We start from the raw sequence: 72089 nt of genomic DNA on the forward strand, positions 1-72089 counted from the left end.
ATGTAGCGAAACACTTTCAACATTCAAAAAGAACATCGTCCATCATTTCCAGACTCTCGAGTCGCGACAGGAAAGCGCGCTATACAGCTGAACCTCGACTATCGCTATTTCCCACCAAAAAAAAGGAACTATAGGAAGAAGGCGGGAAAAAGCTGGCGCTCTCATTTTCGCGTTCTTTCACGTGGAAGGACACCTATATTCTTTTTCCTACAATCCGTTCATTCTCTAGAGTGGTAATGCCTAAAAAAGCTAGACCCGGATGGATAACTTATCCACCACCCTATGGAATTTCTCTCTTTTCCCTAGTATATCCTTATTAAATCAATTTAGTTGAACAGAGAGCATTAAATGAAGAACACCGTCTTTCTAATCGTCCTGAACCAGGTTTTCTTTTCTCACTTTCCCGAGCAATGCACTACACTGGATTAGAAGCTTCGCTTTATAACTGTACTACAACATTGGGCGAAAATACTTTATTTTAGTACAAGGTCCATAATGTGTTTGATTGCGATATTTACTTTACGGTATGAACTTCGGTTAAGTTTTAGCGCCATAATATAGAATTATATTATTGGGGAAATCGCTATCATATCATAGTGGGTCCTTTTGGTTTTTACGGTTCAATGATTTTCTTTTATAATGAAGCTATTTAAATTCATATTTTTTCCTGTATCTTTAAAAAAAAAAGTATTTTCAACTTATAACTGAGAGGGTGGCAATATTTTATCTTTGAAAAAGCGTTTAAAAACGTACCATTTATTAGAAAGGTCTATTTTTAAAGCTAAGAGTGTTTTAAAGCATCTTCATTATCCGTATCCGGAAATGAATTAAAATTAAAATTAAAATCTTGTAATTATCCGAAATACCAAATTTTGAAAGTGCGAACTTAACTTTTAAAGAAGCTAAATCGGTACAGCGCACGTTTTTTCCCGCCAAATGGTCACGAAATCTCGCGCCAGGAGGGTCAAAGTATATTTCTACGCATTTTAAGCGTCGGAACTGGGTTTTATTTATCAGGCAATCTATAATATGATGGCTCTAACAATTTAAGAACTTGGCCAAAAGTTATTTCCCCCGCAACTCACGAAGTCTTTGAGAAAAATCCATTAATATATATTTTTTTCTGAACCATTAAAAAATGGGTATCGCTGTTGGGGCCCATTAAAAATTGCGGGAAAAGCGTTTAAAGCGCTCCCGGATAGAGTAGGCGTTAATACCTTCACGATTAAACTAAGATTCAAGCTCTAATGTATTTAATTAAAAGGAGTTTCAATTGATCTAAATTATATCAACGGTAGCCCCTGAATTGTAGTTTAAAGTTACCATTATGCGTGTTATTTTCAAATTTATAATTGCTAAAAATACTTGAAAATATTTTTCATAGTGCGAACGGGGACCGGTATAGCGTTTAATTGGGATAAAGGGAAGATTAAATTTTTATCTAATGCGAACAGTCCTCCACTTGTACTAGAATCCTTAGAAATTAAGCCTTATTTCATTTAAATATATTTAAAATAGGTTAAGGTTCCCCAAAAAAATATAGATTACTAATGCGAACATCACCTTAGCCAAGGTTAACGTCCCTGCCTTTGACTGTACTAAGATCCGATATAATATGAAATGATAAACAAACCCCTCTAGTAATATGAGGGTTGGGTCCCGAAGCAAAGTAGGGCTAATATAAGTTCAACGTTATCATTATGAGTAATTTTTACATTTATAATTGCTAAAAACACTTAAAAATATTTTTCATAGTGCGAACGGGGACCGGTATAGCGTTTAATTGGGATAAAGGGAAGATTAAATTTTTCTCTAATGCGAACAGTCCTCCCCTTGTACTAGAATCCTAAGAAATTAAGCCTTATTTCATTTAAATATATTTAAAATAGGTTAAGGTTCCCCAAAAAAATATAGATTACTAATGCGAACATCACCTTAGCCAAGGTTAACATCCCTGCCTTTGACTGTACTAAGATCTTCCGATATAATATGAAATGATAACCAACTCCTTTACTTAAAGCACCAGCGCGAACACAACCTAAACTAACTTATTTTAATAATGTTACCGATAATTATAATAATTACGAATAAATATTAAGCTATAACGCAATTTCTACCATATTCTATTAATTAGAAATTATTATCATTTGATTTTCACCTTTCGTTAACATTAAGTTCAAATACTTATGAAAATACCCTTAACTGTGGTAATATACATATTACCAAAGTAAAAATTAACCGGTTTCTAATACGATACTAGAATTTATAGGCCTAGTAATAATTCAGAAATTTAATTTACAATATAATTTAATAAAATTATGACGGCTCATTATGTTAAATAAACAAAAATTTACATCATCCCCCCAAAATCTATTACAAAAGCATCCCGCGAAGTTGAGACATCCATCATCCAGTTATTAGCAATAGCACACACAAATCGCACTTAACAAGCGTTAATTAAAGTTTTTCACGATTTTAATTAATCTAATTGAGGAAACGCGACTTTCCAGTTCATCGTCAAAGGATTATTCTCCAACGGCCAAACAAAACGTCACAGTGACGTCACCAACGCGACTCTAGCTAAGATGAGCAGTGCTGGAAATAAGCAGAATGTTTGACTCGAATAAAAATAGTGAAAAGCGAGTTAAAGGGTTAAATTTTCATCTTATAACGCTACTAACGATTGCATTGGATGTTGTTTAAGCCTATTTGTCAAGCAATTATTGTTTAGACTCATATTAAAAGAACTACAAGTAAAATACGCGACTTTATTTTGAATGCAGAAGGTCAGGACTGGAAATAAGACCACTTCGGATTCCCTAGTAGATCTGGAAATATTTCTCTCTAATTATAGGTTTATGACGAGTTAAACTAACTAAAACGGCTTCAAATAGATTAATTGCAATTATTTTTAGTATTCAATTGGAGTATTTATGAAATTTGTTCGAATTAGCTTCCATAAGCTAAGATGAACGGTGCTGGAAATAAGCAAAATGTTTGATTCAGACAAAAGTTGGTAAAAACCGTGTTAAAGGGTCAACTTTTGATCTTATAACGCTACTAACGAGTGTATTGGATGTTGTTTAAGCCTGTTTGTCAAGGAATTATTATTTAGACTCATATTAATTGAACTACAAGTTAAATACGCAACTTTATTTTGAATGCTGAAGATCAGTACTGGAAATAAGACCACTTTGGCTTCTGTAGTGGAACTCTGTATAGATGGCGCTAGTGTATTGTCAATTTAGCCTTGCAAAACTCTGTATAGATGGCGCTAGTGTATTGTCCCTTTAGCGGCAGCCTTGCGACATGGACGAAACAATACTGAAGGACGAATGGCAGCGGGAGAAACTTGAAAAATACTTGTTAATTCGCCTTCTAGCGGCAGATAGTAGCAAACCGGAGAGTGGGGGGCATATGGGGGAATCAGTGTTCTGAAAAACCGGGGTAAGGACATTAGGCACGTGACAAAAAAGTCAGTAATCATTGTTCAACGGATTCAGGCTGGTTCCAAATTTCAAAAACTGAAATGGGAAAAATTTAACTCCTTTCATATAAACCTTATCAGCGTATCGCGAATCGCTGTTGCAAAGCTTGCAAACACAAATTTTTTTCCTGCCCATTTTCTTTAAGCCTTGGACAAAATTTAGAATAAAATCAATGCCGATTTTAAAGAGAAGAAGTTGTATTAATTAAAAATACATTGAATAGCCTTTTAATTGTTATGATTAAACATATAGAGTATAATAAGAACATACCTTTAATTTCATGCAATTTAAAAATTTGTGATTGCAAAGTTACGGCAAAATTTCAAAAATATTTTTTTTTTTTTTTTTTTGAAGTAGTTAACGTCTTATTTTGTCTAGATGGCGCTAGCTTTCTCCGGGATTTGACTCACTATTTTTCATAACCCCCCTCCGTTTTGGGGCTGAAAAAGGGGAAGTAAGCTTAACATTGGTTGTTTTGTGGCTTAGTATGGGGCTCTATGGGCTGCCATCCGTCCTTCAGTATTGTTTCGTCCATGCCTAAACTGAGAATCTAAGTTGACCATGGCTAGAGAGACGTTGGTGACGTCACTGTGACGTTTTGTTTAAATTGTTTGGGCCCTTGGAGATAAACGTCGAAACTGGAAAGTCGCGTTTCCTCAATTAGATTAATTAGAATCGTTAAAAACTTTAATTAACGCCTGTTAAGTGCGATTTGTGTGTGCTAATAACTGTGTTTTAGTTAGTTTATCTCGTCGTAAACCTATAATTACAGAGAAATATTTCCAAAACTAGGCCTACTAGGGAAGCTGTTATATCCTTCATTAAGTACACATGATGTATAACATACTAGACTTTATTGTTCAACATTAATTATAAGAGTAAGAACAAAGAGACTGACCATTACGGACAGTCTTATTAATACGTAGTTACGAACTTAATCCCCATCTCCACCGCCAATTTATGTTATATCTTTCATTGAGTACACATGATGTAAAACATACTAGACTTTATTGTTCAACATTAATTATAAGAGTAAGAACAAAGAGACTGAACATTACGGACAGTCTTATTATTACGTAGTAGTTACGAACTAAATATAAGGAGTAACATGATCTCCCAGCTGATTTAGTATCCCTTAAAGTCTTGTTTTCGAAAGGCCCTAATATTACATTACACCCAAAATACCAACACAAAATACTATTAATTCTGACTAACAATTAAAAGTTACTTTTATTTAGCCAATAATTGTTTCAAGACTGTGTTTTATTTTCTTTCTTCTCTGTGTATTTTTACTTTATGTACAATTAACTGTGATAACTATAACCAAATGTATGCATTTCTTACTTTTATATACAATAACTGTGATAATCATCTCCATTTGTAATACAAGGCGGTCTTCAAAAGCCAAACTATGACTTTATGTACCAAACAACAAATAAATAAATAAATAAATAAATAAATAAATTAATAAATAAAATAAATAACTAAGCCTTGCGAACCCGTATCATTAACGCATGGACGAAACAATACTGAAGGACGGATGGCAGCCCATAGAGCCCCATACTAAGCCACAAAACAACCAATGTTAAGCTTACTTCCCCTTTTTCAGCCCCAAAACGGAGGGGGGTTATGAAAAATAGTGAGTCAAATCCCGGAGAAAGCTAGCGCCATCTAGACAAAATAAGACGTTAACTACTTCAAAAAAAATAAAAAAAAAAATATTTTTGAAATTTTGCCGTAACTTTGCAATCACAAATTTTTAAATTGCATGAAATTAAAGGTATGTTCTTATTATACTCTATATGTTTAATCATAACAATTAAAAGGCTATTCAATGTATTTTTAATTAATACAACTTCTTCTCTTTAAAATCGGCATTGATTTTATTCTAAATTTTGTCCAAGGCTTAAAGAAAATGGGCAGGAAAAAAATTTGTGTTTGCAAGCTTTGCAACAGCGATTCGCGATACGCTGATAAGGTTTATATGAAAGGAGTTAAATTTTTCCCATTTCAGTTTTTGAAATTTGGAACCAGCCTGAATCCGTTGAACAATGATTACTGACTTTTTTGTCACGTGCCTAATGTCCTTACCCCGGTTTTTCAGAACACTGATTCCCCCATATGCCCCCCACTCTCCGGTTTGCTACTATCTGCCGCTAGAAGGCGAATTAACAAGTATTTTTCAAGTTTCTCCCGCTGCCATTCGTCCTTCAGTATTGTTTCGTCCATGATTAACGTAACGTCACGTATCCAAATACGAACAGAACGCCATCTGATAACGTTTTTAAACGATGCTTTCGGACTTAGGTAATGAGCGCCCTCTTCTTTGGTCCTATAGTGCACGGCTTTATATTCTAATGATATTCTTATATTGGTCGGATCGGTAGGTAGCCATTTTTTTTAGCTTGTTCGTAATAGATTTTGGGGGGATGATGTAAATTTTTGTTTATTTAACATAATGAGCCGTCATAATTTTATTAAATTATATTGTAAATTAAATTTCTGAATTATTACTAGGCCTATAAATTCTAGTATCGTATTAGAAACCGGTTAATTTTTACTTTGGTAATATGTATATTACCACAGTTAAGGGTATTTTGAACTTAATGTTAACGAAAGGTGAAAATCAAATGATAATAATTTCTAATTATTAGAATATGGTAGAAATTGCGTTATAGCTTAATATTTATTCGTAATTATTATAATTATCGGTAACATTATTAAAATAAGTTAGTTTAGGTTGTGTTCGCGCTGGTGCTTTAAGTAAAGGAGTTGGTTATCATTTCATATTATATCGGAAGATCTTAGTACAGTCAAAGGCAGGGATGTTAACCTTGGCTAAGGTGATGTTCGCATTAGTAATCTCTATTTTTTTGGGGAACCTTAACCTATTTTAAATATATTTAAATGAAATAAGGCTTAATTTCTAAGGATTCTAGTACAAGGGGAGGACTGTTCGCATTGGATAAAAATTTAATCTTCCCTTTATCCCAATTAAACGCTATATCGGTCCCCGTTCGCACTATGAAAAATATTTTCAAGTGTTTTTAGCAATTATAAATTTGAAAATAACACGCATAATGGTAACTTTAAACTTAATAATGTATATTAGTGGGTAATTATGTTTGTTAAGTTGGAGCTGTAATTAAGGCTTCGCAGCCCTAGCTGGTCAATTAAATAAGGCAAAAAAAGGTGGGGGTGAAGTTGAACTCTGTTTCATTTTATGGAAATGAACACTGCATCAATTTCCTCTTATTTTATCAAGTTAGCTTTTGGTATAGGGTCAATAACTTAACTTGTTTTCCACTTCCCCAAATATTACACAGCGTTAAAAACGATTATCGTGAGAATATATGCCCTATTCCTAAATTACGGAGCTATGACAGCTACCCGCCTTCCGTTTCGTTAGACTCTATGGGATGGTGGTACGGGGTGTCACTAGTCCAGCCAGGGGCCTCTTAATATTATACGGCCCTAAAAGAGTTATTAAAAATTCGGAAAAAATTATATTTTATATTCCACGCCACTATCGACTCAATCAAAACACGAGTTCACTTAATTTTTTAAACGATTCCAGAAAATTTAAAGTTGTGTTCGCATTTGTCAGCTGTTTTTTTTTTCATGTTATTTATTTATTTATTTTTTCTGCACGTCTGCCAGCCTAGTACTTTGTTTTTATTTTATTTATTTGTTCCTAGCATGTTACAATAGTTGGAGGAGCTGTCAATCAAAATGTTTTAAACCCGTTTTTCGCGCTTCTTTTTATGTCACCGTGTAACATTTTACCACTTGAGTTATGTTAGGTCGTTAAACATATGGTCCGGTTTATAAACCCCTTGACACCCCATTATTAATAGCCAATGACATTAATAAATTCAAAGGCAATTCACTGTCAATACCGTATAGGAACTATGGAGACTACATATCGTATTCGCTGAATATTAAACCGGTTACAAAAATATATAGTATACACACCGACAAAAGGTGCAATTTTTTTTAACATGAATATATCTTTGATTAGTGGGGTGATTTTGAATTTTTTTCCACTCAAGGGGGCCCTATCGGAGGAGTCGGATACTTGTAACTAATACCTGTATTTTAACAAAAATAATTTTATAAAATAAAAAGGGTCAGAGAAACGAGGGAAAACCTGTAAAATTCAGGGAATTTCAATCAGAAAATAATAAAATTTGAGGTAACTCTTTTGAAAAACAGATACAAATATCCGACCCCTTGGTTTATCCTTGTCGCCAAAGGGCACGTTTAAAACCCCTTTCTTATAAAGCGTTGAAAAGATTAAAATCAAAAAAATTCGGCCAGGTGGGTTCAAGAACGCGGACATTCACTTCCATAACCCCTAATAGGGATTCCCCCCGTTTAAACTTTACCGTCAACTTAAAGAGACTAATAACAGGCTAAACTTACGGAGGTGTCAACGTATCTTGGCACTATTATTAAACCCCATTACATTATCCAATAGTTATACAAAGTTGATTTGAGATATAGAGTTATTACATCACTCATGTCTAAGGATAACAGGAGGCGCTCCGGGCTGATTCTTATGAAATATATCGCGACAAAGGTTATAACTTTATCTATAGTAATGGCACTAATGTTATCTTAACCTACTAGGGTTTTATATTATCAAAGGTGTTAACTGCCATTACACGTATTAAATATATAATTTTATTGCAAATTTCTAAGCACCTCCTGTATATTTTTAGAGAAAATTAACGCGGCCTTGCACTTGTTAGCTTTAAATCATTAAACAATGGTTGGATATTTTTATAGACGATTACAGTCTTAGTAAGCGTTAAATTCGCGCACTTTCTATAGAGGTTATTATAGTTTTTAAGCTTGTAATTTATTCGGTTGATGAACTTTAATGGGAATCTTTAATTTGAGACGCGTCAATTTGACAATTATGCCTTTAACACGGGCCCCAATGAAAAACAGACATTTTTAGGCATTCAAGGTGCAATTATGAAACAGTTCTCACGTGGTAAGAAAAAATACCTACCCTAAAGATATAATAATTTAATATGAATTCCTTTAATATGAACCCTGAATATGTATTCGCTATTATTCGCTGTAATTATTATTCCGATGTTTAGCTAAAGTCAAGAAATTTATTTTAATTTCAGGTCGCCTTTTTTCTGACTGAATGACGTCACGATGGCGATTTCTTCGAAGGGTCACGTTTGGCCATCGGCGAGGGATCAAGGTTTACGCGGTCTAGTGCACGACCGAGCTGCACGGAAGGTCGCGGGAACCAAACCGTACTGACGTCACTGTGGTTCCCGAACGCGTTTGTTCTTCGCGGTATTTTTATATCGGGTTGCGTGAACTTTTCGTGAACTTGGACTTTTGTGGTGCTGTTACATTTGAACTTTTTTGGGAGTTACTACGAGTTCATCGGGATGCCGAAAATAGTGGGTGAGTACATAGTTGCGAATAAGCAAACTTCAAGGTCAGCTAGAGCGCCTGCGTCCTATAGTCCTTCTCCCAGCTGTCAGGCCAAAGCCAAAATGTTGCGCGCGCAGGTCAAAGGGCAGCGTCCTATAGTCCCTTTCCCTATAACGCCCACGCATCTGGAAGTCGAGTCATCATGATGTCACCTTGTGGAAGACCTTTGAGCATTGTTTTCTCCAAGACACCGGTGGAGCGGCTAGAGGCCGACCAACGAGGGGTCAAGTTTATTACTGTCATACCTGGAAGGTGGTGGGAAACCTTCAAACTGTCGATCGTGAACTTTCTATTGAAGGTCAAAACGCGTCAATCGGTTTCCCGAACTGTTCAGTAAATAAGTCGCGTCGCGGGTTAGTTTTTAACAACAATTTTAGCTTTGTGAACTTTCCTCGTCATAGTCTAGCATCGTGTTTGTGACATTTTTCACCATCTTTGGATTCGATCGTCGATAAAATGTAAGTGCCCGTTTTATAATTATCTGTTTTTTTTGTGGCTCGCTTTGTTATTAGTGACGTCAGACATCGAAGCCCCGCCTACGATAAATGTAGTATATATTGTACAGCGTGGATAAGTCGGTAACTTGTAAAATGGATGATAGGTCAGTGATAAGTTAGGAAATCTCAGGGAAATATATGGGAAAAAAACCTGGAAAAGTCAGGGAAATCGGTTTTCCAAAAGTTGTATGAACCCTGATTATTAATATACATTTCAGGAATTCTATATTAGTGGTTCATAAAAGCCCCTTTACTCGATAAAAAAAGGAAGTAAGGTGGTTTGGGGGGGGGGGCGTGGGCGTGGGGGTGGAACCCTTTTCATTCAATTAGGGATTATTTTTAAGGTAATAAAAAGCTTAATACGCAACAAAGAGTAGAGATACCTTTTAGCGAGAAAAAGCCGTTTTTTTTTCTTCTTAAAATAAAGCCCCCTCCCCAAAATATAGAGCTGCAGTCTAGATTTAAATAACATTCATGAATTTACCTCAAAATGTTCCATGAATATTAAATTGAGATACTACTTTTATTAAATTATTTTAATATGTATATAAAATACTTCAATATTCACGGGGGAAAAATTGGTGGCGCAGTTCAGACTTAACTTAAAGTAGCATACTGGGGAAAAATGTTACATACTGTTTCAGGGTGGGGGGTTTTTATTTCCGAGGGGTAAGTAACTCATGATAAAAATGTACACAGTTTTTCTTTCCACGTGAAGGCTCGTATTTCTCGAGATTTCCCAATATAGATCTCGCGATAATTCCCTTCTACCCCCTTAGAAATTACTTGAGATTGAAATGTAAATAAATTTCTCGTGATTTCAAGGTCAGATTTCCAAGAAAATAAATAAAACTGAGTACTTTAGTAACGCCTGAATTTTAAAATTTAACTAGTGACATTCTCCTCGGGGTTTATTCTATTCGACTTAAAATGAGACAGAAAAAAATGTTCTAAGCTCCTCCGTAAGATGGAGAGCGCGGAGAAGAAGGGATTTATAGCGGACAATCCTCTTATCCTAGGGATGTTAGAGGCTGCGAGTTTTTACGTATGCGGAAAGGTATTGAAAGGGGGGGGGGTCTAAATGGATTTTTTTCTTCAAAACTCCCGCTTTGGCTATTCTAAAGTTCTTCAGTATATTTTATATTAATAAGAATAAGAATCCATGTATTGTTTCAAAATTTTCTAATCTTTTTTGAATTTTTTACTTTCCTAATATAATCCCCTTGGCGTATTTTTTGTTGCTTGGGTAATTAGTTAATAATATTGTTAGGCTTTTGATAATTAACAACGACCCCTCGGGAGTTCTCTAAGTTTATTTCAAATTTATTTAATCTTATTATTATTGGCACACTTATCCTCATCGCGTTACTTATAACCCAGACGTTTATACTAGCTGAGGCGGACGGACAGGCAACATTAACTTTCTTAAAAAGGAAAGTAGTACCACCTGAATGAATATAACCTATATTCGTGGTCCCTTAAGACGTCTTACTTTGACCCCACCCACAAGTTTAACCCCGTCAGAAATCCTAAAAGCCAATAACATTCCATTCCTTCACTGGTACAACATTAGCAGACGTCAATGTAGACATACCAACAACAAAAGGTACAAGACTAAAAACAAAATATACCGCCTACAAGAAAGTTGAAAAATTCGAAAGGAATCTTGGGTAAAAAGCAATCAAAGTTGTACGTATATAGTCTGGGTGTCAAAAATGCCACGGGGCAGATTCCCCTCGTACGCCAGGAAGGGGTCACGAAAGGTCAAATATTGACCTTCAGGAAGCCTTCTACCTCTGAATTTACATTAAAATGGGTGAAGAAAAAACACACATTTTAAGCCGTCAGGTGTGAAATCAGGCGTCACGAAGATGCCTGTTATTTAAATATTCGATAAAAGAATATATTTATTCAGCTAATCTATCAACTTTGAACTCTCTCCCGAAAAAAAAATTCTCCTTTCACTATAAGGGTGCTGAAAAATGTTGCTTTTTTCTTCTTCTCTCAAAAGAATGGGGTTGTAAATTCAACGGGAATATTTTAACATCCGGATCTAAGTTATTTTAAAGAATTAAGACGTAAATAACGAATTTATTGAAAAAAGAATATTTTACATAAACTTCCTTCAAATTTAAGATATTTTTGAATTATGCAATTTGAACAAAACTTTCGTTGTTTTGGGAAAGTTTAATTTTATAATTAATTAATTAAATTTATTTATTGTCTAAAAATTTACCAATACCAATTATTCAAAAACAATTGTTAAAAATATCTTAAAAATAAAACCTAGTTAATTTTCCTGCCTGAAAAAAAAATGCTAATTCTCTTTCTCTCCAATTAAAAATGACACCCCAAATTAATTGGCAACATATATTAGAAATTAATGTAGTTCCTTAGCACCTTGTTATACTCCGAAATAATATACGTTCGTTGTAATCGGAAAAATAATTAAATATATTAACAAAAATAAAAAAAGAATACCAAGGTGCTAAGAGAGTATTAGTAAAATATAATTGGATGGTTGAAGCGAGTTCTCCGATATTATATTTTTAGAGGGGGAAATTTAGCGCGCAGTCAGCTAGGGTGATTATTAACAACAAACACGGATGGGGCCCCCGGCTTAAAATAATTGCGAACAATGGATCATAATGGGCCTCGGTTGGGCTCCTTCAACTTGGTCTCTGTTCGTTATCGAGCCCAGGCCCTTGGAATTATAGTATACAGACAATCATTGGGATATGTGTTATGGTTGGCACTCTGTCTATTAAATATTCACAATTATTATACTGAGAACTACGCTCGAATACTGTTAAGCCTTAATATTAGACCAATAGAATTCCAGAACCTTCGTCTATTTAAATAAGAACTATCGGAAATATATGTTTATTATATCTCAAGCTCAACTTCCCAAAGTCCCGTTCGCACTCACTATACGTTCCTAGACGACGCTCATTATAAACCCTATATACGATCGAGTGGTCATCCTGAATTTAATTTCACCACCAAATTAATTTAATTTTTTTTAATTCGCGGGTTAATTAAGAAATATTTCAATTAAACTACAGCTAGAACGTGTTTATGGGTGTCCCGTACGTAAGGCTTAATTTTAATTAAGATTAAACTTCAAAAAGAGCGGATATACACAACAGGTAGATTGAAGACTTAGATCCGAACGCGACCGTTCTCATTTGCATTACAAGAGGGAGTGTACCTATGATACGCAGCCTGTTGGATGAGCAAATAACTGCAGGCCTAAAATTACGAGGTCCCTGGTCCCAGGGATCATTCATTTTCACCCAGTTAATAGATAGAAGGTAGGGATGTTGCCGCCCAAATTCCCTTCGCCGTAGTTAAATCTTAATTCGTCGGGTTGAATTGAACGAAGCTACAGGCGCGATAATATCACCTCTTGGGTGGTGGGGGTGGTGGTAGAATGTTAATTAAAGCCTCCCCTTTCTTACCAGCTGAACTAATTACCCGGGAACTGAACCGGGCGCGCTTCCCAAATCAAACATCGCGTCGAATAATGAATGATTATTAAAATCTAAAATCTCCCTATCATCTATAATAGGCTATTTCAATCCAAAGACCGCGAATTCAAACGCCCAGCTTCGAGTCGTAATTTAATCTCTATATATACCAAAGGTGGCAATGTTATTTTATCTGATAGGCTGTTTTAATCAAAGGCGCGAGCTTTGAATTATAATTTAATTTTAAATGGGACTAAGGTGTTACGGAAATTGCGCTTGGGTTTTATCGATATGGCGGATACTCTTTTTAACTTAGAGGCCAATATCTCGAGGCGATCAGGTGGTCTATATGTTTTTACGCGCCAAAAATGGGCGGTAATTTAACTTAATTTTTAATTTTTTAAAAGAAAGTATAATGATAAATTATATAGCTGTGGTTATACTTGATCAAATTCTTAAAAGTATTGGTTCGAAATGATTTTAATCCTATTATTTGGATCTATAGAAAACCAGGCCCATTTGTGTAATGCCATCAGGGGGGGGCCGAGAGTCTGGTAAGTTTCAAAGCTGGAAACTTTTACATTATTTTAAAAGCCAAAAGAACAGAAGCGATTCAATAAAACTTCCCTTATTGCGAGGTAAAACACATATCAAGGCGCGCTCTAAGGCCAGTAAAAAAAAAACAACCCTACTTTACGCTTGACCGTTAGCCGCGTAGGGACTAAGGTTGGGTGGGCAGTCGGGAAAACTCCGTACTCTGCCCTGAACCTGAACCTAATCCCATTAAACCGACATAGAACCGGGCTCCTCGAGCATTTCCGATACACCTTTTCGATTTCCAACACGAGCCATTTCAGGGCCACCTTTAATAACGGTATATTTTTAATTAGGAATACGTTGAGCACGAGATAGCTTGCGCTTTCGATCGATGGAGTCTGTTACTTCACCTGTAAGCGCGTGAGATCAGAGGGAAAGCACTCCCCTCGAGATTCGAAACGTCAATTTAACTTGGAAGCGCGTGAATATATTAATTCTTACCTCGCTTTTAAGTCACGGGTTAAAGGGTATTTATTACTGCAAGGTTAAGATGGAATATGACGGATCGATTCCTCGGCCTTCCTGAATTTTGGTGGATAGCCCAGTTTTATACCTTTTCCGGTAAAGTTAAGGTGTACTAGGAGGGGATAAGTTTGATCTCTCTCCTCTCTCTCTCGCTCTCTTTACCTGAAATAGGGGCTAAATCCCCTCCCCCCGTTGTGGTTTTTGGGGTTTTCGGATCTACTTTGCTCTAATTTGATTTTAAATGTCAAAGTCTATTTAATATTCACGATACTCGGTTCCTAGTTTCGATTCGAAGTAATAGAATTTAAATTACGATTCAAATATTTGGGGTCATTAAGTGAATAAATTTGACCGGGGTTTTTTTTTGTTCATTATCATTTTTAATTTTTAAAGTTCTGATTAAGAATTTACAAAATTATAATTTAATATTTCACGGAAATTTTTTTAAAACTTGAAATGAAAACATTCGTAATTATCAACACCAACAAAGACAATTAATATTAGAAGAATTCACGAAACTTACCGAGTAATAAAGTCCACCAAATTTGATTGATATTAACGTAACGCGCAAGTTGCTAAGTTGATATGATAAATTTTGATATTTTATTTTCTTTGAAAGAAAAATCTCAGTTTCCTAAATGGAAAACCGTCATGAACATTATTGTTAATTCTCAAAGTTAATCAATATCATTAATTAGTCAAGGATTGATCGCGAGTTCACAGAGTTCACGACCCGATCTCTCTTAAAGAGGGGGGAAAAGGGATGAACTGAACCGACCCCGGTAAAAATTGTCGGTAAAATTTCTGATCCAATCAGTAAATATTATGATATCTCGGGTTGTCGCGTGCGGCGTTACTCATTGTATTTTGGCGCGAAAGCGTCCGGGAGCGAATCGACCAACCATCTCCTGGTGAGCCAGAGAGGGCATCTGCGGAGAAAGATCCCGAGCTAAACTGAGAACGGGGCTTTGCAGGGAAGTGCTATGGGAAACCAGGCGCAAAGAGAGAGAGCGAGAGAGAGAGAGAGAGAGAGAGAGAGAGAGAGAGAGAGAGAGAGAGAGAGAGAGAGAGAGAGAGAGAGAGAGAGAGAGAGAGAGAGAGAGAGAGAGAGAGAGAGAGAGAGAGAGAGAGAGAGAGAGAGCGAGAGAGAGGGAGAGAGAGAGGGGGAGGGAGAGAGAGAGCGAGAGAGAGAGAGGGAACGGCAATTGATTGACGCTCTCCACCCCCCTTTTCCCTGATTCAGTTCGGAACGGAGATTCAAACGTTTCGGACAGCGACACTAACGGTATTACCCACCCTAGCGGTGCATAGAGGAAACATTTTTATTCCTACGCAGTGACACTTTTCAGGGTTATATGTTGTTGCAAGTCAGGGAGAGTTAGGGAGGGGAATTTATAAGTGGACCCAAAAAGGGTCAGGGAATTTTAAAATTGGTTATAGAGATCAGTCAGGGAATTTGATTTCATTAATGTTACGATAAATGCGCCTTAAAATTAAATTCCCGAAGAGTTAGCTTGTTTATAAACAATAATAATCTTAAAACTATACATCTCTTTAATTAAAGTCTTAACAATTTTTTCAATGGAAAAGTCGTGGAATTCGAAAGTGAAAATTTAGTGGCAGGGCTGCCATCAAGATATAGTTCTAGAAAATCGAAGAGAGAGGTGGGTTAAATTCTATAGAGGTCAAAACCGCGGAGTAAGCCCAAATTTGACCTTTTCCTTACAAAAAGGTTGACCCCTCCAGTTTTCGGCGGTATTAAAAAATTCATGAAGTCTATTTTACATCAAAAGCTTTTTAGTGGACCATGCAGAGTGTGCTCTTTGTTTTTTTCTTCCAGTTTTTTTTTAAAAAAAATTCTGGGGTTCTCGGCTGTTGGAACGTGCTCATTAAGCTGTCAGAAAGGCAAGCCCCTCGCGGGCCCATTGTCACGCACCGCCCTCGCGACCCCTCCTATCCTTAGCATCCTCCTTGGGTTCTACCAAGAGGATAACGTACTATCCCTGCACCTTAAGATAAAATAATAAAGGTAGTTGGGAGGAGGGGGTGCTGGAGGGGGGAAGTGAACTGAAAAGTAGTTCTTAAGACGAATTTTATATGAGAAGTCTGGGATAGAAAAGTTAGACGTTACGGTGCGGTGCAGCGTGTTGAAAAGTAATTCATGTTAAAAACGGTTTTTAACTTTGCTGGTTTTGTTTCAAATATCCCGGATCTAAAATTTTTTGTATTAATATCGAAACCCGCTTGTTAAATCGTAATGTTATTTACATTTAATTTAACTTCAACTTTGGTTTGAATGGATGAATTTCTCTTAAGTTTAACTTGGTTCTTGTAATAGCTTTTGCAGTTTTAATGATACGGAAAGAATCTATTTAATATTAAAATTATTTAGGGTATCCAGAATTGCAAAAGTTCGTAACTTAAATCAAAATGAGAAATAATTAAAACACATATTTTAATTATTTATTTATTGGTTAGAATATCTTGGATACACCGTGCAGGTGCTGTAGATAAAACGATTGAATGTAATTGAAAGGTAGTAGCGTCAGTAGCCACCCTATTGGTTACCTCCCTCGACAAATATATTTCCCGTCATGCAATTCGTAAGATTATAAAGAGCCATCGCGTGACCATTATTTCCACGTAACATATTTCAACGTCTACAAGAAGAACTCAGAAATGAAGCAGAAAAAAAAAGAAAAAGAAATTGATCTTTTCTTATATTTTAACGCCCATTGAATTAATCCTAAGAAGTTCTTCTTATTTTCACACACACCAAAATAATGTAACATTTTTTTTCTCTCTCTCTCTCTCTCCATTCCGAACATCATCACAATATTTCTTCTCCCAGTAAATAATGCCCGAGTGAAGTCTTAGAAAAAAACTCTAGCGTTGGCAGACTGTCTTATCTTCTCGTAGACTTTAATACGGATTAAGGGTGGAAGATGCCATTAGTAATGTTACGTCTATCTTTTCGCGTGACGCCAAAATAGGCCCAAAAAACACGGGCGTATATTTTCACACCAAAACAAAATAATAAGAAAGAAAGAAATAGGTCTAGGAACTTATAAGAAATCTTAGAGCTAGCCTCTTTCTGTCATCTGAGTTTATTATTATATTTTTGCTGTTGTTTTCGATAAATTATCTCTTTTTAAAAGAAAAAATTTGAATTAAAACAAGACGTCGCGTATGGTTTTAATAAACAATTCTTTACCTTAAAATTTAAAGGGAGAATGAAACGGAAAAACAACATTTTTAATTGAAAAAAAATGTTCCGAAAGTCGAGGCGTCTATCCATGTCCTTTAAGTTGACCCCGTACTGACCTTGTACTCATTTGTCAAGTTGGGAATTCGAACCGCGTACAAACTTATAAATCTTTCGCGATGGAACTCAGACAAAAATAAACGGTAGTCGATTTTAATTCCAATTTACGACGAAGATACCGATCTCCCATTCATCCCCGCATGGTATACCGCGGTAAAAACGTACCATTTAATACGGTATTCGGAAAACCACTTTGTCACCGTAACTCAACGATTAGAATTAATAAATAATTCTTGCCGAAGATACTTAATAAATTACGATTTGAAGCCACCACACAGAGAGGATAAACACTCTTAATTATTCCATAGTATCGCGGTTTTTTTTTTGGTGAATTTAGTTGGTTTGAGTATCTGTACCCTCGCTTAGGCTAGATCTGGAGGAATCTGAAATATTGAATTCCAATAGGACGTATCTAAAGTATTTCTATAGAAATTTGAAAATGGAATAAACTAATTTTGATCATTTCGGGAAAGGTCTAACTTCGAGTTAAACTTAATTAATCACTAATTAACTTAATAGTTTTAATGAAAACCAAGTAAAACAAATATTTTATAAGTATTTAAAAGAAATATATAAAATAATTCCATTTTGAGATACGTCCTATTTGAATTAAGGCTCGGAATGGTATCTTTAAAAGTACACAGGGAGGTTCAACCGTTTAATTTATGACGGGTGGTATCAAGGGGCGAATGTAAAAGTAGTAATATCATTTCTTGGAGATTTTTTTCTTTCTTTTAGTAGGTAAGTTACAAGGCAACCGTACTGTATCATTACTTAGTTGTAAATTTTTTCGGTTACAAAGAAAGAAAGCGCTATTAGACGCCTACTATTTGTTGAACTAGATGCCAGCGTCTCATCCCGCTGCAGACCAAATGGGAGGGAAAACAATTCCCGCCTTCATAAATTTGATACTCTAGGGTCATGGTAACATCGAGGGGGCTTTTTTCTATGTAAATCACGCGCCCTAGTCATTTAACTAATACGCATGCGCCTATGCTTAAGGAAAAGGCACGGATGGATCTTCTCTTGGGTTTAGAGATTGAAAAAGCCCATGATGTAAGGTTACGGATATTTGGCGCAATTACATAATGATCCACCTTCTCATCATAGACAGACCAAAGTTGTAAACGGCAATTCGTACAATTTATGGTTCCTTTTTTCTTTTGAAGTAACCGACACCGACAGTGTTGTATATTTTAAATGAATTTATTTTTTTACAAAAATTTAATAAGCAAACAGCTGTATAAATTTAGACCTGAAAATGAATTTGATATTTTAAAAATAAAATTAATCAGAAAAAATAATCAAATCAAAATTGTCTAAAATTCGTGAGCTCTTAATGATAACCCAACCCACTCTTTTTGCAAGGCGATATTTGTCACGTATACCGAGGCTTAGATGAACCGAGGCTTAAAAAATAGGGCCTCGTATATATGCCCGCATTCGGATGGATTTACCTGTAGCGAAAAGACTGGAATTATAACAAACAGATCATTATCTTAAGGTTTTTTTTCTTTTGAAACGTAGAATTATATATATAACAGGGAGAATGAGAGAGAGAGAGAAGTACTTATATAAGTAGGTACTCTTGACCACATCATAAGATTGGCCTCTTAAGTATTTTTATAAATGAAGAGAGCAATTACCGTGTGGCGGCGGTTGCCGCAAACGTTTCTCGTTATTTTTTGTCTTAACTGACGCAACCGCAAGACGTACCTCTATCTAGATTACACGGTATTTAAAGAGCTACAAAATTCATTCCCGTAATCTAGTAACTCGGTAATTAAAGTACACGTACCTGGAATCAAGCATTGCTGGGGAGGCCAAAGCATTTTGGCCAACTTTGTCATTAGCTGGAATATTTCTCAAAGGGAATTTAGTTTAGTTAAAATACCACGATTTAAAGGTATTCTTCCCTTGAAAAAAAACGAATGGAAATAACTAAGATACCGATTTGGGGTGATGATTACGAATTTCTTAATTAGAGATCGAAAGTAGTTAACGTTTACTCTTGTTGGGAGTCCCAATCGACGCCGGGTTTCTTGAAGGGGCAAAATAAAGGATACGCATTGGTGTCCCCCCTCCGAAGTTAATTTCTTAGATAACAGCTAGTCGACATCAGTCAGTCTCCAGCCTTAACGGGAATGTTAGCTCTTTAAGGGCGGTTTGGTTTGCCCGCCATGTTTAAAATTGGGGGCTCATTAAATGGTACCGTAACGCTCGCGAGGGGTTCGACTCTTTAAGTCGCGAATACACCTTTTACCCAAAGTGTAGACGAGAAAACTCCGAGTGATTAGCGCCTCGATAGCTTGTCGCTGATATACAGTTAGTCATTGGTGAACCCCCCTTAAAATAAGGCGAGGGACGATTATCACCCTAAGAAAACAGCTTGTTAAAGTTCCAAGAGATTGGGGCCCATCCCATACGTAACACCCCTCGTTACCTCAGAGGGCCTCTTAGAAACTTGTATACTATAGCCTTAATGGTGTATTGTAAAAATGTACGTTTTGTGTTGGAGTATTTGTTTATTTACAAGGGGATTAACAAACAATATTTAAAATTATAGTACATTCTTTAAGCCTTTGTTTTTGAAAAAAAAAATTGTTTCACGCGCTGTCATAGTTCAAAATGTCACGCGATTTTTGAATAAATCCGCGCGCTCTTTAACAATGTCACGTGTCAATCCACGTGAGGGGAATAATTCGCGCATATTTAATTTTAAAATAAAATGGACCTCTGGTGATTTAAAAAGTGTTAAAAATTCGCTTCAAAGGCTTGTGTATGGTCTATTTTGCATAGCTCTTAGCTTTGAGATTTTTTCATCCATCTTCGATAAAATGTATGTATAGCATGTGGGAAGAAATTGAAAAAAAAAATGTATTTGGCCATCTTCTTCAGATCCAGACGAAGAAGATGGCCAATTCTTCCGAGGAGAGGAGAAAGAGGTGAGAGAAATCGAACCAGGATGAGATGGGATCATGGATCTTCTGGAGGAATGCCGGGGGAGAGAGGGTTTCTGGCAGAGGTAAATCGAATTATTCTGGTCCAGATGGAACACCTGCAGCATGTGATGCTACCAAAGGGATGATACGGATGGACAACCTGTTTTCGAGATGGCGCCCCCCCTCCCTTTTCCTAAAATATGAGAGAAAAATATATATACGTGTATATAAAATAATAATATTAGGGAATAGGGATGGTTAGATTATAGATGATTTCTTAGTGTTTGAACATAAACCATTTCGTGTCATTCGCTTGAAATTGTACGTGAAGTATCAAAGACCACACATTCTTATCTTTTATCTGGAATTCTTGATTTTTGTTTAAAGGGGGGATTACTTTCCCCCCATTATTGAACATTTACTAGAGCGTTTGACAAGGCCGCGATAAAGGTGGCCTTCCCTTTAATGCCTGCTTATCAAGGGGAAAAGGGTGTCGAAAGGTTATTATATTTTAATCTTATCTTGTAGTTTTATCGCAGAGATTTTTTCCATCCTTATTATTTATAGTACATTTATTTCATGATATTATAAGCCAGGATGGCCGAGTGGTCTAAGGCGTCAGATTTAAGCTCTGATCCTCGAAAGAGGGCGTGGGTTCGAACCCCACTTCTGGCAAGAAAATATTTAATTTTAATTAAATTAATTAATTGATGGTGGGAATGGATTGGTGTAGTTGTATCGCAATCTGCTTCGTTTTCTTTACCAGATTTTTGTAATTTTAAAAATGAAATAATTGATTTACTAAGAATTTTAATAAAAATATGGAATTACGCTGAAGTGAGAGTATAATTATTAATTAACATTATAAAAGTAACGTTTTTGGTTGAGTTTAATTAAAACCTGGCTACAAAAGACAGGTAAACGCGCGAAATTAACAACTAGACAATTAAAACCAGTGGGTAAAAACCGGTTTAATTCTCTTTTCGCGAATGAATGAGATTCAATTTTCTCTTAGGGTTTGTTTAGTCCATCCATACCCATGCAGATTTCTCGGGTTACAATGGATCGGAACAAAAATCTGACTTAGTAGAAAAGAATGAAAAATTGTTCCCGCCAAAATGTCTGTAAGATTCTTTAATTTTTGGCGCGAGACAGCTGTTCATTCGGGTTGTCCTTCTCGCACGCGCTGCTCCATGAACTGAACTAACTACAGGATTCGTATAACAAGGAAAAACGCGCGCGAGCTTTATTTTCCCGCCAAATTCTTAATTATTAGTCTTTTTGGCGCGGCCCGTTAATTAGCTCGATCTTTTCGCCAGTTGCTTGACTCTCGAATACAATAGAAGCGAGCGGAACAATCAAAGTTACAAATAATAAACGAATGAATGAATGAATGAGAACACCTTAAGTTATGGTTTTCTAAAAATTACTAAGCCTTTTTCGTCGAAATATGAAATCTTTGTCTGTCGCTGTCAAAACTGAATGGCGTTGTTCTTTTCCTGGCTTGTTCAAAATTAAAACGTACGCTTGTTTCTCCTTGAAAAGAACAGCGCGGCCCCAAATACGTAGAGCTCCCAAAGGGGTCAAACAAACCCCCAAAACATTTTTCCCTTACACACACCCCAACATCTGGGCCTGATACGGGGACCCCCCTTACATAATACTCGATATAAAAAAGAGTATCTGCGTTTGAATGAAAAATATTAAATATGCACCAAACTCTTACGGGATCAAAAAATGTACAATAGAAATATGCAAAATAGAGAATAGAGTGGCGAATTTTCGCACGGCCTTTTTTTCTTTAAACTTTATAGGGGCCGTAGCCTACAGTTGACCACAAAATACGGGGCTGGAGGCCACCCCCTTTTCTTAGGGGGTGGTCCAGTTTTTTTCTTTTTTAATTTTAAAATTTAAACGAGATGTAACGTCGATTAAGTAAATATTTTATTTTTAAATTACCAAAGTAATTATTTCAAACTAATTTATTCTAATGTATTTTCCCCTGCATTGGCACTAAACCAGATAGGTTATAAAATGAAGCTTGTTTAATTAAAATAATTAAAATAAATTTATAACTGACGGACAAACTTACAGATGGTATAAACCGTACGGGTTTTTCCTTCTCTAATAAAATAATTGAATTGGGTGTAAATGGTCTCATATTGGGGTGCCTAAACATATGCTAATCCATGCACCACCACCACCACCAAGGCAGGCAGGCAGTCCCTTTACCAAAACCCAAAATGAACTATCAATATATATTGAATTCTTGTATCGAATAAAAGACTAGTTGACAGTCCACCCATTTTTGATCGAGGAGGTTGATGCACGGCCTTTTTTTTACGCCTCACTCTGTATATATATTTTTTTTACTAAATCTCGAATCCAGGACCAACGCCAATGTGGTATATATTTTTTATATACCAGGGAATTTAAAATATATATATATATATATTTTAAATTCCCTGGTATATATAAAGAAAATCAAATTTGAAAAAAGAAAAAATTTCCAGATCATTAGATCAGTGGGGAAATAATAAAAAAAAATACTCAGCAACTCAAAACCCTAACGGTTTTTTAATAGTGATTCTTTTGTACTGTTTTCATACACAGGGTGTTCCAAAATGATTGGGCCATTAGTTTTGAGTCGAAAATGTACTATGACATTTTGATATAAAAGCCACCGTTTACAAGTTAGGATTGTAGCGTTTTAGGGATGGCCCCTAAATTAAATTAGAAATCATTATCTTTCAATTTCTTAGTTATAAATTTAAGGGGGCCTCCGTAAAACACTCTATTCATAAGTTGTAAACAAAAACGCCATGGAACATTTTCGGCTCAAAATGGGTCATAAAACGCAATGTCCTATCACCTTCCATATTACTAACACCCTCTATATTTAAATGCTGTGATTCTTATGTAACAGCTTGTTCATGGCCATAGTATTACATGATTAAAGCACATGGTATCAAGTTCATGATATTTTCCACTATTATTATAAAACATTAATTAAGCCGGGATTCCTTCGATGTCTATGACGTATCTATACTAACCCAAAAAGTATACTCAAAATCTAACGATGGCAATCTTCTTATCTTTCCATCAGATCTTTCAATCATATCAACGTAATATCAAAATCAAAATCATGTACATGCGTGGAACATCCCAAAAACCAACGGGAGGTCAACCTAAAGAAAAATGGGTAAGTTGTTTTTAGCTTGAACTATCTCTGTACCGTTAGATTTTATAATAAGTGGGCGTAGTTGACTCTATGGGGATTCTATCGATAACTAGGTAACCGTGTTACCACGCACCACTACCAATGCACTTTTCGCGCCTGTACCTGAACTGTCTTAGGGACAGGTAACCTAGGACTGATATATATATATATATATAACCAACAAAATATAACCCTTGTTAAGCCTTGGGAACGGAAAAATTTCAATCCGATGGAGGGTTTTTATTTACGATAAGAGCTATGTTTTTATTGCCTTTCGTAGCGCAATTATCGATAAGTTTTATATATTCTTATATAATCAATGCCACTGTCTACTAAAATACCATTTATAGATCCGACATGCGCGTTCGTATAGTTTTGACATCTCATCAATGGTTTTTTCTATTGATAAATGATTTTATATTTCAATCTAAGGAGAGATATTCCATCATTCCGTTATTTTATACGGACTTTATTGATCTCGTAAAATATTGAAACCATATTTTGAATATTCGAGAGCGGGTGATACTATCCCTTTAAAAAGCATTCAAATAAACCGTAGAGATTCCCAACTTTTAATCAACTTAATCTCATCGACCCCTGTTTGTCGTAGCCCTACGTTTTTAGTATGGTTAGATGGGGGACAAATTGCACTATAACATACTCAAAGGACATCCCCGTATCTCAAGTAGAAACAGAGTTACGAGCCTGCAAAGTATAGTCTAAAGCTATTTCTATGGCGGGGTTTGTTTGAATACGTTTTCCTTAATTACTAGGACCTGTTTTCTCGGTGGCCAATAATAACATATATGTAGTGTAGTGGTTAGCACATCCGCCTCACACTCGGAAGGCCACAGGTTCGAAACCGCGATGTTTTTTTATTCTTTTTTTTTTTTTACTTGGGATATCTAAAGGCCTTTATAATTATCCGAACATTTTTGTCAACGTGACATTATTTACATTCCCGAATCTCTAGTAGAACCAGAGTTACGAGCCTCCAATATTTAGTGTAATGCTATTCCTATGGAGGAGGTTGTTTGTTCAAGTTTTCCTTAATTAGCCTAAGTTGTTAGTATGGTAAGATGGGGGACAAATTGGACAATAACATACTCAAATGACTTCCCCGTATCTCTAGTAGAAACAGAGATACGAGCCTCCAAAGTTTATTTTCAAAAATCAAAAGTAACCTAATAACAATAAGTGAGACAAAAAATAAGTTGACGATATTGAGGTAGCCTCAAGTTTAAAGTATCCTTGTATGGGGAGCAAAGAGGACTATAACATATCCAAAGGAGATCCCCGTATCTCTAGTAGAACAAGAGTTATAAGCCTCCAAAGTTTACTGCAAAAATCATAAGTAACATAATAACAATAAGTGAGACGATATCAAAGCTGACGAACATTTTGCTTAATTACTTGGCCCCTGTTTGTCATAGCCCTAAAATTTTAGTACGGTTAGATGGGGGACAAATTGCACTATAACATATCCAAAGGACATCCCCGTACCTCTAATAGAAACAGAGTTACGAGCCTGCAAAGTATAGTCTAATGCTATTCTTATGGAGGGGTTTGTTTGATTACGTTTTGCTTAATTACTTGGCCCCTGTTTGTCGTAGCCCTAGGTTTTTAGTATGGTTAGATGGGGGACAAATTGCACTGTAACATAACCAAAGGACATCCCCGTATCTCTAGTATCAACAGAGCTACGAGCCTGCAAAGTATAGTCTAATGCAATCCCTACGGCGGGGTTTGTTTGTTTACGTTTCCCTTAATTACTCGCCCTTGTTTTCTCGCTTACCTATAATAACTTGTCTGTTGTGTAGTGGTTAACACCATCCGCCTCATACTCGGAACGCCACAGGTTCGAAACCACGTCAGAACCTCGATGTTTTTTTTTTCTTGGGAAATGTAAAGACCTTTATAATTATCCGAACATTTGTGTCAAGGTCACATTATTTACATCCCCGTATCTCTACTAGAACCAGAGTTACGAGCCTGCAAAGTTGGGTCTAGTTCAATTCCTATAGAGGGTTTGTTTGTTTACGTTCTGCTTAATTACTCGGCCCCTGTTTGTCGCAGCCCAAAGTTTTTAGTATGGTTAGATGGGGGACAAATTGGGCTATAACATACTCAAAGGACATCCCCGTATCTCTAGTAGAAACAGAGTTACGAGCCTGCAAAATTGGGTCTAATGCATTTCCTATGGAGGGGTTTGTTGTTCACGTTTTCCTTAAATATTTGGCCTGTATTTTCGATCAAAAATAAGAACATATCTGTAGTGCAGTGGTTATCACATCCGCCTCACTCCCGGAAGTCTACAGGTTCGAAACTGCGCAGTTTTTTTTTTTTTGATTGGGATATGTAAAGACCTTTATAATTATCCGAACATTTGTGTCAAGGTCACATTATTTACATCCCCGTATCTTTGGTAGAACCAGAGTTACGAGCCCTCAAAATATAGTCTAATGCATTTCCTAAGGAGGGGTTTGTTTCTTTACGTTTTGCTTAAGTACTCGGCCCCTGTTCGTCGTAGCCCTAAGTTTTTAGTATAGTTAGATGGGGGACAAATTGGGCTATAACTTACTCAAAGGACATCCCCGTATCTCTACTAGAACCAGAGTTACGAGCCTCCAAAATTGGGTCAAATACTTTTCCTATGGAGGGGTTGTTTGTTTACGTTTTGCTTAATTACTTGGCCCATGTTTGTCGTAGCCCTACGTTTTTAGTATCGTTAGATGGGGGACAAATTGGGCTATAACATACTCAAAGGACATCCCCGTATCTTTAGTAGAAACAGAGTTACGAGCCTGCAAAATTGGGTCTAATGCATTTCCTATGGAGGGGTTTGTTTGTTCACGTTTTCCTTAAATATTTGGCCTGTATTTTCGATCAAAAATAAGAACATATCTGTAGTGCAGTGGTTATCACATCCGCCTCACTCCCGGAAGTCTACAGGTTCGAAACTGCGCAGTTTTTTTTTTTTTGATTGGGATATGTAAAGACCTTTATAATTATCCGAACATTTGTGTCAAGGTCACATTATTTACATCCCCGTATCTTTGGTAGAACCAGAGTTACGAGCCCTCAAAATATAGTCTAATGCATTTCCTAAGGAGGGGTTTGTTTCTTTACGTTTTGCTTAATTACTCGGCCCCTGTTTGTCGCAGCCCAAAGTTTTTAGTATGGTTAGATGGGGGACAAATTGGGCTATAACATACTCAAAGGACATCCCCGTATCTCTAGTAGAAACAGAGTTACGAGCCTGCAAAATTGGGTCTAATGCATTTCCTATGGAGGGGTTTGTTGTTCACGTTTTCCTTAAATATTTGGCCTGTATTTTCGATCAAAAATAAGAACATATCTGTAGTGCAGTGGTTATCACATCCGCCTCACTCCCGGAAGTCTACAGGTTCGAAACTGCGCAGTTTTTTTTTTTTTGATTGGGATATGTAAAGACCTTTATAATTATCCGAACATTTGTGTCAAGGTCACATTATTTACATCCCCGTATCTTTGGTAGAACCAGAGTTACGAGCCCTCAAAATATAGTCTAATGCATTTCCTAAGGAGGGGTTTGTTTCTTTACGTTTTGCTTAAGTACTCGGCCCCTGTTCGTCGTAGCCCTAAGTTTTTAGTATAGTTAGATGGGGGACAAATTGGGCTATAACTTACTCAAAGGACATCCCCGTATCTCTACTAGAACCAGAGTTACGAGCCTCCAAAATTGGGTCAAATACTTTTCCTATGGAGGGGTTGTTTGTTTACGTTTTGCTTAATTACTTGGCCCATGTTTGTCGTAGCCCTACGTTTTTAGTATCGTTAGATGGGGGACAAATTGGGCTATAACATACTCAAAGGACATCCCCGTATCTTTAGTAGAAACAGAGTTACGAGCCTGCAAAATTGGGTCTAATGCATTTCCTATGGAGGGGTTTGTTTGTTCACGTTTTCCTTAAATATTTGGCCTGTATTTTCGATCAAAAATAAGAACATATCTGTAGTGCAGTGGTTATCACATCCGCCTCACTCCCGGAAGTCTACAGGTTCGAAACTGCGCAGTTTTTTTTTTTTTGATTGGGATATGTAAAGACCTTTATAATTATCCGAACATTTGTGTCAAGGTCACATTATTTACATCCCCGTATCTTTGGTAGAACCAGAGTTACGAGCCCTCAAAATATAGTCTAATGCATTTCCTAAGGAGGGGTTTGTTTCTTTACGTTTTGCTTAAGTACTCGGCCCCTGTTCGTCGTAGCCCTAAGTTTTTAGTATAGTTAGATGGGGGACAAATTGGGCTATAACTTACTCAAAGGACATCCCCGTATCTCTACTAGAACCAGAGTTACGAGCCTCCAAAATTGGGTCAAATACTTTTCCTATGGAGGGGTTGTTTGTTTACGTTTTGCTTAATTACTTGGCCCATGTTTGTCGTAGCCCTACGTTTTTAGTATCGTTAGATGGGGGACAAATTGGGCTATAACATACTCAAAGGACATCCCCGTATCTTTAGTAGAAACAGAGTTACGAGCCTGCAAAATTGGGTCTAATGCATTTCCTATGGAGGGGTTTGTTTGTTCACGTTTTCCTTAAATATTTGGCCTGTATTTTCGATCAAAAATAAGAACATATCTGTAGTGCAGTGGTTATCACATCCGCCTCACTCCCGGAAGTCTACAGGTTCGAACCTGCGCAGTTTTTTTTTTTTTTTGCTTGGGATATGTAAAGACCTTTATAATTATCCGAACATTTGTGTCAAGGTCACATTATTTACATCCCCGTATCTCTACTAGACCCAGAGTTACGAGCCTCCAAAATATAGTCTAATGCATTTCCTATGGAGGGGTTTGTTTCTTTACGTTTTGCTTAAGTACTCGGCCCCTGTTCGTCGTAGCCCTAAGGTTTTAGTATGGTTAGATGGGGGACAAATTGGGCTATAACTTACTCAAAGGACATCCCCGTATCTCTACTAGACCCAGAGTTACGAGCCTCCAAAATATAGTCTAATGCATTTCCTATGGAGGGGTTTGTTTCTTTACGTTTTGCTTAAGTACTCGGCCCCTGTTCGTCGTAGCCCTAAGGTTTTAGTATGGTTAGATGGGGGACAAATTGGGCTATAACTTACTCAAAGGACATCCCCGTATCTCTACTAGAACCAGAGTTACGAGCCTGCAAAGTTGGGTCTAGTTCAATTCCTATAGAGGGTTTGTTTGTTTACGTTCTGCTTAATTACTCGGCCCCTGTTTGTCGCAGCCCAAAGTTTTTAGTATGGTTAGATGGGGGACAAATTGGGCTATAACATACTCAAAGGACATCCCCGTATCTCTAGTAGAAACAGAGTTACGAGCCTGCAAAATTGGGTCTAATGCATTTCCTATGGAGGGGTTTGTTTGTTCACGTTTTCCTTAAATATTTGGCCTGTATTTTCGATCAAAAATAAGAACATATCTGTAGTGCAGTGGTTATCACATCCGCCTCACTCCCGGAAGTCTACAGGTTCGAACCTGCGCAGTTTTTTTTTTTTTTGCTTGGGATATGTAAAGACCTTTATAATTATCCGAACATTTGTGTCAAGGTCACATTATTTACATCCCCGTATCTCTACTAGACCCAGAGTTACGAGCCTCCAAAATATAGTCTAATGCATTTCCTATGGAGGGGTTTGTTTCTTTACGTTTTGCTTAAGTACTCGGCCCCTGTTCGTCGTAGCCCTAAGGTTTTAGTATGGTTAGATGGGGGACAAGTTGGACTATAACTTACTCAAAGGACATCCCCGTATCTCTACTAGAACCAGAGTTACGAGCCTGCAAAGTTGGGTCTAATTCAATTCCTATGGAGGGTTTGTTTGTTTACGTTCTGCTTAAGTACTCGGCCCCTGTTCGTCGTAGCCCTAAGTTTTTAGTATAGTTAGATGGGGGACAAATTGGGCTATAACTTACTCAAAGGACATCCCCGTATCTCTAGTAGAAACAGAGTTACGAGCCTGCAAAATTGGGTCTAATGCATTTCCTATGGAGGGGTTTGTTTGTTCACGTTTTCCTTAAATATTTGGCCTGTATTTTCGATCAAAAATAAGAACATATCTGTAGTGCAGTGGTTATCACATCCGCCTCACTCCCGGAAGTCTACAGGTTCGAACCTGCGCAGTTTTTTTTTTTTTGCTTGGGATATGTAAAGACCTTTATAATTATCCGAACATTTGTGTCAAGGTCACATTATTTACATCCCCGTATCTCTACTAGACCCAGAGTTACGAGCCTCCAAAATATAGTCTAATGCATTTCCTATGGAGGGGTTTGTTTCTTTACGTTTTGCTTAAGTACTCGGCCCCTGTTCGTCGTAGCCCTAAGTTTTTAGTATAGTTAGATGGGGGACAAATTGGGCTATAACTTACTCAAAGGACATCCCCGTATCTCTACTAGAACCAGAGTTACGAGCCTCCGAAATTGGGTCAAATACTTTTCCTATGGAGGGGTTGTTTGTTTACGTTTTGCTTAATTACTTGGCCCATGTTTGTCGTAGCCCTACGTTTTTAGTATCGTTAGATGGGGGACAAATTGGGCTATAACATACTCAAAGGACATCCCCGTATCTCTAGTAGAAACAGAGTTACGAGCCTGCAAAATTGGGTCTAATGCATTTCCTATGGAGGGGTTTGTTTGTTCACGTTTTCCTTAAATATTTGGCCTGTATTTTCGATCAAAAATAAGAACATATCTGTAGTGCAGTGGTTATCACATCCGCCTCACTCCCGGAAGTCTACAGGTTCGAAACTGCGCAGTTTTTTTTTTTTTGATTGGGATATGTAAAGACCTTTATAATTATCCGAACATTTGTGTCAAGGTCACATTATTTACATCCCCGTATCTTTGGTAGAACCAGAGTTACGAGCCCTCAAAATATAGTCTAATGCATTTCCTAAGGAGGGGTTTGTTTCTTTACGTTTTGCTTAAGTACTCGGCCCCTGTTCGTCGTAGCCCTAAGTTTTTAGTATAGTTAGATGGGGGACAAATTGGGCTATAACTTACTCAAAGGACATCCCCGTATCTCTACTAGAACCAGAGTTACGAGCCTCCAAAATTGGGTCAAATACTTTTCCTATGGAGGGGTTGTTTGTTTACGTTTTGCTTAATTACTTGGCCCATGTTTGTCGTAGCCCTACGTTTTTAGTATCGTTAGATGGGGGACAAATTGGGCTATAACATACTCAAAGGACATCCCCGTATCTTTAGTAGAAACAGAGTTACGAGCCTGCAAAATTGGGTCTAATGCATTTCCTATGGAGGGGTTTGTTTGTTCACGTTTTCCTTAAATATTTGACCTGTATTTTCGATCAAAAATAAGAACATATCTGTAGTGCAGTGGTTATCACATCCGCCTCACTCCCGGAAGTCTACAGGTTCGAACCTGCGCAATTTTTTTTTTTTTTTGCTTGGGATATGTAAAGACCTTTATAATTATCCGAACATTTGTGTCAAGGTCACATTATTTACATCCCCGTATCTCTACTAGACCCAGAGTTACGAGCCTCCAAAATATAGTCTAATGCATTTCCTATGGAGGGGTTTGTTTCTTTACGTTTTGCTTAAGTACTCGGCCCCTGTTCGTCGTAGCCCTAAGGTTTTAGTATGGTTAGATGGGGGACAAATTGGGCTATAACTTACTCAAAGGACATCCCCGTATCTCTACTAGACCCAGAGTTACGAGCCTCCAAAATATAGTCTAATGCATTTCCTATGGAGGGGTTTGTTTCTTTACGTTTTGCTTAAGTACTCGGCCCCTGTTCGTCGTAGCCCTAAGGTTTTAGTATGGTTAGATGGGGGACAAATTGGGCTATAACTTACTCAAAGGACATCCCCGTATCTCTACTAGAACCAGAGTTACGAGCCTGCAAAGTTGGGTCTAGTTCAATTCCTATAGAGGGTTTGTTTGTTTACGTTCTGCTTAATTACTCGGCCCCTGTTTGTCGCAGCCCAAAGTTTTTAGTATGGTTAGATGGGGGACAAATTGGGCTATAACATACTCAAAGGACATCCCCGTATCTCTAGTAGAAACAGAGTTACGAGCCTGCAAAATTGGGTCTAATGCATTTCCTATGGAGGGGTTTGTTTGTTCACGTTTTCCTTAAATATTTGGCCTGTATTTTCGATCAAAAATAAGAACATATCTGTAGTGCAGTGGTTATCACATCCGCCTCACTCCCGAAAGTCTACAGGTTCGAAACTGCCCAGTTTTTTTTTTTTTTTTTTTTTTGCTTGGGATATGTAAAGACCTTTATAATTATCCGAACATTTGTGTCAAGGTCACATTATTTACATCCTCGTATCTTTGGTAGAACCAGAGTTACGAGCCCTCAAAATATAGTCTAATGCATTTCCTAATGAGGGGTATGTTTCTTTACGTTTTGCTTAAGTACTCGGCCCCTGTTCGTCGTAGCCCTAAGTTTTTAGTATAGTTAGATGGGGGACAAATTGGGCTATAACTTACTCAAAGGACATCCCCGTATCTCTACTACAACCAGAGTTACGAGCCTCCAAAATTGGGTCAAATACTTTTCCTATGGAGGGGTTGTTTGTTTACGTTTTGCTTAATTACTTGGCCCATGTTTGTCGTAGCCCTACGTTTTTAGTATCGTTAGATGGGGGACAAATTGGGCTATAACATACTCAAAGGACATCCCCGTATCTTTAGTAGAAACAGAGTTACGAGCCTGCAAAATTGGGTCTAATGCATTTCCTATGGAGGGGTTTGTTTGTTCACGTTTTCCTTAAATATTTGGCCTGTATTTTCGATCAAAAATAAGAACATATCTGTAGTGCAGTGGTTATCACATCCGCCTCACTCCCGAAAGTCTACAGGTTCGAAACTGCCCAGTTTTTTTTTTTTTTTTTTTTTTGCTTGGGATATGTAAAGACCTTTATAATTATCCGAACATTTGTGTCAAGGTCACATTATTTACATCCTCGTATCTTTGGTAGAACCAGAGTTACGAGCCCTCAAAATATAGTCTAATGCATTTCCTAATGAGGGGTATGTTTCTTTACGTTTTGCTTAAGTACTCGGCCCCTGTTCGTCGTAGCCCTAAGTTTTTAGTATAGTTAGATGGGGGACAAATTGGGCTATAACTTACTCAAAGGACATCCCCGTATCTCTACTACAACCAGAGTTACGAGCCTCCAAAATTGGGTCAAATACTTTTCCTATGGAGGGGTTGTTTGTTTACGTTTTGCTTAATTACTTGGCCCATGTTTGTCGTAGCCCTACGTTTTTAGTATCGTTAGATGGGGGACAAATTGGGCTATAACATACTCAAAGGACATCCCCGTATCTTTAGTAGAAACAGAGTTACGAGCCTGCAAAATTGGGTCTAATGCATTTCCTATGGAGGGGTTTGTTTGTTCACGTTTTCCTTAAATATTTGGCCTGTATTTTCGATCAAAAATAAGAACATATCTGTAGTGCAGTGGTTATCACATCCGCCTCACTCCCGGAAGTCTACAGGTTCGAAACTGCGCAGTTTTTTTTTTTTTTTCTTGGGATATGTAAAGACCTTTATAATTATCCGAACATTTGTGTCAAGGTCACATTATTTACATCCCCGTATCTTTGGTAGAACGAGAGTTACGAGCCCTCAAAATATAGTCTAATGCATTTCCTATGGAGGGGTTTGTTTCTTTACGTTTTGCTTAAGTACTCGGCCCCTGTTCGTCGTAGCCCTAAGTTTTTAGTATAGTTAGATGGGGGACAAATTGGGCTATAACTTACTCAAAGGACATCCCCGTATCTCTACTAGAACCAGAGTTACGAGCCCTCAAAATATAGTCTAATGCATTTCCTATGGAGGGGTTTGTTTCTTTACGTTTTGCTTAAGTACTCGGCCCCTGTTCGTCGTAGCCCTAAGTTTTTAGTATAGTTAGATGGGGGACAAATTGGGCTATAACTTACTCAAAGGACATCCCCGTATCTCTACTAGAACCAGAGTTACGAGCCTGCAAAGTTGGGTCTAGTTCAATTCCTATAGAGGGTTTGTTTGTTTACGTTCTGCTTAATTACTCGGCCCCTGTTTGTCGCAGCCCAAAGTTTTTAGTATGGTTAGATGGGGGGCAAATTAGGCTATAACATACTCTAAGGACATCCCCGTATCTCTAGTAGAAACAGAGTTACGAGCCTGCAAAATTGGGTCTAATGCATTTCCTATGGAGGGGTTTGTTTGTTCACGTTTTCCTTAAATATTTGGCCTGTATTTTCGATCAAAAATAAGAAAGTATCTGTAGTGCAGTGGTTATCACATCCGCCTCACTCCCGGAAGTCTACAGGTTCGAAACTGCGCAGTTTTTTTTTTTTTTTTTTTTTTGCTTGGGATATGTAAAGACCTTTACAATTATCCGAACATTTGTGTCAAGGTCACATTATTTACATCCCCGTATCTTTGGTAGAACCAGAGTTACGAGCCCTCAAAATATAGTCTAATGCATTTCCTATGTAGGGGTTTGTTTTTTTACGTTTTGCTTAAGTACTCGGCCCCTGTTCGTCGTAGCCCTAAGTTTTTAGTATAGTTAGATGGGGGACAAATTGGGCTATAACTTACTCAAAGGACATCCCCGTATCTCTACTAGAACCAGAGTTACGAGCCTGCAAAGTTGGGTCTAGTTCAATTCCTATAGAGGGTTTGTTTGTTTACGTTCTGCTTAATTACTCGGCCCCTGTTTGTCGCAGCCCAAAGTTTTTAGTATGGTTAGATGGGGGGCAAATTAGGCTATAACATACTCTAAGGACATCCCCGTATCTCTAGTAGAAACAGAGTTACGAGCCTGCAAAATTGGGTCTAATGCATTTCCTATGGAGGGGTTTGTTTGTTCACGTTTTTCTTAAATATTTGGCCCTGTATTTTCGATCAAAAATAAGAACATATCTGTAGTGCAGTGGTTATCACATCCGCCTCACTCCCGGAAGTCTACAGGTTCGAAACTGCGAAGTTTTTTTTTTTTTTTTTTTTGCTTGGGATATGTAAAGACCTTTATAATTATCCGAACATTTGTGTCAAGGTCACATTATTTACATCCCCGTATCTTTGGTAGAACCAGAGTTACGAGCCCTCAAAATATAGTCTAATGCATTTCCTATGGAGGGGTTTGTTTCTTTACGTTTTGCTTAAGTACTCGGCCCCTGTTCGTCGTAGCTCTAAGTTTTTAGTATAGTTAGATGGGGGACAAATTGGGCTATAACTTACTCAAAGGACATCCCCGTATCTCTACTAGAACCAGAGTTACGAGCCTCCAAAATTGGGTCAAATACTTTTCCTATGGAGGGGTTGTTTGTTTACGTTTTGCTTAATTACTTGGCCCATGTTTGTCGTAGCCCTACGTTTTTAGTATCGTTAGATGGGGGACAAATTGGGCTATAACATACTCAAAGGACATCCCCGTATCTCTAGTAGAAACAGAGTTACGAGCCTGCAAAATTGGGTCTAATGAATTTCCTATGGAGGGGTTTGTTTGTTCACGTTTTCCTTAAATATTTGACCTGTATTTTCGATCGAAAATAAGAACATATCTGTAGTGCAGTGGTTATCACATCCGCCTGACTCCCGGAAGTCTACAGGTTCGAACCTGCGCAGTTTTTTTTTTTTTTTTGCTTGGGATATGTAAAGACCTTTACAATTATCCGAACATTTGTGTCAAGGTCACATTATTTACATCCCCGTATCTTTGGTAGAACCAGAGTTACGAGCCCTCAAAATATAGTCTAATGCATTTCCTATGTAGGGGTTTGTTTTTTTACGTTTTGCTTAAGTACTCGGCCCCTGTTCGTCGTAGCCCTAAGTTTTTAGTATAGTTAGATGGGGGACAAATTGGGCTATAACTTACTCAAAGGACATCCCCGTATCTCTACTAGAACCAGAGTTACGAGCCTGCAAAGTTGGGTCTAGTTCAATTCCTATAGAGGGTTTGTTTGTTTACGTTCTGCTTAATTACTCGGCCCCTGTTTGTCGCAGCCCAAAGTTTTTAGTATGGTTAGATGGGGGGCAAATTAGGCTATAACATACTCTAAGGACATCCCCGTATCTCTAGTAGAAACAGAGTTACGAGCCTGCAAAATTGGGTCTAATGCATTTCCTATGGAGGGGTTTGTTTGTTCACGTTTTTCTTAAATATTTGGCCCTGTATTTTCGATCAAAAATAAGAACACATCTGTAGTGCAGTGGTTATCACATCCGCCTCACTCCCGGAAGTCTACAGGTTCGAAACTGCGAAGTTTTTTTTTTTTTTTTTTTTGCTTGGGATATGTAAAGACCTTTATAATTATCCGAACATTTGTGTCAAGGTCACATTATTTACATCCCCGTATCTTTGGTAGAACCAGAGTTACGAGCCCTCAAAATATAGTCTAATGCATTTCCTATGGAGGGGTTTGTTTCTTTACGTTTTGCTTAAGTACTCGGCCCCTGTTCGTCGTAGCTCTAAGTTTTTAGTATAGTTAGATGGGGGACAAATTGGGCTATAACTTACTCAAAGGACATCCCCGTATCTCTACTAGAACCAGAGTTACGAGCCTCCAAAATTGGGTCAAATACTTTTCCTATGGAGGGGTTGTTTGTTTACGTTTTGCTTAATTACTTGGCCCATGTTTGTCGTAGCCCTACGTTTTTAGTATCGTTAGATGGGGGACAAATTGGGCTATAACATACTCAAAGGACATCCCCGTATCTCTAGTAGAAACAGAGTTACGAGCCTGCAAAATTGGGTCTAATGCATTTCCTATGGAGGGGTTTGTTTGTTCACGTTTTCCTTAAATATTTGACCTGTATTTTCGATCGAAAATAAGAACATATCTGTAGTGCAGTGGTTATCACATCCGCCTGACTCCCGGAAGTCTACAGGTTCGAACCTGCGCAGTTTTTTTTTTTTTTTGCTTGGGATATGTAAAGACCTTTATAATTATCCGAACAATTGTGTCAAGGTCACATTATTTACATCCCCGTATCTTTGGTAGAACCAGAGTTACGAGCCCTCAAAATATAGTCTAATGCATTTCCTATGTAGGGGTTTGTTTTTTTACGTTTTGCTTAAGTACTCGGCCCCTGTTCGTCGTAGCCCTAAGTTTTTAGTATAGTTAGATGGGGGACAAATTGGGCTATAACTTACTCAAAGGACATCCCCGTATCTCTACTAGAACCAGAGTTACGAGCCTGCAAAGTTGGGTCTAGTTCAATTCCTATAGAGGGTTTGTTTGTTTACGTTCTGCTTAATTACTCGGCCCCTGTTTGTCGCAGCCCAAAGTTTTTAGTATGGTTAGATGGGGGGCAAATTAGGCTATAACATACTCTAAGGACATCCCCGTATCTCTAGTAGAAACAGAGTTACGAGCCTGCAAAATTGGGTCTAATGCATTTCCTATGGAGGGGTTTGTTTGTTCACGTTTTTCTTAAATATTTGGCCCTGTATTTTCGATCAAAAATAAGAACACATCTGTAGTGCAGTGGTTATCACATCCGCCTCACTCCCGGAAGTCTACAGGTTCGAAACTGCGAAGTTTTTTTTTTTTTTTTTTTTGCTTGGGATATGTAAAGACCTTTATAATTATCCGAACATTTGTGTCAAGGTCACATTATTTACATCCCCGTATCTTTGGTAGAACCAGAGTTACGAGCCCTCAAAATATAGTCTAATGCATTTCCTATGGAGGGGTTTGTTTCTTTACGTTTTGCTTAAGTACTCGGCCCCTGTTCGTCGTAGCTCTAAGTTTTTAGTATAGTTAGATGGGGGACAAATTGGGCTATAACTTACTCAAAGGACATCCCCGTATCTCTACTAGAACCAGAGTTACGAGCCTCCAAAATTGGGTCAAATACTTTTCCTATGGAGGGGTTGTTTGTTTACGTTTTGCTTAATTACTTGGCCCATGTTTGTCGTAGCCCTACGTTTTTAGTATCGTTAGATGGGGGACAAATTGGGCTATAACATACTCAAAGGACATCCCCGTATCTCTAGTAGAAACAGAGTTACGAGCCTGCAAAATTGGGTCTAATGCATTTCCTATGGAGGGGTTTGTTTGTTCACGTTTTCCTTAAATATTTGACCTGTATTTTCGATCGAAAATAAGAACATATCTGTAGTGCAGTGGTTATCACATCCGCCTGACTCCCGGAAGTCTACAGGTTCGAACCTGCGCAGTTTTTTTTTTTTTTTTGCTTGGGATATGTAAAGACCTTTACAATTATCCGAACATTTGTGTCAAGGTCACATTATTTACATCCCCGTATCTTTGGTAGAACCAGAGTTACGAGCCCTCAAAATATAGTCTAATGCATTTCCTATGTAGGGGTTTGTTTTTTTACGTTTTGCTTAAGTACTCGGCCCCTGTTCGTCGTAGCCCTAAGTTTTTAGTATAGTTAGATGGGGGACAAATTGGGCTATAACTTACTCAAAGGACATCCCCGTATCTCTACTAGAACCAGAGTTACGAGCCTGCAAAGTTGGGTCTAGTTCAATTCCTATAGAGGGTTTGTTTGTTTACGTTCTGCTTAATTACTCGGCCCCTGTTTGTCGCAGCCCAAAGTTTTTAGTATGGTTAGATGGGGGGCAAATTAGGCTATAACATACTCTAAGGACATCCCCGTATCTCTAGTAGAAACAGAGTTACGAGCCTGCAAAATTGGGTCTAATGCATTTCCTATGGAGGGGTTTGTTTGTTCACGTTTTTCTTAAATATTTGGCCCTGTATTTTCGATCAAAAATAAGAACACATCTGTAGTGCAGTGGTTATCACATCCGCCTCACTCCCGGAAGTCTACAGGTTCGAAACTGCGAAGTTTTTTTTTTTTTTTTTTGCTTGGGATATGTAAAGACCTTTATAATTATCCGAACATTTGTGTCAAGGTCACATTATTTACATCCCCGTATCTTTGGTAGAACCAGAGTTACGAGCCCTCAAAATATAGTCTAATGCATTTCCTATGGAGGGGTTTGTTTCTTTACGTTTTGCTTAAGTACTCGGCCCCTGTTCGTCGTAGCTCTAAGTTTTTAGTATAGTTAGATGGGGGACAAATTGGGCTATAACTTACTCAAAGGACATCCCCGTATCTCTACTAGAACCAGAGTTACGAGCCTCCAAAATTGGGTCAAATACTTTTCCTATGGAGGGGTTGTTTGTTTACGTTTTGCTTAATTACTTGGCCCATGTTTGTCGTAGCCCTACGTTTTTAGTATCGTTAGATGGGGGACAAATTGGGCTATAACATACTCAAAGGACATCCCCGTATCTCTAGTAGAAACAGAGTTACGAGCCTGCAAAATTGGGTCTAATGCATTTCCTATGGAGGGGTTTGTTTGTTCACGTTTTCCTTAAATATTTGACCTGTATTTTCGATCGAAAATAAGAACATATCTGTAGTGCAGTGGTTATCACATCCGCCTGACTCCCGGAAGTCTACAGGTTCGAACCTGCGCAGTTTTTTTTTTTTTTTTTGCTTGGGATATGTAAAGACCTTTATAATTATCCGAACATTTGTGTCAAGGTCACATTATTTACATCCCCGTATCTTTGGTAGAACCAGAGTTACGAGCCCTCAAAATATAGTCTAATGCATTTCCTATGGAGGGGTTTGTTTCTTTACGTTTTGCTTAAGTACTCGGCCCCTGTTCGTCGTAGCTCTAAGTTTTTAGTATAGTTAGATGGGGGACAAATTGGGCTATAACTTACTCAAAGGACATCCCCGTATCTCTACTAGAACCAGAGTTACGAGCCTCCAAAATTGGGTCAAATACTTTTCCTATGGAGGGGTTGTTTGTTTACGTTTTGCTTAATTACTTGGCCCATGTTTGTCGTAGCCCTACGTTTTTAGTATCGTTAGATGGGGGACAAATTGGGCTATAACATACTCAAAGGACATCCCCGTATCTCTAGTAGAAACAGAGTTACGAGCCTGCAAAATTGGGTCTAATGCATTTCCTATGGAGGGGTTTGTTTGTTCACGTTTTCCTTAAATATTTGACCTGTATTTTCGATCGAAAATAAGAACATATCTGTAGTGCAGTGGTTATCACATCCGCCTGACTCCCGGAAGTCTACAGGTTCGAACCTGCGCAGTTTTTTTTTTTTTTGCTTGGGATATGTAAAGACCTTTATAATTATCCGAACATTTGTGTCAAGGTCACATTATTTACATCCCCGTATCTTTGGTAGAACCAGAGTTACGAGCCCTCAAAATATAGTCTAATGCATTTCCTATGGAGGGGTTTGTTTCTTTACGTTTTGCTTAAGTACTCGGCCCCTGTTCGTCGTAGCCCTAAGTTTTTAGTATAGTTAGATGGGGGACAAATTGGGCTATAACTTTCTCAAAGGACATCCCCGTATCTCTACTAGAACCAGAGTTACGAGCCTGCAAAGATGGGTCTAGTTCAATTCCTATAGAGGGTTTGTTTGTTTACGTTCTGCTTAATTACTCGGCCCCTGTTTGTCGCAGCCCAAAGTTTTTAGTATGGTTAGATGGGGGACAAATTGGGCTATAACATACTCAAAGGACATCCCCGTATCTCTAGTAGAAACAGAGTTACGAGCCTGCAAAATTGGGTCTAATGCATTTCCTATGGAGGGGTTTGTTTGTTCACGTTTTCCTTAAATATTTGGCCTGTATTTTCGATCAAAAATAAGAACATATCTGTAGTGCAGTGGTTATCACATCCGCCTCACTCCCGGAAGTCTACAGGTTCGAAACTGCTCAGTTTTTTTTTTTTTTTTTTGCTTGGGATATGTAAAGACCTTTATAATTATCTGAACATTTGTGTCAAGGTCACATTATTTACATCCCCGTATCTTTGGTAGAACCAGAGTTACGAGCCCTCAAAATATAGTCTAATGCATTTCCTATGGAGGGGTTTGTTTCTTTACGTTTTGCTTAAGTACTCGGCCCCTGTTCGTCGTAGCTCTAAGTTTTTAGTATAGTTAGATGGGGGACAAATTGGGCTATAACTTACTCAAAGGACATCCCCGTATCTCTACTAGAACCAGAGTTACGAGCCTCCAAAATTGGGTCAAATACTTTTCCTATGGAGGGGTTGTTTGTTTACGTTTTGCTTAATTACTTGGCCCATGTTTGTCGTAGCCCTACGTTTTTAGTATCGTTAGATGGGGGACAAATTGGGCTATAACATACTCAAAGGACATCCCCGTATCTCTAGTAGAAACAGAGTTACGAGCCTGCAAAATTGGGTCTAACGCATTTCCTATGGAGGGGTTTGTTTGTTCACGTTTTCCTTAAATATTTGGCCTGTATTTCGATCAAAAATAAGAACATATCTGTAGTGCAGTGGTTATCACATCCGCCTCACTCCCGGAAGTCTACAGGTTCGAAACTGCGCGGTTTTTTTTTTTTTTTTTTTTTGCTTGGGATATGTAAAGACCTATACAATTATCCGAACATTTGTGTCAAGGTCACATTATTTACATCCCCGTATCTCTACTAGACCCAGAGTTACGAGCCTCCAAAATATAGTCTAATGCATTTCCTATGGAGGGGTTTGTTTCTTTACGTTTTGCTTAAGTACTCGGCCCCTGTTCGTCGTAGCCCTAAGGTTTTAGTATGGTTAGATGGGGGACAAATTGGGCTATAACTTACTCAAAGGACATCCCCGTATCTCTAGTAGAAACAGAGTTACGAGCCTGCAAAATTGGGTCTAATGCATTTCCTATGGAGGGGTTTGTTTGTTCACGTTTTCCTTAAATATTTGGCCTGTATTTTCGATCAAAAATAAGAACATATCTGTAGTGCAGTGGTTATCACATCCGCCTCACTCCCGGAAGTCTACAGGTTCGAAACTGCGCAGTTTTTTTTTTTTTTTTTGCTTGGGATATGTAAAGACCTTTATAATTATCCGAACATTTGTGTCAAGGTCACATTATTTACATCCCCGTATCTTTGGTAGAACGAGAGTTACGAGCCCTCAAAATATAGTCTAATGCATTTCCTATGGAGGGGTTTGTTTCTTTACGTTTTGCTTAAGTACTCGGCCCCTGTTCGTCGTAGCCCTAAGTTTTTAGTATAGTTAGATGGGGGACAAATTGGGCTATAACTTACTCAAAGGACATCCCCGTATCTCTACTACAACCAGAGTTACGAGCCTCCAAAATTGGGTCAAATACTTTTCCTATGGAGGGGTTGTTTGTTTACGTTTTGCTTAATTACTTGGCCCATGTTTGTCATAGCCCTACGTTTTTAGTATCGTTAGATGGGGGACAAATTGGGCTATAACATACTCAAAGGACATCCCCGTATCTCTAGTAGAAACAGAGTTACGAGCCTGCAAAATTGGGTCTAACGCATTTCCTATGGAGGGGTTTGTTTGTTCACGTTTTCCTTAAATATTTGGCCTGTATTTTCGATCAAAAATGAGAACATATCTGTAGTGCAGTGGTTATCACATCCGCCTCACTCCCGGAAGTCTACAGGTTCGAAACTGCGCAGTTTTTTTTTTTTTTTTGCTTGGGAAATCTAAAGGCCTTTATAATTATCCGAACATTTTTGTCAAGGTGACATTATTTTCATTCCCGTATCTCTGGTAAAACCAGAGTTACGAGCCTCCAGAATTGGGAACGGAAAAATTTCAATCCGATGGAGGGTTTTTATTTACGAAAAGAACTATGTTTTTATTGCCTTTCGCAATGCAATTATCGATAAGTTTTATATGAGCATTGCCGCTGTCTACTAAAATACCATTTATAGATCCGACATGCGCGTTCGTTTAGTTTTGACATCTCATCAATAGTTTTTTCTATTGATAAATGATTTTATATTTCAATCTAAGGAGATATTCCATCATTCCGTTATCTTATACGGACTTTATTGATCTCGTAAAATATTGAAACCATATTTAAGATCGTCGAGCGCGGGTGATACTTTCCCTTTAAAAACCATTCAAATAAAACGTAGAGATTCCCAACTTTTAATCAACTAAATCTCATCAAAAAATGTATATTTATTCAAAATCCCAAAGCTGATGCATTCACTATCTCTAGAAGAGGATAAAAAGAAACTTAAAAATAAGAATTTTTTATCACTGCTTGTTCTTGTCACTCTTGACACAGTGTCGCCTAATGATGTCAGATACTTCTTATTCCTCCCCCTCCTTCTTTTAAGCCTAAGTCGATTTGAAATAAAGCGCAGTTTCTTCTCTCTCAGATATATTTCAAACGAAGATGATTCTATATCAAGAATGGTGATGCGGGGGATTTAAAAATCTTGAGCTTAACACGACGCTCTTTCCTATCTTTTTTTTTAAAAAAAAAAGAAAGAAAGATCACAAACCTGCTGATAAAATAAGAAATATGAAAATTCCAAAGCGCTTTGGTTTGGAATTAGCGTAGGGTTTTTTTTTTTTTGCACGGAAATAATTTTATATTTGTATGAAAAATAATAGGTTTTAAAATTAATTTTTGTTTTACTTATCTTATTTTAATATTTTTACTTTTGATATAGTATTTATTTTTATTTCATAACCCATTCTAATTTAAATTTAAATTAAAATTTCGCCGAAAACATAACCCAGTCCAAAACTTTGAAACTAAGCATTAAATACATTTTCTAAGAAATAAATATTTTCCACCTTAATCCCTTAACATCGTCGAAATAATAAATTTCAAATTTTTAATTAAAAAAAAAGAAGAGTTACCAAGGTTCTTCTTAGAGTTCTATCAAAAACTTTATCCATTAATTTTATACTTAATCCAAACCGTATTTTTCTCTGAATTTTCAATTTATTTCTCTGCGGTGAAATTCGCTAGAATCTTACCTTAATCTTTGAGAATAATTTTCATAATTGTTTTACTCCTTTTTTTCTTTGCACGTGGACTTAAAACCATAACGTTTCGCAGAAGGGGGAGGGGCATAGCTTCTCGTGTTAATCCACGTTACATTTTATTTAAGGTAGACCTTAGGGGTTTCGCGCCTTTCCTCTTTAGCTGCATGGGCCAGAAATACAAAATCCTTTCTCGTAAAAAGAATTAACTGTTAAGTCTTTGGGAATAGCGTCGACTTTTGAAGCGCTCCAAGTTGAGTTTGAATCAACGTTATGTACACACTCACACACAAACTAAGAATTCTAGAATTTCAATTTTCCGCCTATGGGGGGTACGTAGTTGGATAGGGAATTATAGCTAGGCGCGTTTGGGCTTTGGGCAAAACCAAAAATATTTAGTGCTAAAAGGTTTTAACTCCATCGAATAAGGATTTGAAATTTTAAGTTCTATTTCGTAGCCTAGATTATGAAATTCCCAACATCGTAGGTCATTTAAATTAAACAAACTTGAGTAATTAGTTAAAGTTTAAGATTAAATTATGAATGAAGGTTACTAGAAGTTAGGGAAGAGTTTCAAAATTGGTCAGGGAACTTTAAAAGGTCAGGAAGTGTTTGTAAATTTTCAAAATTTGATCTAGAAGGTCAGGGTAAAGTCGGGGACCAAAAAGGTCAAGAAAGTTTGAAAAGGTCACGAAATTTAAAAACAAATAAAATATTATCAGAGAAACTTTATTTGTTAAATTTAAAACATTTTTGCAGTCAATAAAGGGATAGTAGGACAAAATAGGTTGTCAGTCTCTTTAATCCCAGTCGCTCCCTAGTAGTAATTTCCCGGGCACGGAATCAAAGGATTATGAGTAGCGGGGGCCCTCCTCGACTGTCAAAACGACATCCAATTAGTATCAAAACTCTACTACAGGGGGACATGGCCGGCAGTCCCGTCCCTGAAACTCGTGGAATCATTCTCATTTTCTCCAGCCGAGTTTTCCTCGATAAGCTCATGGTATTTCCAGTGTCTTTGTAGGGCCTAGTAGGGATGCTACTGTACTGTAAGGGATTTTAGTTAGAAGGGTTTAAAGTTGCACTCCTAAAACACCTATAGACATTTGAGATCATCCAAGATTTCTAGACAAAGTGGGTTTGACACGGGGATCATTTTTATCCCTAGTTTTTGATTTGACATGAGTTTCTTTGTTTATCCGTAATCTGGGGAAAGGCTTTCTGGGTAAAATTTAAATCGAAAATAGCTTAAAAAGTTTAAATATATATTTTTATTTATTATTTATTCATAAAATCGCGTGACTTGACTGAAATTTTGATTGACATTGTATATAAAAATATTGGATGCGCCGTCGTGTGTTTGGAAACTCAATATTTTCATTTTGTTTTGTTTTGGCGAACTTTACGGTAAAGTGGGCGTGTCCAATGATAGGCCATCAGAAATATACGTTCTTCTCGCGTGTATCGGGGTTGTTTTTAACCACCACCACGCGGTACAGTTAAATATATTTTTCAGTTATTTTGTAATCATTGTATTTCATTGCACAGTCAACGAGCTTTTGCGAAATTGTTAGCACGGAATACGACTATTAAAGGAATAGTAGAAGATATTGGGGTCCAGGTTTTATACCGATACAGATTAGATAAATCTTATCATGATACTGTCCCTTTTTTAATATTAAACTAGATACCGATTATGGTAATGATACTATTCCTTAATTTGAACTTTAAATGACCACAAATTCAAAATATTTAGCGTGGTTTGAAAAAGTTAAACTGTATCCCTGACCATCTGGTGTTACACGACGCTAAATTAATTTGCTTTCGGGTCCATTTTGACCTTTGAACTATAGCTCTGATAGGCTTAAATCTTGTAAACCCGATTCCATCACAAAATTATTTATCTTAACGTCATACTTATCACAATTAGGTTACTTAGGACAATGTCTCGTGTTTTATAAAAGGCGGGAAAGCCTCTTTCACAGTCAGGGGTTGCTTGCCAGAGATAGCTGTAGTCTCCTAATACTACTTTGATAGACAGGACCGTGTTAGGCCCTCTCTATGGGAAGGTTCACCCTTAAAGGTATCCTACAGTCATCTCTATATAGTTTTTAATCTGTCAATCAAATTTTTTGAAGGAAAGAGAGAGAGAGAGAGAAGATATCTTTGTGGTACATGATAGATTAAGTTAGCGCCCATTTTTATTTTATCAAAAGCGTCTTCTTCTCAACCTCGGTAGAAAATGATGGTTTAATTTACTAGTAATTGAAAAAGAAAATCCCTTGATATAACGGTTACCCTGTTTTTTTATTAAAAAAAATTTATTGAGGCCATAAAATCTGTAATTAAAATACTCTCCTGACTCCACGGGCCTCGTGTTTCAAATCATATGAATTTTAATTTTAATTCTCGTGGTAATTATTATTATTTTTTTTAAATATTTAAATACATATTTATTCCTTCCTTTCATTAAAATATACTGCTCCCTGATTCCACTCTTAACTCCATAGATGTTCAAGAATGGATAATAATTTAGTAGCAGCCTCGGTCTCCGTCTCAATTTCCACATTATTAGTCCTGTCAAACTCTGGCTTATCACTTAAAGACCGACCGAGATTGAATTTAAGCAATAGGTTTGGTTTATATAGCAAAATTTTGGCGTCAAAACCAATAGCATAATTTTCATTATTTATATATAGGTATATAGTAGAGTATATAGTAGAGTCTTAGCTTAATTATTGGCGCGTTAAGACACGCAGTCTCCAATTATCTATTGAGACTCAGACTCACGGACTTTCCCGCATTTTATAATCAACACCACGTGTTCCGAACGTAATTATGATAACGGGTTAACCGCGTAATATTTGTATGATAAAATTGCGACTAACATTTATTCTTATTATAAAAATTAATTAATAAGGGTTACAATTAATCATTATTCTAGTAAATAAAGACTTCCTCTAGGCAATAAAACGTACGTTACCATGACAATATATTATTACAATCTCAATTAAAATCGATATTACATTCACCTCGGTATTTTCATGATTAATAACTGACGCCACCAAAGTATCGTTAATTTCAACATGACAAAAGATATCGAGGTATATACAATGTTGATGCCTTTGAGTCACCCGTAATATTCAACAAGATCTAAGATATCTCTACGAAGTTCTTATAGCCTTAATACCTATTGATTTCTGCGGGTGGATAACTATTCCGTGGTCAGTATCATACAAGTTACGAGCAATATCTAACCAAACGTGACTTGTGTAAGAAACGAAATCGAGGGGTTGGATACTAGTAATATTAATCTTTATTAACATAACAGGAAACATTTTAGGACTAAATTATTATATATTTTATTTAAATATGAAATAAATTCCATTTCATTTTAATGATAATTTCTCAAAACGAAACGCGTGAAGTTTCCGACCCCTCGATGTTCCGCATATTTCCCCACCCTCTGTTCTTATAGCCCAAGTAATCCTTCAACTAACACGACAATCTAAACATCTAAAACTTTTTTTTTCCGGCGTACATGATAGGATAGGTTATGTGTGCTTAGAATAATTTGAAAGAGTACATCATATTTAATTTCAGACGGGTTCAATAACTCATCAAAAACTGACTAAAATAAATAATTTATATAAATATTATTATACCTTTATTCAAGCATGGCTTCAGAGCCACTCCATACGTAACCCTCCCTTATTTGGCCAAATATTTGTTAAAAACCTCCGTAGAAATAGAAATTAATAATGAAATACATATTTTAAATTAAAACTGGTAGATTAGGAAGGGTATATAGGGAAGGGACTATTACCACCTGTATATGTTTTGGGATAAGCCTCGGTAAGGGGATATTCCCGGGACAATACCGGCAAAGCTAGCGTGAAATCAGGAATTTTCCCGGGGACAGAGTGCCACTCTGCTTTGGGAAGTAATAGTCGACTTCAACGCGGAAATAAAAACGCATCCTTTATCGTTAAGAAGTAGGAATGAAAAGTTAAGTTTCGCCGAAATGGTGCGTGCGAGCTCACGAATGACTCTTGATTTCTTGGCCGCGGCGCTTTAATGGCCCCAGCATCGCACCCTGGGACATCATCTCCCATTCCGTTTACTTTCTACGTTGCTTTGTTATTAATATTTAACCGCGCTTTTGATGACACCTTCCCTGCAGCCTGCATACCTTTCTCTGGAGATTCCTTTAGGAAATGCGTCAAAAAAAAACATTTTTAGGCCTAGAGTTTCAAGAAAATTTTGCGCGGATATTTATAGGTATAGCTTTGTTGACAAAATAGATTCGTGATGTAATTTTCACGGCCATATTGGTGGATTCAATGTGGAAGGAAAGCGGGAATCCACCAACATGACGGCAGCCTGAACTTAGTTAAGACTTAGGAGGGTTTGAAGCAATATTAAACCAACTGAAACTGTCCATAGTTGTCCAAACTTCCGATTGTTCGCCGAGATTTGTAATGTTAACAACTTAGGCCCAGTCAAGATTGAGATAGAATCGTTGTAGTGGAGCTACTTGGTCCAATATGGCGTATCAAACCGGGAACCGTGAAATAAATTCAACTTTTTTCAATCCCATCATTCTACACTTTAACTACCGTTTTAAATCACATAATAAAACTCGAACGATTAAGTATTAAACTTAATCTCTTATCAAGGCCATCTGAAACTGAATTTTTCTTCATTTTCTAATCCCACCGTAAAATGTTTTTATTTCCTATAAAGTATACACACCGATATCTCTTTCATTCAAAATAAAAACCGAATTTTATTGTTATTTATATGATATGTACCTGAGGAACCTTGTAATGTTATCGCGGACTTTGGGGTTCTCTCTTTCTCTCACTCACTTAAGATGCCTGGGAATTTTAAGTGTCGCTACGCAGCTGGACCCATTCTAGAATTATTGTTGTTGGATAGCGCCAGCTTATAGCCGGATCGGAAATACGGACGGTGTTGAGGAACTGTTGAGCCATGGATATGTAACAAGGTGGTGGTTATAGTTATAGTAGTTTTCTGTCAGCGGTAACTCTCCATATGCTGATACCTTTTGAAAGGGTCTATGATACCCTGTAAAGGTTTCCCTGTTGGGTTTAATGAAATCTACATAGTTTTAACGATGTCTGTTCCGATACACCAGTATTGAATTTAGTAGTTTTACTGCACGTGAACATTTATGGGTGCAACCAAATTTTATATTTCCCTCGCGCTTACTTCATATATGGATCTATATTTTGTCGCGGATGGATTAAGGTTGCGTTTGACGGAAGATGATTCATGGAGGCTCTACCCGACGCGGGATTATCCATAGATTCGGTTCTGTTTTTGAAGGTAGAGACTCCAATTTGATCCCTTCGACCTTAAGTTCCCATCCCATCTCTGTTCCCAACAATATACTTATTTGAAATTAAAATATTAATAAATTCACCTCGCGAGTTTTAAATATGTCGAAAATAAGTTATTATCTTGAAAATGAAAGTAAATTATTTAAATTAAGGTTATTGTTTAATACGTCAGGCTCGGTAACCTTTTAACCTTTGCTTCCATTGTCACAGAAACGTAACAAGTTCACTCCTTAATTATTCTAATACTCTTAATTGTTTTACGTGACTATACCTGATGAAAGTGCGCATCTGCGCTTTTGATAAGTAAATGCGCAATTTTTGAAATACATCGTTGCGCAAATTCCCCTTAAAAGCACTTATAGAGACAACGTGTTTCATACATTTCACGTTCAAAAAACTTGCACTTTAAATTTGAAAAATCCTTACCATTGATAATCAAATTTTATCCAGTCTGAAACTTTTACTTTAACCTTTGAAAAAATCCAAATTTTAAACCCTCAAAAAAAATTGTCGAAGCCACTTTATACATATCTACACCAACGGAGAAATTTTCAAGAAAAAAAATAGAAACATACTTAAAAGCTAGCCTAGTATACCCTTTTAAACTTTGAACCAATATTCTTCAAACTCTGGGATACATTAATATAAGGTCCCGTAAAAATTCCTTTACGTCCACCTTGGCCTTCACTAGCTCAATATGAATAAATATAAAATGTACACGAGTACTTACTAGAAAAAACATTTACTGGAACATTTGTAGACAAACCACGTTTCGGGCACTATGGGGGCGTAAGACGTCTCACAGATATTGGTATATTTGCTTGGCGAGGCCGGTCGACGTGGGTTTTTAAAAACCAACTTCTCCCCAAGTATGATTTACATAATTTTAAGGTATGGGAAACTTTAAAAATATATAGTATAACGTGTATTTGCTCTGACTCTCTCTCCATCTCTCTCTCTCTCTTCTCTCTCTCTCTCTCTCCATCTCTCTCTATTTCGGACTTTCAGAGCTAGGTGTCTGAGTTTCGGTAAAAATGTAAATTTTGTAAATTTTTCAAAAGTTATCGTTCGGGAATTTTTTTTTTTATGTTTGAGTGTTTTTTTTTCTCTTTCTAAAGTGAACCCCCAAAGTTTATTCCAAATAAAAATATCTTCGGTAAACTTAGCTCGAATATGTTTTAGGATGGTAGTCAGCTGCCTATAATCCGATTTGGATGCACGCGGGAAATACGTAGTATTAGCTCGGGTTCGCTTCTTGGGCCTGCTGCAGGTGAGTGAGTTTCTAAGCCAAAGGGACGTGTTGCTTTCTGTAAAAATAATGCTTTATAATGCGCGATTCTCTCTCTCTCTCACTACGGTTTCGATCTCTGTCGCTGTATACGAAGGGTTTTCTTGGTATAGCCTAAAGTGATGGTGAAACTAAAATTGGATCAATGTTATAGTTTAACAAAATGTAAAGTAACTTTACCTAACCTAGACTGACCTATTTTCGTTTGTAAGCTCTTCTTGTAAATACATCAATTTCTTTTTATGATTAATTAAGGAAACATGAAAATGAGTTTAATTAATTTTACTCTTATGATTAAGTTTTAGAGTTTCACTCTCTCTTTAAGACGAAGGAAAAGTTGGTTTCCTTCATCCCCATCTTTCTTATTTCTGCGTTTCCTCTTTCCTCGGTGGGCGCGCGAGCGTTCGAGGTAGCTGCTATCTCTCAAATATCTGTCTGTAATGGTAACTGGGAAATTCTCCAGTTTCTCTCTCTTTCCACGGCTCTCATCTCGCTCTTCTTTTCCTTCCAGCATCCGAGAGTCTATAAGAAGTCGCTATTTTCGAGATGCAATTTTGCCCCGCACGGAGGTAAAACGTACGCCCCCTCAGCTCGAGAATTGCCCAAAACACTTTAGAAACCCCAACTATACGAGATTCGGAAGCTTTACAATCGATGCTCACGTTTTGCATGTTGCCTCAGTCCCTGAAAGTGTATCAATATATACGTATGTGCCGGTCCGTTATGGGCGGGGCTAGACTTCAACGTCGTAATTTCAAACAAATATATTTAAAAATGGCCCCTATAACATTGAACACGTGGCTCGAGAATATCAATTAACAATTTTTCAAAACTCAAAAACAATCGTATAAATGGATTCTGTCTGTTATTTTAAAGGAGCGCGCGTATCGGGTTTTGTAATCTAAACTAATGGTTCGGAAAAATGTCAATGAGTTTTTAAAAAATAATTTCGATTTTAATTGAAATCGTACACGCCACTCGTAATACCTTAAATCCCGCCAAATTGACGTCATAAACAAAGGATGCCTTTTCCCTCCTCCCATTTCTGGTTTAAATCAAACTAGCCCTCGCACGCGCTCGCGCGCCATCGCTGCCAATTTGATAAGGGAGCAATATTATCGGGAAACCAGAGTCCTCATTCAACGGGCCCTTTCGATTATAAGTTCAGCGCGAGAATTTGTAGCCATGGCGCGCGAGAGTGAATGAAAGGTTTCCTAAATACAAAGGCAGTCGTTAAACGGCTCCGGCATTTAATAGAATGGGTCTATCGGGTAAATACGTATTTAGATATAGTCCGTTTCAATTGGAGATTGCTTCGCGTTTAAGCCTAATCTCGGTATAATTTGGTGGTTATTAAAATGAACTTTATACGTAACGCGTATTCCGTCTGCCATGGTCCGATTTTGGCCGATAGCCTCGTCATTTCGCAAGCTCTGAGCGGCCAAACCATTATTAACAATTGTAATACAAAAGCGGCTCGCAATGCGCAGATGGCCCCCTGGCTACGCATGCATTTGGGCATATCTCTTAATCGTATTTACCTATTGGCGCAAAGCGACCAGAGTCCGGAGGAGGTCATTCTAAAAAGGCTCATTAACGCTTAGAGTCCGGTGACCTCCGCGACTTGAAAGGTCGTAACCCCGTTGTGTCTGTTCGAGTATAAAATGTCATCAATCAAACGCGAAATTAGGCCTAACTGTTTATGTTGACGTAAATTCAATGGGATCGTCTCACGGGGTTAAATAGCTTTTCGTCTGGGGTCAGGTTAAAATTAATTAACCTATTTAATTAGTTTTGGGAAAAAAGAACACGATTGGTTTTCGCGGGGGCGGCATTTTGTTTGCTTAATATTTTACCAGTAGAATTCAAAATCTAATTTGGTTTAGTTTTTTTAGGTTTCGGTATATAATTTGGTAATTTATTACTTAGGAAGATCAATGGTTCCGGGGGTGAAAGGTCAGGTCGTAACCACTCGTTATTCAACGCGGGAGTTTTCTAAATATGAACGAAAAACGAATGAGGCGCGCTCTGATTTTTTTCTTTTTCTTCTTTGAATCATCCCCAAATTGGAAATAAGTTGTCCCATTGGCTATAAATATTTAACTTCAACGTTTGTTAATAACTTAATGTTAATTAAGCATTCTTTATAAAGTGAATTGAGTTTAGTATTAAATAATGTATATTTTAAGTGAAAAAATAATAAGCTCTATTAGATTTTAAGTACAGACATGGAAATGAAGACGATAAGCGGGTGTTAATTTGAGTTTTCGCTAATAGGAAAAAATGTAGGGCGATTCTTGGTGTCTGCTGGTTTTTGTAGAGACGATTTTTGAGGAGATGATGAGGTTCTGTTAAGGGATACGCGCATTTCCTATACCGTAACCACCACCACCCTGTACCACCACCAACGCCAAGACATCATCTTTCTTCTTGTTCCTTTTAAATGCCGGGGGGAGGGAAGGGGGGTGTTCCCCTTAGTCTGTAGCTAATTAAATTAGATGAGTTCTCTTACGCGGACCGACCCTCAAGGTCACCAGGGTTGCAATATTATAGCGAAAAGATTTCCAACGAGAGTTGAAAGTTATCTTGATGAAAGATCATGCGACTAATGTTTACACCTAATTTTGAACAGATGAGAATAATTATGGTTTAAATAACTATTCTAGAATAATTAGAATAATTCAAAGCCAAGGTTTAGATATTTTAGTATATTAATATCAAACTGAACTTTTCATTTTGTAGTAGACCAAACTTTGGCGCTTCTAATAAATTGTAACCTGGGCCAAACATACGAACTTTAATTTCCACGTGTTCTCGCAACCCCAGCCCTTAATTCAAACGCCCTTTCACCTTTGGGAGCTAACGGGGGACCGAAACGTACATCAAAATGAAAGAGCGAAATGGCTTGTTTTAATTCTTGAAGAATTTAACAAGCAACGTTATATACATCTCATAGATCTACTCTTCTCGAATATAGTTTAGTTTCCTGGCAATACTAACAGCTTGGAAATTGGGGAAACTTTAAAACAAGTCTAATATTTAAAGGTTCCTTTCATTTGTATGTAGGAAATGAATTTCGAGAACTTGTATAATGGATTAGGGCCGAGAACCCGTGTCACGGATACGATTCAAAGTATACCTGTGTATTGGAACAGTGTTTCAAAATATTGTTAAGGACCCAGAGTAAAGTCGAAATTCGGCAAAGTTCAAAAAATTTTTAAATTTTAGAATATTTATTTATTGAGGAGTTATTTGTAAATATTCATTTAAGTTAATTTTGTATAAGATTAACTTTAAGTTAAATAGTTTAGGGGGTGCGATAATTAAACGTGAGGCCTTAATTTGGAAACCAACCTGCTTGTTTAAGTTATTTTTAATTAGATCTAATTAAAGGTATATTTTAATAAAAACCGAGGGGGAAACCACTAAGAAAATTTTTGTACACCTGATTTCAGATTTCAAATGACTTCAATTGAACTATCAAAGACTTCATTCGACTTCAAAGACTTCACTAACTGTATTTGATTTCAGATGACTTCAATAAAATTTATAAAGATTTCAAGGGACTTCAATATAATTTATAAAGACTTCAAGTGACTTCATTACAATTTATAAAGACTTCAAGTGACTTCAATACAATTTATGAAGACTTCAAGTGACTTCAATATAATTTAGAGACTTCAAGTGACTTCATTACATTTTATAGACTTCAAGTGACTTCATTACATTTTATAGACTTCAAGTGACTTCAATAGAATTTGTAAAGACTTCTAGTGACTTCAACATAATTTAAAGACTTCTAGTGACTTCAACATAATTTAAAGACTTCAACTGACTTCAATAGAATTTATAGACTAAAGCCGATTTCTATTTTTTTCTCAAGACTTCATTAAATTGTAATAATTAAAATATATATATATGTACTTCGCTATTAAGTACTAAGGTGCAGAGCAACCGAAAGCAATTATCTATGCAGAATTATATCAAGAATTAATTTACTATAAGAATGCCTAAGTCACTAGATTTTACGCTTCTACTCTTACGCCGGTGTTAGTGGACAAGTAAGCCCCACCCCTTTCATGTCCCTCATTGCTCTGCGCTTTCCTATTGGATTCCGCGGGGATAGGTCATACAGACGCGATTGACGTATTCCGAATAGAGAAAGAAAACGTCTAGCAAAGTAAGCAGAAAATGGAGGCTGCCAGCGGTGCTGAAACGGTTAGGGAATGGTTTTTAATTGCCATTAACAAGTTAGTTAAAGGTTTTGAACCTAACTTAATGGATTTTGAATACTTGTCTCTACGTGAAAATCGTTCCTTCTATAATTGTTTCTAAATCGAATCAAGTGTACTATACTTATGATTTCGTGAGTTCCAAAAACCAAACCAAGGCTTAACGAGAAGGTAAAAGAGATAGATGGTGGAAAACATAGAGTAAGATAAAATATTAAGTCCCGCCTTCTTTTCCAGGCTCCCCCCACCCATGAGGGGGGATTGTCGACTATCAAGCGCGCACCGGACGCCTTTTTACCTCTCCGAGTGACGATGACGTCACGGAGAGGTATTGCACTGGACGTGTCTGTCTGTGTGTCTGTCTGTCTGTCTGTCTGTCTGTGTGTCTGTCTGTCTGTCTGTGTGTCTGTCTGTCTGTGTGTCTGTCTGTCTGTCAGACCTCACGTGACCGCGTTCGCAGTTTACAAATCGGAGCAAACAAATAACCCATTTCCGGAACGCGTTCACGGTTCACGGAAATTTGCCCATTCATCTGCCAACACCAGTCTTTACTAACTGGTTTCTAAGGACCACAATCTGCTAGTCTTTGTCCATCCCACATGGACACTAGCCTGCACTTGCTGGCCCGTAAGCACCTCCATCTTCTGTTCTTCGTCAATCCCACATTGACACCAGCTTCTATGCACCACCATCTTCGGGTCTTTGTCCATTCCGGCTTCTTCTCCATCGTTATCGTTTGGTTTTAAGATATACGCGGCGATCAGCTAGGGTTACGAGAAACGTCTAGCCTCCCAATGGTAGGGCTTCCACCAAAGGTTCACGCGAATGCGTTTTTATCTATTATTATAATGGAAACGAATCGTATATATACCCCAAAATTTGAAGGAAGCGGGCAAGAGGGGTACCCTTCACTTTAAACGTCATTATTAGCAGAGTTTCGAAAGATAATAGGAACAAATTTATTTTAAACGATTTAACTATTTTTAAAGTTATTTACTGGCGATTAAAATAATTAATATCATTTATATTTAATTAATTATTTAAGATAAACTTATTTCTATGTAATGACACAAGTGAGAGTTTATATAGAACGAGTAATGAACATTGCATCCGAATCGAAACACTACACGCATATCAAAGTTAATATAAAGCGAGTAGGATGATAAGATCTCTTACAAAACGATAACATTTCCTTTTTGCAGAATATTAAATGGAAATATTTTAAATATTTTTCGGCATTACGATTCTTTTAGTAGTTGTGTAGCTATAAAGCTCTGTTTCATCTTAATATTCCAAGAACATCTTTTGATATTAACATTTAAATTTGGTGTTTACTTTTTAATTCAGCTTTACTACATTTTTATATAGTGTAAACGCATTTTTAATATTCATTAGATAATATGGATGTTATCTTTTCATCTATCCACAAGTATTGAAACGATTGGGTCTGTGAAATAAGATACTCTAGATTTACACTAGAAATGACCTAGTTTCGCCTCCTCTTATAGGAGGTGTTAACGGTTCAGAGTGAGCCGAAAGTTAAATACACCCTTCAGTGGTACATTTTAGGTCTTCATTAGAATTATTGAGGATACAAAGGAAATTGTCAAACGCTTAAGCCTTTGCTAAAGACCTTGGCAATATTTCGCCAATATGAACTATGTATTTCCGGTTTTTCTCATTGGCTGTGTTTAGAAAGAAAATTCGTCTCGGCTCGGAGAGGTTTATTTTGGTTTCCCAACTTGTTAGGCCTTCTTATAGTAAATTCCTTCTTGATTATATGGCGCAGATACAAGCCCGGATAGTATACAGATCCATTTGATCGTCGCTTATGTCTCAAGAATTCTGCGACGTTTCACGCGGGAAAATATGATCACGGATCGGCCGCTATTTACGGAAAGAAGTTTTTGTCGTGGCATAGCTAACTCAATCACGCCAGTGAGCGCTTGGCCAGTAGTTTTTGCAAGGGGTCGGTCATTCATGAAATCCCGTACGCTACCCGCGAAATCCAACTTAAAAAATCTCATAAAAAATCCGAAATCAATAAAGAAATAACAAAACAGTAAAGAAATCACAAAATCAGTAGAGAAATCACAAAATCAGTAAAGATACCACAAAATCAACAAAGAAATCACAAAATCAGTAACGAAATCGCGAAATCCATTACAAAATTCACGAAATCCAAACTCAAAAGAAATCACAAAATCCAACGAAATCAATTGAAATATCCCAAAATCTGCCGAAATCATGGAAAAAATCCGAGGAAATCACGGGAAAAATTGCAAAATCCGTTGGATTTTATCGAATTTTGAAATCAAACAAAATCCGACGAAATCAATTGAATTCCGACGAAATCAAACGAAATCCGAAGAAATCAAATTGGATTTCGAAATCGCGTACACTTTTTCCAAAACGTCCGACCCCTCAGGTTTTTGAAATTGATTATCGTCTGATTCATACTCGAATTCATAGTTCAGAGAACTAGAAGACACAATTTTTAAATTGGCTGCTTGTATGCTGTATTTCGAAGGTTCCCAATTTAGTTAAATAGTAGTTTAAATTAAGCCAATTAAACTTCGCCACAAACAAAAATATATCGTTTTTACGAATATTCTTTGAAAACGGAATGATTAGCAGCCGACAATAAGTCCAAAAAGGAAAAAATTCTGGGGAAGAGTGTCTGGCACAAGAGTCTGGTAGCATTGCACCTCCGAAGACGGCCGAAAATTGAGGGATCAAGACCAGCCCCCCCCCCCTGTTTGACTGGAAAATTTATAGGACATTGTCCACTGTAGTGTGCAGAAATAGTATCACATCTCCATAGTCAAGCTATCAAAACTTCCAAAATTTATTGTCCTGTGCTTATTTCCGGCCCTGATCAAGACTATTGAAAATAAAATTTGAAGAAAAGGAAATTTCCACTTATGAAAGACGGAATTTCAATAGACTTCAAGGGATTTTTCTACCACTTCATTTGACTTCAAGAGATTTCCAACGGACTTCGTATGACTTCTAAGAGACTTCAAGAGATTTCCGAGAGACTTCAAGAGATTTCCAAGAGACTTCAAGAGATTTCCAAGAGACTTCAAGAGATTTCCAAGAGACTTCAAGAGATTTCCAAGAGACTTCAAGAGATTTCCAAGAGACTTCAAGAGATTTCCAAGAGACTTCAAGAGATTTCCAAGAGACTTCAAGAGATTTCCAAGAGACTTCAAGAGATTTCCAAGAGACTTCAAGAGATTTCCAAGAGACTTCAAGAGATTTCCAAGAGACTTCAAGAGATTTCCAAGAGACTTCAAGAGATTTCCAAGAGACTTCGTATGACTTCTCTTCACTTCAGAGAGACTTCAAGAGATTTCAAAGGGATTTCGTATGACTTCAAGAGACTTCCGAGAGACTTCGACTGACTTCAAGCGATTTCCAAGGGACTTCGCATGACTTCAAGCGATTTCCAAGGGACTTCGCATGACTTCAAGGGATTCTCTAGGGACTTCCTAAGACTTCCGAGATTTCAACTAAACTTTGCGATTTATAGAGACTTCAAAAACAATTTATGGACTTCAATTGTGATTTCAAAAATTTTGTACACCTGATTTCACAAGTGGTTTCCCCCTCGATAAAAACACGTTTTAATCTAAACTTGACGCTGAATAAATTAGAGGAAACGGTTCCTATATGCCTTAATATGTGGTGCCAAGTGAAACGGTGTATTAGTATAGGATCAGGGTCGGCGGTGTAATAGACTGGGCTAAAAGGGAGGAAGTGTAGGGGAGAATTGTACATAAAGTTTCGCGCCAAACTTGGAAATTAATACGCTCTCTCTCCGTCGTTACAGCCTAAAGGATAATGCTCAGACCCAGCTCTTTAACACCCACCCAGCTCTAGTAACCCAAACTCGAAATAATGTAGGTAAAGCGCTGGTCTACTGTATTCTTAAGGCCTGTTCCCGCCTTAAATAACGCTAGTTACAATTGGGTAAACGGAAATATATCGGGGGAAGCCTAGCCGACTCTAATTAATCAAGGAACGCGCCGACGAATTTTGGGTCTTTATCGTTCACCCTTATCCGTCAGAGAATGGTATTAACCACGGTATCACGGGACTCAATTCGACTATTAAGGGACACGGCTGGTAGGTCAGGTTGACGGTTAGGTCCGCTAGTCATTGTCTGAACCTCGTAGACCGTAACGAATTTTTTTCTGGAGATGAATTTACACTGTTTTCAAATTTAACTCTGGAAAAGTGATGGAGATCTTTCTCTTTAAGTTTGTATTTGCTGGCAACAATCTTTTGTTTGAGGATTTTGTGTTTTATGCGTTATTGTCGTGGAAACAATGTTATTTAGTTTGAATTATAGGTTTTCAGAGCGGTGGATCCAATTAGAAAATTTGTACTAATGAAGAAATATTTACTCGCAATATTTTTGGAGCCAAAAGTGTTTTTTTTTATAATTTTCTAAAAATTTACATTTTTTTCATCTTCTCATTTTAGGCCCTAAATTTCTCTAATTTTCTATGCGGGTAGAAAAATTAGGGTCAATAAACCCTTTCGGTCCGCGGATGTCGAGTCTTTCTTGAAATAAAAATAATTCTCATTTAATTAATAAGTTCGTCTAGAACGCTAAGATTAAAATTGAAGTGTTTAATTAAACGCCATCCTGGTTGTTACTTGGGAATCTAATATACATTGAACAGACCAAGACCGGCCGCGCGGCTCTCTTGATATTTTATTTATTTACATCGTTGTCGAAAAAGGAATTAGTAGAATTGAAAAGAAAATAAGGCTTAGGAGGCTCGTCTAATTAATTACGATTTTATTATTATTTTCTCGACATATTTCGCGATTCTCGTTACTTTTATACATAATTTATTAGTATCTTCCGCTGATATTTGTTTTCTAGTTTGTTTACTTTCTGGTCTCTTTAAGAATAAATACAATTTCCCTAGGCATATTTTGCTTTTGAAAATAATTATTTTTATTTTATTACTTATTTTAAAAAATGGTATTTTATTTTTCCATTTACAGATTCGTTGTCAAACTGAATCGAACTGAACCAGCGCCTCTATTAAACTGCCTGAAAGAAAAAATGGTCATTATCCAAAGCTGCTTGGCTTAAACTTACTTGGTAAGTCCAAAAACACATTTTCCTAATAAAATAAGCCTCGTTCACACGCAAAAACCAAAAGGTAAACAAAACCTGTTCAACTTTCGGCAAAGACGAGCTACGAAAAATTGGTTTTGGTCCAACAAATAATTACGCCATCAAATATTAACAAGCACTTGACTTGACCAAACCAACAGTCCGGTCGATAAACTAAGTACTTACTAAAGTTTCCTCGCTAGAATTCTAGGTAAGCCCCGAAACTGCAGTCAAAATAAGTCTTGGATATAAAACAGGTTATAATTCTAACAACTGCCCCTTTAATAACCCGAAGTTCTCGAGCCAAAACTCTCGTGACCCTTCATTACATCTAACACTTTAAATTTCGCTTAACTTCACGTTAATCAACTTCCATAGCGTGTACCCGTAACCTTAAGACCCGCAAGGTAGGCAGAAAGTTCATTTTCTGCATTTGTCCATGTAAAACCTACGAATTTAGGCATAAGTTCTCAAAGGGGGATCAGTACCTTTAACTCCATTCGCCATGTCTCATGGGCGAAACTTTGTAGGTCTGACGAAGCGTAACCATTCCTCGTGTTTTTCCACGCTATATTTACAAGAAGAAAATTATTTATTTACGTAAGTTTTGGGGGGAAAATACGCGTGACTGTCCAGTTTTGTCACGTAATGTTCCCCCTTCCTTGATCACGTGGTATTTTTTGACCAATCCCAGTTTGATCTTACCATTTGGCCTAATGGACTCCTTGAATTTACTTGATTAAGCCAGGAAAGCGCGTTAAAGGTCTACTAAACGTAATCATCTTATAATTTAGACGAATAACTTGGCTTCTCCAAAGGGTTGATGAACCTCTATTTTCCATACGGAGTTAACGCGGGGGAATATTGCTATAGACGGAAGAGTTCCGTTTCCCTTTTAGGCCGTTAGGGAAATAAGCTACTGGTTCTCTTTAATCGGTGGACTTAATTGCTTGATATCATGCCACGATACCGTTTTCAACAACCATACGTCAAAAAGTTAACCACCTCCGTTTGTTTTCACGCTACCCGTATACGTATTTTCGCCAAGGCTTAGCCGATTTTAATTAATAAAATAGCTTAGTATATTCCTTGATTATTAGCCAGACCGTTAGTGTTTATAGACAAAAAGAACCGCCTTTTGTTAAAATATTAACATAATATTGTTAGTAACAGGGGTTTCCCATATATGGCGTGTTGTTCTATTTTTTTACAACGTTCAAACGAACCTAAGTACATTAGGAATTAAATAAATTTATAAGAATAATGTTTTAAATATCGCGTGGGGGTCAAAGTTCAAGGAGTCATCTCTTTTCGCACGTGCTGACTTTCAAAAATTAAAAATATACTGAAAGAGCACGTGATTCCTTGAATTTCGTTTCCTGAAAGTTCAAAGAAGATCCATCCAAAAGATAATTTAATTTTGCGATAAATCCAAGTATCTTAAATGAAATATTAAAATCCGGGATATCATAAAATTATTAATCGGTGTAATATTTACTTTATCTCAACTTTAAACGATTTAAAGTAAATATTCCTTGTCAAAAATTGGTTATTAACACGACTAGACAAGTTTTAAAATCGCCTAAAGGGGTTGTACTTACCACAAAAATAAATGTAGTTCATTAAAAGAAAATTTAGCCACCGAGATGAAATGGTTTTCATCTTCTCATCTTTCTCTCCCTCTCCGTATCCCATTTTTTTATTTTAAAAATTTGAGTATACATCTTTCCTTAAATATCTTTTACTAGGGAGAAAAAGTGGAGTTATACACACTCATTTCAAAAACGCATTACAAGTTTCGGTTTATTTTAGAGAGGGGGCCCTTGCTTTCTTTTCTAGAGTTTTTTTTTACGCGATGGTAAACGATGCTTATGCAAATTGATTTTTTTTATGTCTATTTCAACTCCCTCGAAGGAATTTTTTTTCTTATATATAGTAAGAGGAATAAAAATGATTTCGTTTCTTGGAAAAATAATGTATTTTGAAAGCAAAAATGTTGTAAAATTAATGTTCTTTAATTTTAAAAATTGAAAACGATTTATTCTTAACTGAAATTAATATTAAACACAATAATAATTAATTTCAAATATTAATTAAGTTTAGTGGAAATTATATACTACATTTTCGCTTTCAAATCGCGTTTCTAGGACCGGTCGAAAAAGAGAGCGTGATTTATCGCAAAATTGCAGTGCGCGCAACTCGCCCAGTTGCACGCATTTTTTTCTACCGTTATTCTTTTTCGCGTGACGGCATGCTAATACATTCACTCTCTCTCTTTCCCAGAATCCCTTTCAGGTATGGGAGAAGATACAGGTAGCTCTGGATAGCCACTTAAATAATTTTTTTTTCCCCTGGAACGTTATTTCGCGAGACTAACTCGAGTCTTGTGACTCGCCAAATGTTCTAGTTCAGTCTGGGTTGGTTCTATTTAAGAGTATGAGCACCGTCTTACCTTATAGTTGTATTACGTTCAACGAGAAAGTAGCATTGAATGCCAATAGTCTATAGTCTCCCCTGTAGCGCAACTAAGCGATTAGGCTATTTTGATAAGAGAGTCTAGGAGGTTACGAATAGCAAAAAAAAAAAAGCGTATTGGAATATTTCGTGTGTTACCATTTCTTTCGGGGTTTGAGGGTGCACATTGCCTCTGTTTGGTTAAAAGGGAACTGTTTGGTTAGACGTATCTCTATACCTTCCAGGTATAATGAGGAAACGTAAACGTAACTGCAATCATTTAACGGGTTTTGGTAATGCTCCTATCAAATGATAGAAGCCCGTTCGCATTTGCTAATTTCAAAATTCGCTTCTCCACGTGATTTTTCTTCCGTAGCCATATTTTTACGCGAACAAGACTTCGTTTTAGATACATGTATAAAAGACATGTATGTATATAGCATGCACATTAGCGAAATGCTTGCTGGGAAGGAGGTTGGTTTTTAGGATCGAGTGCTCATTGTTCGGAGCAGTTAGAGTTAGAGAGAGTGGCTGGTCAAAGTGTTTACTCAATAAAAGAGAATGGGCCTAAGGGGGAGAGGGGAATACGAGATCTGATTGGTTGTTAGAAATAGAAACGCGAAGAATGAGAATGCTGCATCATGGGAAGAAAATGAACGATTATTACAAATAGGAGAGACATTGATTGTCCATTTACTGGATTACCATCAAAAGTATACAAGAAATACCAATAGGTCTAAGGTACAAAATAATCTATGAATAAAATTAATATATATGGGTATATATTTTAATAAATTTTAACATGCCGGGTTGTTTCTGACGAATTTTGTCTTATAGGGGGTATGGATTAAGGAAAAGCGTACGGTCGGGAACCCCCATAGGTTTAATTTGCATAATTTAGGCTGTCGGCAAATGGTTCCAACGATCAAAGCCTTTTAGAAAACATTAAAAACTGCTCCATTCCCCGGAGATTTCATCCCTGGCCTTAATTTCCAGAAAACCTTGTAGTTCTTCGGCGAGCGCATCCCGATAATGATGGAGCCGCCGAGCTATATTAGTCATCCTATTGGGAATAAGCTTAGATCGAAACCCTCCTAATAAATTAATACGGGAACTAAAACCTTACCCCTTTTTTAGTCACGTTTCGAGAGGCCAACAGTTTATCCTGAGCTGGAAGATATCCTTTTTTATCTTAATTTAAAGTTGATGAATTAATATGAAAAATTATAGATAGTACAAATATCATTGGAATTTTCAACTCAAAAACCCAAATTATTCGCTGTAAAATCACCTTATTATATTGTATCCTTATCATTTTATGTAAATTTTTCAGTTTAAAAGCGGAGAGAGAGGGGTCAGAGTTCGTAACCCTATCCATCTTTGTAATAATCAAGCCCTTTACATCAGTCACTATTTGACGTATAACCCCGTATATCGTGCCCAGTTTTTAGTCGAATTCTAAACAGGGGTGATCACTCGAAACTAAATTGGTCGCGGGATAAAAATGGTGACCCCCGTGCATGGGGTATACGGAGCTGGATCAATGAGTAAGAGGAGCATCATCCATGGGGAAGCTCAAGAGCCGGCGCAGTTACTCGGGAGCGGGATGCTGCGTGCTTCTCTGGGAGCGAGCAAGTCATAGAGCTTTTTCTAAAAATCTCTCCCTACCAATTAGCGATCTACGCCCCTCTCTCTCTCACTCTCACTCCGATGTTTTTAATGCAGTGTCGCTGTTTCGCTCTTATTGTCAATTTAAGGGGACATTTTTTTCTCCAATCCCTTCGGCTTTCTATAATACGGATTGGCACTGGCACATATGGTGGCCGCTCACTCTTCTCCCAAATTCATTCGTAATTTACTCTAAAGTAACTTATACTCCCGTTTATGTTTGGCCCTCGGATTGAAACGCAAATTACGGATGATTCGGATTAAGAAAAACACGCGAGAGGTGTTAATTTAAATAGAACCAATATTATCGAAGGTGACAGTCCACGGATTTTTTTCTACGCGTTGTAATGGATTCAGTATTGGTTTCATTTGACAAGGAAAACTTTCAATGTGTCATATTGAACTTGGAGTAAATAAGCAAGGATGTTTTGTATTTATAAATGCACGTTATTTACCAATTTATTATTTTCCAGGTGAAGATCGAAATTATAGGTTAGTTTAATTCCAGCACGCGCGAGAGGTCAGCCTAAGGTATTTCGCGTTGACCTCTTTAAAACGAAGAACACCCTTACTTAATTACTTAATTCGTAAACTTTGATTTTCGTCGCTTCGGGCTTGATTTTTTTTCCGTCATCCAACTGGGATTTGACGCGGAGTTTTTCACAATAGTTTCTTGCCTAAACAAACATTCTGAGGAAAAATAGCGAGAAACGCGTGGAAAACACACGAGTGAGTCCCCGAGGATTTTCTCTTTATCGAGAATTGCAAATGGGGCTGAGCGCGCGCATGTTGTGTTTGTCCATGGAAATCCTTTTGTCTAAAATTGAAATGTTGTCCCGTCGGTGTACCGGCTATATCTTTTGTTCCCGGGAAGGGGTTCCTCACTCGTACGCGTTTAGCTTAGGGTTTTAACAATGGCCTTCTGGGACAAGGTGTATAACGTGGGCGAGAGAGGGTGGGCGGGCCGGCGGAAGGCGCTTTCAATTTACACAAACACGGGACAACTAAGGCTCGGCTAGAGGGCAAAAGGATGCAGCCAGAGTCAAATCAATGCGCGAATGGAGTAATATTTTGACATTCGGACAGCAGCAGCTATTGTTTGGGGAAATATGTTATTTGTATATTTCAGATTCTAAGAGGATTTTGCATTTATTTATTTATGTTAATGAGTATCGCGAATATTCGGCTCGGCAGCCTAGCTCGGCTTACGGCGATAATGCGTTTACGTATCTTGACTTTACACTATTTTAATACGAGAGCTAGTTTACAAACATCAACAAAGACGAATAGAAATAACAAAGCTATGGTCTTTCGTACAGTGTCCGCTATGATTTAGTTGTCTTAAAGTGTAATTATCGTTTTATTTCATAAAACAAATTGAATCTTTTTCACCCAAGCAAGGCGCGCACTCTTCACTTTATCCAAATTCTGCATGGCTTCGGGGCTAAATCTCCATTAGAGCTATAGGTCCTTGTGCGGCTTAGGCATAAGTACTCGTACGTAGCCTTACAGATGTTACAGTTTCAGTTCCGGATTTAAGCTTAAGTCAATCAGCCTATAAAATCAGAGACACGCGACAATAGTGTATGAACCAAGTGACATATACTTCGTTAACAGGCACGTGTACGTTCCGTGATTCTAAAGGCGCCCAGCGATAATCCCAATCCCTAGCTGGCTAGCTCTCTCAAACAATAAACGAACGGGATGTATTTTGGTAAAATCGGATTATGCCCCCCCCCCGAAAGAAATCCTGAACCCGGTGTCCAGTATTAATATCATGGACCAAATATACGTCATTGAAGTCAAATGCTAAAAAGAATTTCTTCACCCACTATATATATTTTGGGGTTCCAGCGAAACCCTTATCGGGTCCAAAACAGTCAGGGGAATATTTGGTATGCGAGGGCACGTCGATGAACTTTGACCCCCACCACCCCCACTCGCGCTCGTTTTACCCAATTTAAATATGAATAGTTGTAAAGTTTTGTATGAAAAGTCAACCGTAACCAATTTGTAAAATTTCAGTTTTAGGAATAGTTATTTTGTAGCACTCGACGTTCGTGGTTGATGGTGAGTTGTAGGGCGCCATTATAATCTCTTGTTGGAATGTAAGGAAGGGATTCCCTTATTGGACCATCATTTTTCAACGCGCCTTATGACTAATCTTTGTAGGGGAACCATTTCCCTTTTTATTATAAATTTTGCCAATTGAAAATATTTCAACTTAGGGGAAGAAAATTAGCATATTGAAAGGGTAGATTAGTCCCGAATAACAATATTAAAAAAAGTACAGGAGTCGAAGAAAACCTTTTCATATTTAACTTAAACATTTCAATCACTTTTAAATTTAGTTTGAGACAGGCTATAGGGCCTAGTAGTTCCTAATTTTTTTCCCCGGTTCTACTATAGGGTCACCCGAAAGGTTGTAAATGTTGAGGTAGTGTTTGGTGTGTATACCTTATGAAACACGATCGGTCCCTGACGTTTGAAACCCGTTGGAATGGAAGGAAATCGTCCCATCTCGCGGTGTTTAAAATGATTCACGCTCGGGAACAATCCTTTTCTATCCTTGGCGGCTTAACGTGTATGCGCGTGTAAATCCTAGGACACTGCTTTGTTTATAATTGTAGTTTCCTGGCCCGGTTTAACTATTAAGCCACGGGGATTAAAACCCATGATAGGAATTTACAACTATATACAAGGGAAAGGAATTGGACCGTTTTAAATTTAAGCTCTGTCTCCCCTTGGTCTAAATTTAATCGAGTTTTAAATACGGGTGAATCTTGTTTGCTCCTGGATTACGTATAGTTTTCATTAATCTTAAGGGTTTTGTTTTACAATTATTTCTAGTTAACTTACTCTAAATTAATTTATTAGAAAAAATAATGTACCCTCTTTTTGTTTTGATTTAATTTTCATTTTTGGAAACTCATTTTATTGACAAACTAAGGTATACTCATCTGTTAGTCTGACGTTAACGGGGCGGTCCATTTTTCTTTCACCATTTTGACCTTTCGTTTGACCTTTCCTATATACTTTGAATTCCCCTTTTTTCATTGTTATATATTTCATATTTATTCCGTTGGCGACTGGGGTCCCTTTTCCGAACGATGACGATTACGGTTGGGCAGATATCTGGTGGCAGACAGAGAGGACTTGAAAATATGGTTCCTACGAACCCGAAATATCCTCTCGGCTCCAAGAAGGAAAAGTAGTGTAGAGGTTCCCGCGTGAATAATGGTTTATTTATCTATTGGTTGACCGGACCAAGTCTGGATGGGGCCTCCACCGAATATAAATACTCTGATTACGCCCAGATATTGAGGTAAAAATATGGGCATTATGAATGAAAATGGTACGTGGTGAACACCTCATGACTGATATGCTTTATCTTATTGGGAAAATGAAATGGATAGACAACCATTTAGACTAATAAATGAACAACAAACTTATTAAATTCTTTTTAAAATACGAATTTCATCGCGTGATACAATGTCTTTAAAATCGGCGAAAGAAAAACGATTCTCGCGTGTCATAATCGCTTTAAAGTTTGTATATATAACCGGGATACTGGGTAAACAACAACAGTATTTTATCTGTTAAATCTTTCGAAGAAAATAGAAACCCCTTTCCTTTTTTCCATCCATCGCGTTGGAGCGCCACAATCCACTTACATCATCTTGTTCCTCTTGGGCCTCCGGATTTTTTCGTGTAGAAAATATTGTTAAATCATTTTTTGCTAAGCCTTTACCTCTGGATTTCTTTTCATAGTATCAATATATCCCGCCGGTAAAAAATCCAGCCAAAGAAAGTTTCAAAATCCATTTGTTGAAATTTTTATTTTTGTTTTTTGGGCTTTTAAAGTATCGGTGAACCCGATGCTACGATAGAATCAAAAGCTTATGAAAACAAGCAACAAAAATGTATTATCGCCCTAAAAGGGTTGTGTTTTGATTGATGTAGCGAGTAATATTTTTTCTTTGACAATCCAAAGATAACAGCATCAGATCCAAACCGAACACGCTACTTGCCAATTCCCGCTCTTTTTTTTTTTTTTTGAGTATGCGAAATTTCACTGATGTTTTTCGACGCACGAGCTTTTTCGCGCTTATAAACCATAGATACGAGAAATATAAACTTTTCAGCGCGAGATATTTATCACGTGTTTCGTTTTCCCGCCATTTCTCTACACCAAAGATTTGAATTAGTTCGACAGACATTTTGTCCGACCGTAGTTTCATGAATAATTAAATATTCCCCCAAAGGACCAAGGTAGTAAAAAAGCGAGCACCCCTACCAAAAAAGATAATAATGTCATGTTATTCGTAACACTCTCATTAATGAAGTAAACCATAGACGGAAGTAGAAATACATTTCCTATATAGAACGGAACATAAAAATGAATCATTTCCATTTACACAGTTGGTCGAATAAACCCTCCCGGAGTTCATCCCAAAATAACTCTAGCTTTCCTAAGACTAGGTTTTATGTATAAAATAATTTCCCCTTCTATTGTTAACTCCGTTTGAGATGAACTCGGTGATGTTAGCGCCCGTCCTAACCAAGTTTAATTTTTAATGAAGAGATCAGGATGGGTTTTATTTTGCCAGAAAGAGATGGGGAATGAAAGTTCATCCCGGTTACAATATTCGATAGATACCTAACTGAAAACACGGGTTAAATTTAATATAAACCTTTAGAAAAGTCGAAATGGGATGAATGGTCGGCCTTAACCCCAATAAAGTTGCCAGTATCCAATCGAAATTAAGAAGGAGTGTAGTAGTAAATTCCCTCCAAAAGTACCAAGGTGCACTGGGAGAAAAATGGGCGAAAGTTTTCCAACTCTGGATCATGGTTTCAAGCCAGAAGGGCATTGATGAAATAATGGAGAAACATTGAGCAGTTCCGAACGAAAACTACTTTCGATTATTCGCGGGGGTGCACTGAACGCTCTGGAAACTGCACCAGGATAGGGACATAAGGAATTTAAGGAAATAACTACACCCAATAAGTTAGTTTTACCTACGATGCTGAAAACAATTTTGTACTGAAGTACAAAAGCAGAGCAGACATCTGGTAAAATGGCAGGCAACTTTCTATGTCATACTAGTTTGTTAGTTACTAAATGACAGTACGTAATATCTCTTTTAAAAATTTTAGATAAAATTTTTCATTAACAATTAATTTAAAATTCTGACAGGATTGTATAGTCCATTACCGCGATACACTCTTATAGGGTGTAATTATGCACTTATGCTACGGTGTAGATTCTCCCTTTGAAATGGCCGCTGTTGAGAGCACGTGACCTACAACGTGCTCGGGGTTTTGACGGCTTGGATTGGGCGTATTAAAAATGCACGTGAAATGTTGCGGTATACTTGTCGAAGAGTGTCCTGCGTGGAGCTAGCTCCCAAGGCTTCCCAACTCCGAACTTGGGAAGTGGCATGTAGAAGGGGGAGACAGATTTAAGGTTCCCAGTAGACCAAACCTAAAGGTCGTGATGGACTGAGTCACGCCGACCAACCTTTCCTTTTCAAGTTACCTTGATTATAGATGCAACTGGCGCTGGCGATATAGAGGGCATAATGGTGCCAATATAGCTTCCCCTCCACCCCCCCAAGTGAAGTTTTCTCGACGCTCTATTAAGATCCTTGTGGGAAGGGATGGGATTTGCTTAAGTAGACTTAATGTATATTTAATGTAATTTAAATTTAATCCCGATGATGAATTTTCCCAGAAAGAGAGGGGAATAATTTTAATAAACCGATATAGAAGCTTAAAATGTACTCCAACAAACTTCCTTAAAGTTTAAATTATCATCTTAAAGGGTATTTCTAATGAGTTATATATGTTTGTTTAAGACGATTTATTTGAATCTAAATTTTGTTGAATTTTACCCGGAAATATACGTTTTCAAGGAGCCATTATGCAAATTAGTTAAAATGTATTTGGTGACATATAGTCTTTGAGTGCCTTGTTTGTTACGAAACTCCATAAAACTCTCAAAAATCTTATTGGCTTTAAATTCGAATCTTAATAGATGAAATTAATTTATCTCAGCGAGTTCACCCTTTTTTTTTAAATAAAAAAATTCCATCCTAATTATTTTAGCCTGTAGGTGTTAAAATAAGCTTAAATACTTTTGAGGGTGTCAGAATAATATATTCGACGTAAGGCCTCGGGAGTTAAACGTGCCCCTTCTTTATTGAAAATCCATGCACTGAGTCGAAAGTAATCTTTCGCACCAGAGTTTTTCTACCTTAAAGGTTAATATTTTTTTTAAGTTAGGTCTAACGTAAGAAGTTATACATACGTCAGTAACAGAGCTTCCTTATTTTAATTAAAGTCTAAACCACGCCCTACTTTGACGCGTCGGAGAGTTTGAAAATTTAACAAGCAAAGTGAAGCGTACAACCAAGTTCAGGCACTTTACTTTCGTTAGATTTAAATATTACTTAAGTGAAATGTTTTAAGGGTCCAACTTGATTTCAATATTTCATACTTCTAAATAATGATGGGACCTTACTTTTGATATAACTATGGGAGAACTTGAAATCGATCCTATTTCGTTTAATTAAGTTGCGTTAGTTAGAGGCGGTAAACGTTATGAAAGAAAGCTAGCTAGCTGTACCTCGGGGGCTATTTGAGTATCAACAAAAACGTAATAGGAATCTTATTCCCAAGAGTCCTCACGTCACTTGTCAGTAAAGCGGAAGGCGCTCGGAACTATTACGTCTATTATTAAGCGAGCGCAATCTTACGCGGGTTTCCTTCTCCCGTTTGTTTGATTATATGAAACCGTAGTGGAGGTGCATGCCGGGTAAAGTCCCCAGAGATTCAACTTTAAGGTAAACATAAGCCCGTGTACTTTTTTTAGTGTATGTGTATACGGATAGAAAACCAACGTTCAGATTCTAGAAGTTCATAAATTAAAAGTATTATTGGCATATTTTGAAAAGTTATAATTCGGGCCTTTTAAGATATACGCGGGGAAGAAATTCCCTATATTGGGGTTAAAGGTGAAATTGTCCTCAAATTATCTACTTGGTACGTTAATTCATAATGAAGGTTTGATATGAAATCAAGTACTTGTGTCCGAATTCAACCTGCGGACGTGGTATTATAAACTTTGAAATAAATCAACCAAGCACCATCCTTGGTGTCTGTTGATGGTCATGGGTGTTTTAGGGGGTGTCTATCCGTCCCAGAATTCCATGCGAGGTAGAAACTATATTTTCTTCTCTACGGGATTATCGAATCTTTCGCGAATGTCGACGGGTTTTCTTTCTACCATCTATCAACGTATCTCCAGGGGTCACGGGGTCAATATTGTACCACCACCATCCGGGTGTCTTTCTTTACCCGTTTCATGTTCGCTCCTTTTTTTTACGATATATTTCTCGCGGTGTAAACATCTTAGAAATCCCTAATAATTTATCAAGCTTCTACCTTTGATTAATTGTTATTATATAAATTTAAATTTTAAATAGGTTTTATTATCTTACGAGGGAAATACCTAATCTTCAAACTGACTGGGAGATGTTAGTTTTATTATTCAAATGTCTGTATAGGCGCGGATCTGTATGTATTGCAAAGATAAACATACGAATATTATTATACCAAAAACACTTGGACTTGGGGTCAGATCATTCTAACCTGTCAGTCGAGACTCTGAGCTCAATTCTAGGAATTACGCCATACGATGTGATATAACTAAAGTGACAACTGAGGGTGAATTTAGTCCGTGGAGTCCGTGGGAAAAGGACCGCTTCAACGAGCAATGTCCGGTGTTTCTGAGTGTACAGATTCGGTGTTAGAGAGCGAGCACTTTTTTGGGGAGGTCGTTTTTGCGTACCCTGTACGCTATTGTGTATTCAGGTGTGTACCCCCTTGCAGAGTACTATTGCGCCCGCGCTAGGTTTTCTTTACATATTGGTGGTGCGGGTCCTTGATCGAATATTGGCCCGATGGCAGAGATCCTTCCAAAGAGCACCCATCCTCCGTGGGGTGCACACCGAACCGAAGGAAAAAATTCTCTCTTTATATAATCCGATGATATCCTGACGCTAAAACGTTTGTTGAAGTATTTTTTTGCGGAGATTGTTAACGCGGATTTGGGCAATTTGAATTCACCCTGTTTGAAATAACTCCAAGGCCATTGCGCCTCCCGAACTTATATCTTTATTTTGAATTTTAAATATTAAAAAAAAAGTTAAATCCCTAACTTATTGTCATAATCTTACGATTTATTTTTCAATATTTGAAATTGAACAATTTCAGTCACAATGGAGGCTGTTATGTTTTTACTTCGGAACAATATTAAAACGATTTGCTTCGAGTCCTTATTGATTAACATTTGGGATATGTCAATAATTTTGACAATCTTCACGCGATATAGTCCTTTACCTGGTACTCCTAAACGACTAGAAAATTAAATTATCGATCTATTATTAAAAATAAACATCTATAATTACACAAACAAAAACCCCCAGCGTGTAGTAAAATATTTGCGTAGAAGCGCTGAACCGTTTCCTAAAGTTAACATTTCAAAATATCAACATTCTCGTAAGTTATAACAATCGACTGAAGAAGCGAAAATCGTCCAGGAGTATCGTAACTCGTTTAAAATTATGTTATTGCCCAATTTCTCTCCTTTCTAACGATACCAAATACTCGGGTTTACA

At 37.3% G+C, this 72089-nt stretch overlaps 1 long non-coding RNA gene and 1 other non-coding gene across 2 annotated transcripts; both read left to right on the plus strand.

The window, feature by feature from the left end:
- Positions 1 to 8625: 8625 nt before the first annotated feature.
- On the plus strand, positions 8626 to 59308 carry LOC149690895 (uncharacterized). The gene is made up of 3 exons (XR_016383825.1): positions 8626 to 9412; positions 23357 to 23452; positions 59169 to 59308. It is a non-coding gene; the product is annotated as an uncharacterized LOC149690895 (long non-coding RNA).
- Positions 20842 to 20925, plus strand: TRNAL-UAA (transfer RNA leucine (anticodon UAA)). The gene has a single exon. It is a non-coding gene; the product is annotated as a tRNA-Leu (tRNA).
- Positions 59309 to 72089: the final 12781 nt, after the last annotated feature.

Source organism: Phalangium opilio, unplaced genomic scaffold (genome assembly GCF_054372755.1).
Source record: "Phalangium opilio isolate 3A_F unplaced genomic scaffold, DU_Popi_V2 ptg000031l_1, whole genome shotgun sequence".
Classification (NCBI taxonomy): Eukaryota; Metazoa; Arthropoda; class Arachnida; order Opiliones; family Phalangiidae; genus Phalangium; species Phalangium opilio.